This window comes from Diprion similis, chromosome 2 (assembly GCF_021155765.1).
Source record: "Diprion similis isolate iyDipSimi1 chromosome 2, iyDipSimi1.1, whole genome shotgun sequence".
Taxonomy (NCBI): Eukaryota; Metazoa; Arthropoda; class Insecta; order Hymenoptera; family Diprionidae; genus Diprion; species Diprion similis.
Genome location: NC_060106.1, coordinates 37379 through 109467, shown reverse-complemented (window position 1 = coordinate 109467; position 72089 = coordinate 37379). Strand labels below are relative to the sequence as shown.

At 41.1% G+C, this 72089-nt stretch overlaps 4 protein-coding genes across 4 annotated transcripts; 2 read left to right on the top strand and 2 right to left on the bottom strand.

The window, feature by feature from the left end:
- Positions 1-14174: 14174 nt before the first annotated feature.
- Positions 14175-15080, top strand: LOC124413423. The gene is made up of 3 exons (XM_046893984.1): positions 14175-14362; positions 14546-14742; positions 14800-15080. Exons 1-3 carry the CDS (start codon positions 14175-14177, stop codon positions 15078-15080), a joined length of 666 nt encoding a protein of 221 aa, XP_046749940.1.
- A 1138-nt stretch (positions 15081-16218) lies between these two features.
- Positions 16219-18785, bottom strand: LOC124413417. Its single transcript, XM_046893976.1, has 7 exons — positions 18510-18785; positions 17997-18411; positions 17798-17903; positions 17308-17713; positions 17208-17237; positions 16995-17095; positions 16219-16885 (listed from the first exon to the last, which is right to left on the bottom strand). Exons 1-7 carry the CDS (start codon positions 18783-18785, stop codon positions 16219-16221), a joined length of 2001 nt encoding a protein of 666 aa, XP_046749932.1.
- Positions 18786-30415: 11630 nt separating this feature from the next.
- On the top strand, positions 30416-31531 carry LOC124413360. Its single transcript, XM_046893889.1, has one exon. It carries the CDS (start codon positions 30416-30418, stop codon positions 31529-31531), a length of 1116 nt encoding a protein of 371 aa, XP_046749845.1.
- A 7655-nt stretch (positions 31532-39186) lies between these two features.
- On the bottom strand, positions 39187-41694 carry LOC124413354 (mucin-4-like). Its single transcript, XM_046893884.1, has 6 exons — positions 41688-41694; positions 41387-41535; positions 40137-41301; positions 39681-39900; positions 39440-39564; positions 39187-39335 (listed from the first exon to the last, which is right to left on the bottom strand). Exons 1-6 carry the CDS (start codon positions 41692-41694, stop codon positions 39187-39189), a joined length of 1815 nt encoding a protein of 604 aa, XP_046749840.1.
- Between the last annotated feature and the right edge of the window lie 30395 nt (positions 41695-72089).

The following is a 72089-nucleotide window of genomic DNA, read 5'->3' as shown; positions in this document are numbered from 1 at the left end:
TTTTGCGTCACCATGATTTCCAGCTGCCTGACGTCACCGGAATTTTTTTCAAGTTCACCGGTCGTCAAATCATCTTCTTCACTTTCATCGGATCTGATTGAAGCGTGTTGGCGTTTGTTTTTCTTTTTGCCGTGGCTAGAAATCTCCACTATGTTGGAACGCTTCATTTTCCACGAGAGTTCACCACTTGATAGTCAGATCTATAATGATGATCGTTAATTTTAAAAACCTGTTAGCAATAATAAGAAAAACGAAGAACTGGTATAGATTAACATCTGTGCAAAACGGGAGCCCTGTAGCTCAAACCGTTCTCGAGTTATAAACGTTTGAATTTTGCAGTGCCAGAACACACACAGGCGCACACACACGCACGCACACACGCACGCACACGCGCACACACACGCGCACGCACACACATCCGGACACATTTTTAGATATGATTTTTCGACGTTTTAGGACATTTTAAGCACGTTGGCGTTGAAAACTGGAAAAAACAATTTTCACCGTCACATAGCTTCCCCCTATGAGGAAGCAAAAAGTGTCAAAATAAAATCTGAGTATCGGCAAAAATACTATACAGTAACAAAAATGATTCATAATGATTTATAGAAAAAAAAAAATCATTTTCAAAAATCGAAAAAATAGTAATTATGGAAATCCCACGATCAGACGGTCCAGCAACCGTTTCAAAATGGACGTAAAAGATCAAAGAAAACAACAATAAAGAATTTAACAGCTATAATTTAATACGTGATGACAAAGAGGGAACACTTGGTGAGCAAGCCTCGCGGCCGAGCGAACCACGCGGACGTTCGAATCGGGTTTCCCCGGTGAGACCCGATTGATCGAACGAAACAAAGTTCTCGCTCGCCGGCATCGCAAAACACACAAAAACCGGGGCAAATTCGATATGGAAAGAGACACAGTGCTGTTAATTGACGACAGGGCTCAACAAAAACACTAAGAAAGGGGTTGAAACTATGATCTAATGGCTCGATAACTTATCAGCTCCAAAACAAGGGGGCAATTCTCAAAAAAAAGGGGCTCAATGACTTCGAAGAGATTTTTGGGGAAACGACTCGCGGCTCAACACTCGTCACGTCGAATTGACCGACGAAAAACTCTTTCTCGAATGATTAATTCGAGAAGAGACAGAAAACTGGCATTTAAGTAAAATATTTATTAAATTCATTTACTCTATTGTCTTGTCCTCTTTCCCTAGGTTCTATCCCTTCAAAATTTATATCTTCCTGCATTTTACTCTCATTCTTCCCTTTTATAATTTCCTTCAGTGTTTTCCACATTTCTGACATATTCTTCTTTTTGTCATCTATCATTTTCTCATAGTATTCTTTTTTCTTTTTTTTTTTTTGATTATTTTCACTACCTGGTTTTTATTTCTTTTAAATACCTTCCAGTTTAATCTATTATTCGTTATTTTAGCTATTTTGTATGCTTTATCTCTACTTCTTGTTGAATCTTTAATTTCTTCCGTATACCATTTTTTATCAATCCACTTTACTGGGATTCTTACTTTTCTGTATGGAGCTACTCTATCCAGTGTATTTACAATATTATCTATTAGATCCTTACCTTTCACGTCTATTCTTCTTAACCCTTTTTCCGCCCTAGGTTCTCTTTCGATTTCCCTCCATGCAATTTCAAATCGATTTGATGAGAAATATTTCATATCCCTAGCTATAAATTCTTTATATCCTTGTGTTTTCTCTTTTCTTTCATTCATTTCTATTTTTATCCACGCGTGATCTGTAATTGCTGGCGTATATTGCACGTTCGTTATTATCTCTGTATTTGCAAAGACTAAATCTATCATTGTTTGACTAGTTTCTGTCACTCTTGTACAGTTGTTTACTTGCTGCTTTAACCCTAATTCTAGCATTATCCTACGTAGTTTTCTCGAATAATACGTTTCTTCTATCATATTTATATTAAAATCGCCCATTATACCATACTCTCCTTTATTACTTAATTCTTCACCGAATTCTTTGATAAAGCTAATAAAATCTTTTTCTGCTGCGCTCGGTGAGCGATATACCACAGCTATTGCCCCGGTTTACTGCTCATCTTTCATCCAAATCGCTAAACACCAATAATTTTTGGGTTTTTGTGTGCATGAAATCACTTTAAATCTAATTGAGTCTTTCATATATAACATTACGCCGCCTGTTTCCCTTGCTTCTGCGTCACATCTTACTGCCATGTATCCTTCTATGTTAATTTCTCCATCCCCTATGCTATGTGTTAAACGCGTCTCCGTTAACGCTACTACTGCTGGGCTCATCTTCTTGAATATTTGCATCTCCAATTCTTCTTTATGCGCCGTTACACTTCTGGCATTGGAACAGAGAAAGAGATCCTTTTTCTCTGTTATTCTGTGCTTTCGTTGCTATTGCTCCGGTTTTTTTATTCGTCTTCGTTCCTCTTCTATTTTTCTTAAATAACTCGGGCAATTTCGGTGCATCGCGTCGTGGTCATCTTTCAGCGTTTTATCTTTATATATTTGTCTTCTGTTCTTACAATTGATACATTGTTGTTTTGTTTCTTGGCACTCTTCACTGTTATGATTTCCAGCACATCGCTTGCATACCTCTTCCTTCTTACAGTATTTACCCATGTGGTTATAGCCCCAGCATTTAAAGCATCTCATGACACTTTCGAAGTTATACGCCATACATCTCATCCAGCCGATGCTTACTCTTCCAGTTCTCATTATTTCCTTATGTGTCTCAGCATCTACTTTTGCTATAATCGCACCATTTCTTTCTCATTCTCTGTCTTCTTTCATCTGCTTCTTGACAATATTGAAATAAAATTTTTCGTTTTCTGTATCAATGTTATTTTGGGTCGTTATTGCATCTCGTATTGTATCGTCATCGTCTTCCATATCTTCATCTTGTATACCTACTATCTTCATTTTCGGATTCTTCTGTTTCACCTCTGTCACTGTTACCTCATCACTCATTGTTGTTTCGACCGTCGTTTTCAATTCGGCCAATTCTTTTTTTGTGTCGCATCCGATTATTAACGATCCATTATTCCCATTTCTGATTCTTGAGACTCCGACAGGTATTGCTTTTGTATTTACTTTCTCTCGCACGTCCTTCGATGTTTCCACACTTTCTTGTATCGTTTTTGATTTTATGACAAGTAGGTTATCTCCTTCATTTCTTCTTACAACAGCTGCATAGTTTTCCACTGTTTGACTTGCTGCTGTGTTGCTGACCTTACTCCATAACTTCTTGATTTTTTCCATCTCCTCTCGTATTCCTCGCATTTCTTCATTTACTATTTCCTTTATTCCTTCCTTGACTATGTTTTTAATCTCTTCCTTTCCTTGTTTCTCTGTTTTCATTTTTTTTACAATTTCAAGGATCTTTTGGAGTGTTATCTCTATTGGATCTGTCTTCATTATCTCTGTGTTACCACTGACGTTGCTGCCTCTATCTATTTGTCCTATTCTACTTTTTTCTCTAATGCGACTCACCTTGTCCTTCTCTCCTTTGCATGTTACTAATTCTTTATCCTTATTTTGTTTTTTATGGAATTGTACACATCCTCGGTGAAATATTTTCCCACACGGTCGACATTTGATAACTTCGGTTTTTATTTCCTTTTTACATGCATCGCATTCCCATTTCCCTTTCTCCATTCTCGCTGTCACCTATTGCAACTGTACATTAAAAGTTTCAACGGCGCACACATATATATACGTGTGTGTATGTGTGTGTCAACAGTCGAGCCTTTAAATGCCTTTAAATATGATTCCAAATAGCCAGATGGCTATCTCTCACGTCAATACTAACAACACGACTCACGGTAATAATGTCACGATAATAAAGTCAGAGTGTTCAGGAATACACCTGAAAAATGTTTATATACACAGTAGACACACAGTCTAATCGACCATGTATACTGTGTCCCACTCGCACATATATGACACCTATATCACCTATGTCAGATCTATACAGATGAACGATGCGCAAACGATCGGCGCGTTAAACGAGAAAACCGTCACCAAGATCTATAATCTGATGGGGCGAAAATAAAATACACTAAACTGTCGCTGCGATGCACCCACGAGTCCAGTTCGAGCAGTCACCGCACGCTTAGACACACTGCTACCACTGCGTTCATTTTTTTTTTTTTTTTTTCTTTTTTATTTTACTTTGAAGGCGTATAATTGTGCAATGTAGGCGGACCCTGATACGGGCCGCGTCTCAAACGTCTCAAACGAGAGAGAGAGAAAGAGAGATTGATTGATAATAAGATTTATTGCCCAAAGTTGAACAAATATTGCGGTTTGTGGCCAAACCACCAGATAGGCTAGTACAATTCATTGAATGATAACATGCGAGAATACAGAGTTTTGTATCATGAGATACAAGATAGGTTTTTTTTTTTTTTTTTTTGACGAGAGTTTAAAGTAGAGTATATTAATATTAATATTTCCTCTCTCTTGGAGGGTATGAGTGCCTGCACACCCGTATACGAGTCATTTGTCGAGGGTAAGGAGCCATCACGGACGTAGATCAGTCCGAGCCAGGTACCACAGTTTAAGCGCGGTTTTGAACGCAGAGAGCGACGGCGCATCAGTGACGCTCGGGGGAAGTGCATTCCAAACATACGCCGTCGTCACTGCAAATGAATGCCTATAGGCCTTCGTGCGGTGTTTCGGTACAACAAGCGCAGAGAGAGAGAGAGAAAGAGAGAGAGAGAATGGATGTGGCTGCGTGCGCTGCAGGGGGTTGAGGTGTGTGTCGCGAGAAGTTGGCGTGGGCTACAGCGAGTCCTCGGGCGCCTCTTTTATACCGTGTTTAATTATAATAATAAGGTGTTCAGTTCTTCTAAATCAAGCGATAAAGTTGTATTGGCTCCTTCCCTTCCGAAATCCCAAATTGAAATTGAGCAAATATAAAGGTCTAGCTCTCGACAACGCTAACACTATTTGATGACCAGGATTTATTTTCATTTTTTACGAATTTCGATTCACAACACCTTTAATGCATATAAAAATGCCTACAAGTAATTGCACCAAACTTTTAAGTGAAACGCACGTGTTTTCAATACTAAATACTTAATGCACTCCGACATAAGATGGCGCGTTGCTAACAGCGCGCAAAATTCCAATTATAACGAATGACGGACTTGATAATAATACAATTATTTGTTCCTTTCCATCATAATCACTTATATTTTTATACGCTACATATACATGAATAATAAATGATTAAGCGTAAGTATATTTTTCAAATTTAACAATTCGCATATTTAATTCAAAGAATGAATCAATGGAAAAAAGTAAATTATTTACCATTTTCGGGTATGCAAACAGCTTTTCTTGTAACATCATTTGCTTTAATATATCCAAAATTGGACCACGTATTTCCAGTAACTATAAAAAGTCTTGAATTGATAGGGTAATTGTTTAAATTTTTCAAATTACTTGAAGTCTTGCCTTTCAAAAAAAATTTTCCGTTGTTTTTAAAAATATTACTCACGCAAAAAATATTTTTATTTTTAAGATAACAAAATTAATAACAAGTTTGTGGAGCGGTTAAAATAAATCTACCGTAATTAAATTTATCATGTGAACGAAATTTGCTAAATTTGGTCATTTCACGATTGAAATTAGATACTTCGGGTGTTTCGTGAAACGTTTTTAATAATTTCTTGCTGGTAACCACAGTTTGCACGTTCTTCAAGACGGTTGTGAAGCTACTGTAATGGTTTTTCACCTTTTTTATAATTTTTGAAGGAAAATATAAACAGCTTTCAAATGAGAAGGCACTAATTGTATCCAAATGACCAAATTTCAACACATTGTCAGGTAAATGCACTAAATTATAGTAGTAATACAATTCCGGTTCTGCGTATAGATTCCTGTGACCGACACTTACCGACATTTTCCTCAGACTCAAACCCTTCTCCGCGAGGACGTCACAGTCCACTGTACCGACCGTAGATCAAAATGGTGCTACCTATTTATCGACCGAAGGTTCAACCTTACCAACAGTGTTATCGACCGAGGGTCAAAATATTGCTGCTTCACCGACCGTTCCATCGACCGAAGGTCAAAATCACGTGGCTTTACCATCGGTCTTGCTGTTATTCCCCCCTACCGACGGTCGAGGTATAGCGGAGACGCAAGCCCTTCTGTTCCCAACGTACCCATCTGTTGACACCTGACATTCCGCAATTAACAGTTCCGAGAATTGTTTTCGTCAACACGATATCAATTACGTGACATTCTTTTTTCAAAAACTGCTTGTGTGGTTCAAAGACCAGTATGATATCAACCACGTAACATTCAACAATTAATAATTCCGAGAATGGCTGGGGTAAACCACGTGACATTCCGTTCCCACGATATCGAACCACGTGTCATTCTTATCAAAAGTCCAAAGTCTGAAGTGATTTTAACCATGTGACATTCTTTTCCCCTTCCCACCAAATTTCAAAACGCGAGTGGGGGAGCAGTGTTATAAAAGTTGGAACTGCAAAGGTCAGCGTCAGTTTGAAGCTGTTCTCCATGGAAAGTACTCCGCATCAACAACAACTTGAATTCAAGAAGCGTCTACAACTTTTAATCAAGAATATCGAAGAAGTAAAACAACTCCTAAAAATCAGATCCGAACTGTATCAACTCACAAGAAGATTTGAGGAAATACGACTCAACAGTAACCATCATCATGGACTTTACAAAATTAAATGAAATCGCACGCTTGGAGACTTTCTTGCCATTGAAAAAACTGGCAGACCTTGACGAATGCTACGAGTACAGAGTAAGCAGTGTTCGTCAAGTGAATACGAAGTTCGGCGACAAAGTGGTTGCAGACTTGAAGGATTCCTTTACCATTTTTCTTCCAAACCAGTTGAATAAAGCCCTCCAAGAAGACGAAGAGCTGTTCCAGAAGGTGACCACAGCCAGTAAGGATGCACGATTGCGCATACGCTACCTTGGTGGACCGTATGGCCAACTTGAATTTTTTTATGTATGATGTGAACATCACGTATCCACTACCTTGTAGAAGTCATGCGTTCCATAAAAACAATAAAAAATGAATGAAATTATTATGCGTTTGTCATATAGCGTAAAACCTTTCTCCTTCTGATAATGATATTAGTATGGGAGAAATTCTACTCTTAACAGCGAAAGGTGAGGTATCAAATTAATGCATAAATATTTAAAAAAAAGCTTTATTGAAATTACTTTATAACGTTAGTGCAATAATTTTATTCAAAAGTATCGTAACCAGGATGATATTTTCGCCAGGAATGCGGGATCGTTCTTGTAGATGCTTCTGCGCAGTACCACAAATCGCTCACCGTCGCCATCCGTACAACATGGTGATTCAGTAACCAATTTTGGAGTAACATGACGTTTCGAGCTGCACTGTTTGCGTTGGGTATTGTGTGCTCGTCACATCGTGCATGTACAGCCGAAGTTTTTTGAATGGTTTGAAGCGATGGACAGCCCAAGTCCAGCAAATCGATGATTTGAACTTTGGGGACAATTTTGAGCAGCCAATCTCGTTTTTTTTCTCCCTCCACCCACACCCTGCGAGCTTTGCACAGCTCGTATTCAATTGTACATTCCACTTTTTCGAACAGTATATTTCCACAGCTCAAAGGTAGACCGTGAAAATTGCGTTGCAACCATGAATTTTGGCTTTTGTATTTGACGTCTAGATACTCCCATTCGTCAGGTGGTTTGAAAAGAAACGAAAAATTACAGCCAATTCTTTCAACGTGAAGGTGTTGTCGCAAGGTCTACGGAAGCCTTGTATATCAACGATGAGCTCCATGTTTCAACTGTGAAAGGTGGTGGGAATTGGTCAGCTTTTATACCAACTTTTTCACCCCACCACTGAGTGGGTTGTATTCAACGATTCGATCGTGAACAATCAAGCAGTATGCCGATGTTTCAGCGGGAAAGTTGGCTTTAGCTTCGAATTCAAGGCAGATGTCAACGGGTCCATACTTCAAGGATTCGTTTTGTTTTGAACAGTCAATAACGAATAAGGGAGCCTTCTGAAGAAATTCACTCCTTGTCAGCAACGGCTCGGGGTTCTTGTCGTAGTAGGTAGCTTGGAAGTTTGCGAACATCTTGTACAAGAGTGCGTACAGATTACGACTCATGTTTAGGTTCAGGTTAGTGTACGGACAAGATTGTGAGTTTAAAAACAGCTTGACGTCCGTGACATTGCAGTGATCGAAATGACTTGCGTTCTTGCCGATCTTGTTCTTTCGACTTGTTTGGAAAGCCAAAATTACATATCGAGGTTTTTCAAGCTGAGTGGAAGTTTTCACAGTCCAAACGTGTTTCGATGTAGTGGGAAGTGAAGGATATTCGTACAATTCCCAACTGCGGAAGCTCATTAAAATAGGCGGGTCTTTCTCAACGAAATTCAGCAGGTCAACTTTTTTCTGATCCGCAAGTTTCAAATAGGGCACGAGCCATTCCACTGTATTGATCACGATTTTGTATTCCTCCTCTTGACTCTGCACAATCGCGTTTACATCAGTTTTGGATCTCGTTAAAATCAACTTGTGTTTGGCATTGACAACGATCTTGCGGTAGTCTTCAGCGAAACCCAGTATCGTGCTGAGCGGTATCAATACGTCAAAATTACTCTCGGCATCCGTTAATTTTTCCTTCTCTTCCACGTCAAGCCATCCTGCGTTCTCCATCAGCCAACTCTGACCATTGTTCAGAGAAGCGTAACCCTCAATTAGACTTGTCAAGCCAACATTCTTGCTTCTGTCGATCTCAACCGCATTAATTTCGTAGCGAATTTCTTCAAATGAATGACAGATGGCATTGTTTACGAGCTGCGTGTTCACAGTCGCTGTTCCATCAGCTTTTAACAGTCGTCCGTGGATATGGACCAAACTTTTGCCGGGTAATATGCATAAATCCTGATGCTGATCGGTGATTCGAATTTCATCGCTGTTGTAGAAAGTTGACGAGGCGTAAGGTTTGTGAGCGTCAATTTCGTAATGCGCAATGAATTCGTCAAAGATGACCGGTGTTTGAATGTTTAAGATTGCTTCTTCCATGGTACGTAGCAGACGACGAAACAGCTAAATCGGATTCTTATTTGCCGGAATATCCTCTCCCAAAAGGTGTCAGTTTCAAGCCCAGAGCTATCAGGAACTCCACGTTCCGAGCTGTTAACGGTTCGTGAATCGATCGATGACTGACTTGATAGGGACATGTCGACTGACTGATATACCTACTCTTTGGCTGTCTGTTATAAACGATACCCATCGTTCATTGAGATTTGATGTGTAGTCTCGTAGTTATAACTTTACCCTGAAAATTAACCAAGTCTCCGTCTTGATCTACTAACCGAAGCTGAACGTGATTTGTGGTCCTGACGGTGATCGGAAGGTAAATGACGTGCGACGGCACTTCCACGATCTTATATCCTGGTGGGACAGTTGGAAAAAATTCGTGAATAGTGTGTACTCTACGTCCGTTGATGTAGGCACCTGTGGTATTGCTGCACTCAACTCGCAACGCGTTGACCTTGAGTATAGTTACAGGCACGTCTGATTCGTGAGTTCTATCAGCCTCCAATACACGATGCGTGAATCCCAAAAGTTGAGCAATGGAATCGTCCGGTTCAAAGTTTAGAATGTGGTTGCATGTGATTTCGCTGCGTAATGTGTTGTTGTTGGGCTTAATGTCGAGCCTGATGTTTGTATTTCTTAGCACGTTTTGGAGGTACTTCTCTATGCCTTCAATCTCGTAGCTGTCAGTAGGTATGGTGATCACTCTATCAGCCACGTAAATTTTATTGTGACCAACATCAACGTTGGGGATCGAATTAAAGGTTAACGATTCTACCAAACCAAGAGCATAACTTTTATCACGAGCAAGTTCAATCGGTGGGAAATATTGCGCTTGGAGAATCGAAGAGGTTCCCGAAATTGTTAACGTTGGTGAATCATCCATGGTTGCGAGTAATAGACTGGCTGTGCTGAATTATGAACCATATTTATATATAGCTCATCGCTCAAAAATTTCAAACACAAATGTCCGCATTTAAAGGTATCGTAATCCTGGTACCTTTCATGATTGTATGCAACGCTACCAATACCGAGATATTTTATGAGGTCCGAGGGTGGTTAAAGATTACCGAAACCGTCAAAGTAATCGATGTTATTGTCACGTTTCTTGTACGCAACCCAGTGTGCTCCTGGACCGTCTTTGTCGTCGAGCTTGACTACAGCTGACTCGTTTTTTCGTGGACCGTTTTTGGGCATTTCGTTTCGCATGAAAACACCGCGGAAATAGGGAATCTTGAAGATTTTTGCATATTTCAACATGTCTCAATCGGTCAACGCTCGACGTGGTAGCTTCGCATCTAGTTTTTTGGAAGATGGAGACCGAGACCCGTTTTATACGGTTTCAAATGAAGTCCTTTACCCAACGCGATAGCTTCTATGGTTTTGTTGTGCCGTTTGCTCTCCTCCAGTTCTCGTTCAGCAGCGGTCGCATCGTTCAAAGCTTTTGCTATACCTGCCGCACCACCAGCTATCGCGCCTTTAGCACTAAGTCCAGCGAAAATGGGCATCAAGAATGGTAGAAATTCACCAACTTTTGAAGGTACCGGTAGTACGCGCGGTGTTCGCACTTTACATTTACCACCCGCTTTTTGAACAGCGTTTTCAGCTCCCTTAAGCGCAGACTTGATAGCTACTTTTGCATCGTTGCTCGGAATCATGGATCGTTTCGCAGCACTTATAATTTTTCGTAATGTCACGTTTTTCGGTTTTCGAATTCCCATTCCTAGTTTTGATTTCACTTTCATTGTATTAGCTACCGCCCAAGCCGCTGCTTTCTCGCTTGAATTGGCGTCCGGTGCGAAGACCCATTTCCACGCTTTTTTAGCCTATACCCTATCAGCCGCGTTCCTGACTTCAAGATTTTTACGATTTTGCGAGTAAGCCATGTCATGGTTCTTGCAAGCTGCGTCGATAGGATTGATTCCCGGATCACCTCGCGCGAGTCTCTTTGTCAACTATGTACCAGGTCTACAGTATTGATAACTCTTATTATATACTATAGTAATAACAACAGATTGATTTTATTCAACAGACCTTTACCGCGATGTTGCCGTTTGCTGCTTCGTTTACTTCTGTGCACGATCATCTTCAGGCTCTGACTGACGGGAAAGGTTTAAAACCGGGGTATTTATAGCAAATCTGGTCAGTCATGTCCTACATGCGGTTTGAGGCACAACCTACTCAGCTTCCCGTGATAAATTTCGACAAACTTTCAGAGCAAAATGTGAAAAGACAAAAACGGCATGGGGAATTACTTCCGAACAGTGTGCGTGCAATATTCTGCGGACCGTCTAATTCTGGTAAAACAAATGCGTTGCTCACACTTATAACCTATTCCAATGGACTTAGATTTGAAAATATCTATATCTACTCAAAATCGCTTAACCAAGCGAAGTACCAATCGTTGAAGCAATTGTTGGACAACATTGAGAATATGGAGTATTTTTCTTATACCAAGCGTGAGCAAGTGATTACACCGGACGAAGCACGACCCAACTCGATAATCGTTTTTGATGATGTAGCGTGCGAGAAGCAGGACAATATGAGAGCCTACTTCTGCATGGGCAGGCATCACGATGTTGATTGTTTCTATCTCTGTCAGACGTACGCGCGTATTCCCAAACATCTCGTGCGCGACAACGTAAACTTACTCGTGTTATTCAAACAAGACGATATGAACCTGAGACACGTATACAACGACCATGTGAACACCGATATGTCTCACATACAGTTCAAAGATGTGTGCTCCGCATACTGAAACGGTGATAAGTACGGGTTTCTTGTGATCGACAAAGACAGCGAGCCCAACCAAGGACGTTGTAGGAAGGGATTCGATTCTCTCATTAGCTTGGAAAAGTAATAAAAATCTTGCGTTTCCAAGCGAGAGACACAGTAGCGTTGCAGACTCAGTTGCGTCAACATGCAGAGCTCCAAAATTGCTGAGCAAAAAGAAGACCTACATCAGATCGCTCGAGCGAGTGCTGCGATCCGTCGAAAACACAGATTGCTTAAGTCGGGCAAGGAATCCACTGCTCGGAAATTGAGCGACGTTTTCAAACCAGTAGTGGCTCCGTTGCGAGAACTGGTGAATATTACAAAAGAGACGAAATCTTTGAAACAAGAAGTGGCAGAAATTAAACAAGAAATAAAGCAGATGAAAAATGAAACGAACAATGAAACAGTCTCGGAATTGGATGATTCCTTTGCTTCGGCAGGAGATAAAACAATTGTAAAAACACCTGTTGATGAAACCGAGAATGAGTATTTCGAAATGATGAGAGATGAGACGAGAAAAAGTGAATTGGACAACGTGTAGGTGTACGCAACCTCTCAACCGGACTAATGAGTGGTGATTCGTTAATGAGTTTTGAGAGTGACCAGATCCGTATCAGGGATATGCTTTACCCAAAAACGAAGGGGTTGCTGGAACTTTTGTTCAAAAAGAAGCCGGACAGGTCCTATTTGAGTGACAGAGATCGGGAGAATAATAGAAACATAATCCTCAAAACGAACGCACATAAAAAGTATTACTCGTCTCACGGAGCTGTTCGAAGCGATAACAGTTACAAATTGAGAAATGTCATTGCCGAATTGTTGGATTATTCACCATCACCTCAGCGAAAGGGTAAAGGTCTACTTCCGCAAGCTATGATTACACGACAGGGCGTTCAAACGGAATACGTTTTCTGAGATGATCCAAACGAGTTAGTGGAGCGTCTTCGTCTACTCCTTGCATCCCAGGCGGCGGGTAATCCGAGTCACAACAACGAAATAATGTCCATTATCGAAGAACTACGCGAAGCAGAAATCATTAATTAAGCAGCTCTTATCGCTTTTGCATTCATATCCGAGATGAGCGTCGATGTGTTCGGACGGCATCTGGATAAAAACACAGCTGCGGGTAATCGCGGTTGTTCACGCGTCCGCGGCACAATTATTGGAATCGCGTCTCGCACGACGTGAACTCCTACAATTCTAATTAAAGGATTGTAGGTACTTCTGGATAAGATATTGATTGACTCGGAGTATAATATTTATATTTGAATATATTTAAGTACGAATCAATATGGTGAGAAGTTTACAGTTGTAGTTAGAAAATTGGTTAGAAGTTAGTTTGTTGAATGAGTTTCGTTTGTTTTCGATAGTTTAATAACGAGAATATAAGTTAGATATTCCCGGAGCCAATGATCTTTAGTTCAGTTTCGGGGCGATGGTACTAGTGTGTACCACCGTGAGGATCGTTTTAGACTGAGGTTTTAGTTTCGAAATATTTCTGAGGTAGATGATAATAGGAGTGGGAGTTTTGGTTTAAGGGTAGGAGACGGAAGTCAGAAAAATTCTTGGTCCTGATTTCTGATTGGTAGGAATATAACAAATTTTCGGATTGGTTGAGAAAATGAAAAGGAATGGCGTAGAAAGTGGGGAGAGGACCAGGTAAGAGTGTAAAAGTTAAACAATAGGCGACCGTGTCGCAGCCGCGTTGTCCAGGCTGGTTCCCGTACACATCTGTTGACCAACTGAGTGTCGTAAAAAATGGGAAAAACCCATGTGGGTGAAATTCGTGCTATGATTTGACTCGCCAAAAAGGTATTTATTACTTGATTTGAAGGTCCCGAATAAGTATATTGTTTGCCAGATGTGGGATAGTTACAGCTGCCGGACAGCGCGGCACGGACTGACCTGGCTGAGGCCATATACCGGGTTCGGCATGTCCGTACTTAAAATCTAATGACTCTACAGCATTTTTGCTATAAAATGTATACGTCGCAACAGCGGTCCTCCCGGTGTCGGATTTCAAATCACTGCGGACGGTCATTACGATGTACAGAATAAAAGACTGTGCAATGTCGCAGAACCTGTTGAGCAAAACAACGCTGTAACATTGAAAATCTTACGACGAAAATTCAACGTGCTGCAAAAACAAAACGACAATCTCGATTAAATGATCAAAGCTTTGGAGATCACCACGGGGAAAGCTTTGAATACCTTTTACGCAGATTTTAGAACAGGCAGAGACTTGTCGATTTGAAACGCTGAAATCATTTCCAAATTGGACACCAGACTAAGAGCATTGGAATATGAACGAGAAAAAGCTAACGCTGGTGACGGAACTGCATAAATCTGCACGCCGGAATTACCCGCGTCGCCGTGTAGACGTGCGCGGCATCGACGAGACCTGGCAGGCGGATCTTGTTGATATGATGTCATACGCAGGACAAAACAAAGGCTACAAGTATATGCTCACAGTCATTGATATCTTTTCAAAGTAAGCGTGGGCTGTACCGATAAGGAGCAAGTCCGGGGATGATGTTACAAAGGCCATGGAATCTGTGCTAACTCAAGGACGTGTACCAAAAAAATTACACGTCGATAGAGGAACGGAATTCTACAACTCAAAATTTGAATTTCTTATGTCACGCTATGGAATTAAACTCCACTCCACGTACAGTAATTTTAAGGCTTCGATCTGTGAACGGTTTGATCGTACGTTGAGGAATAAAATGTGGAAACGGTTCAGTATGCAAGAAAGCTACAAGTGGCTCGACATCTTATCTGATTTAGTATCGGCTTACAACAACACGAAACACCGAACCATAAGAATGAAACCATCGGATGTCACCGTTGCGAACGAAAGGCTGGTATTACGTCAGTCGTAAGGAGGGCTTCGAGCGGAACCTTCCAAACCGGCAAAGTTCAAAACAGGTGACAAAGTTCGAACCAGCAAGTTCGAAAACGTCTTTGAAAAAGGTTACACTCCCAATTGGACGACTGAAATATTCACAATAAGCCAAGTAGAAAATACCAATCCTGTGACGTACAAGCTCAAAGACTACCAAGGTCAACCCATCGCTGGTGGTTTCTACGAACAGGAGCTCCTTAAGGTGGAACATCCGGACATCTATCTGGTGGAGAAGGTGCTTCAGAAGCGGAGAAAAAAATTATACGTCAAGTGGCTAGGTTTTGATACTACACACAACAGTTAGATAAATGAATCTGATATGTAATGTTAAATAAACGAAATTATTTTTCAAGTATTTGTCTTCATTTTTACATCCCAGAGATACAATTCATACGGATGTTCAGTTCAACTGCAGGTCTTGTAGCCCCACGGCAGCGTATCGGTTGTGTTCCGAAATACGATACGCGTATCGTCGTTCCAGCTCAGTGCTACTCTTTTCCGTTCAATGGTATAGACGTGATGCTTCTGACTCTGTATCAGACTCTGACGTTCGACTAAATCTTCGTGTTCCAAAGCACACTTTAAGTAATCATTGAAGGTTATAGTTTTTAACAGGGATCCTTTGACACCCTTGGCTCGTTTTTCATCTTTATCCTCCCCCATCACTCTGAATGAGTACAACTTCGCTCTTAAGCCAATAAATTCCGCCATTATTTTTCCGTTACACTCATCTTTCATCAAACGCAGAACTTTTTGCTAACCAACGGCATTCCGTAGACGTTGTCAGGTGGATAATCGGAGGTATCAAATTTATCCAAGTCCTGTCTGATGCATTCATAAATGTTGGGGACGGTGAAGTGATATATCAAACTATCCGTGTCAGTGTACATTAATTACGCCTGATGCCCAAATTTCGTTCTAATATACTTGTAGTGGAAATCGTAGATAAAGGTCTTCGCGAAATCTAAAATGGAGAAGCCTGCATACAATGGTTTGTTGAGTTTGACTGTCGTTTTACGCAATTCAACTATTATCATATCTTTATCAAAGATTGTACAACTGTGGAAATTTGGTTTGGCTATAGTAGCTCTAGCACCGTATCTTCCATCCCATTTCGTGATCAGCCTGACATCTCTATACTTCCTAACATTTTCCATTGTCTTACCAAAAACTGCGTTGTTCATCGGTTTATAGAAGTTTTTTTCGAATTCATTGTTTGATTTTGTGCGTAAGTCTGTATTTGAATCTATGTACTTTTTGAGCCACGGTGTTTGTCTAAACTTTAGAACTCTACGAATTTTAGCTAGTTTCAAACCTCATTCTAAGCATTGTTTCAAGACGCGGTAGTGAACAACGTAGTTTTGCTTGGAAAGTAGCGTGGTCGTCAATTTTGGTTGCTTACTTTGTGAGATGGGAGGTATGTAGTGTTCCGGACACAGTGGTTAATCTTTATGCATTCCATGCAGTTCCTCGGAATATTCCAAATCTACCTCTAATATGTAGCCAAACTCCGCTTTGTCTGTGATGGCAAAAACATCAAATTGTCTGAAATCTATTATCCATTCGAAAGAACTGCATGGCAGAGCAAAGCTCATAGCCGCACCGTACAAGTTGTTAACGTCGAAGTACATGAGATGAGACTCTTCGAGCGTTGGATTGAAAGCATCTCTCATGTATCTATTGTTAGCCTTTGCATATCGATTAGAGCATTGAGACACACCACCTCGAATACCTTTTTCTATAAACATAAGCATATCAATATCAGTGAGAAGCTCGAGTTCGATACCGGTACATTTCAACATTGCGTCAAACGAGAGACCGGGCGCTGTAAAATAATGTAACGGGTCCAGGTTGTACGTTGCATAACAATTTTGTCGGAAGTTTTCAAAAACGTCAGCCAACAGAAAAACATCAGTTTGCAAATATAAGTCTGAATATTCCCCCAACGTTTTAAAGTTAAAAGCTTGCCAAACTTTACACGCGTGTGCGTAATCGTTATCCGAAATATCTTGGATGTTCAATTTTGAATAAAATCTTCCTTTAGGTGGTAACTTTACGTCCTCGAGCTTCTCCCAACCATCCATGTAATCGTACGGAAAAACACCCTTCCTGGTTAATAACTCGAATTTTTCAGAGCTTGTGCAAAATTCACGTGTAATTGCTTTTTGATTGTCATTCAAAAATGTTGCCAATTTTTCGAGACTGCTGGGCATAAAACGGAACGAATCTGAGAAATCTAAACTTTATATCTGTCCCCTTGACATGTTTTGTGAATGTAATGTACTTTTCTTTGTTCACGGGTAAAAGCTGAATAGTACCCTGAAAAGTTGTGGCCGTTGTGGCCAATGTTTAATCAAAAAATGCGAATCGTATCCCGACAGATTATGAAATATCACTGGGATGGTATGCGAGTTTTGATAATTAAGATTACAGCTTTGATGCGCAGGACCACGGTACTTTCCTGTGAAATGACAGTGATCACGGTGTTTGACGTCTTCGCGCGTGAACGGTTTTTCACAAATATGACATACCTTTGATAAATTGAATTCGGTAATTTGATTGAAGTTCAGCGACTCCATAGGTACAATAGTTTTAAAATGCGTTTCTAACGAGTGTGCCAATTGCTCCAACTCGTTCTTAAACCATTCAATGCAAGTCTCCCCGCGGTTAATTTTGAACATTGAAATGGAATCGTTAAAGTTGCAATGCAGGTAATATCCTATACTGTAAGGAATAGGATTTTGGTAAATTGTTCTATTTTCTGACACTTGAATGTTAGTAGCTTGCAACAAGCATTCTCGATCCGCGTAAATACAGAACGGAACGGTTTCTTTGTGCTTGAAATTTTTGAATTTCAGAATCTTTTCCTCTTCCTCGGGTAAAACAACTTTGGTCTCGTTTAACTTGAAGCAATCGATTCTGTGCTTTGTTAAACACCTTTCAGAGTCAAAATGCGTTAGACATCTATCACATAACCAAATATGATGTGCACGTTTCGGAATTTGAGAGCTTGTCAATCACGACAAATTCCGAATCCAAGCAAAAAGATAGATTCTATGTTTTTCACAATATTCTAAATCAACATCATCACCATCATCATCATCGTCGTCTGTAATTTCGGTTTCCACTGCCAAGAGATGAATTACGGGTTTATCAGACTAATTCTGACTCAAGTGAATTGGTACTATTTCACTTTTTTTCCCACCATCTTGGTCTATACCATAAACATTGATGGAAAGTCCGTTGAGTTTTTCAAATTTCGAAATAGTATTTTTATCTAGAGACATAGGAAAGTTTATACTGTCATACCGTAGCACTGAGCTGAAATGTGGATACGAGCTGGTCATGTTGGGATTTCTGTCGTTAGCTGGGAACAGAGCTGCGGTGACCGACCAAAGAAAGCAATACGAGTCGTTGTTTCGGATGTTCACCACAGCCTTCGTATCTCTGATGTGCTTCGGTAACGGGGTGTAGGTATAGAGACCGCCTCGAAGTGGCGTATACTTGTTAATGTTGACGGCAAGATTGATAATTTCAAGTAACGACCAGCCTGAATCCTTTTCCTGGAAATCTTCCACCTTTGTTAACAAACGGTTTGTTACATTTTCGATGAACCATTCGTTAATATCCGTTGTCTGGAGGATGATTTCGTTTTTCGTATTGAAGAATTTGTTCTCTTCTACTGTGTGATCATCCTTTTTTACTTCGAATTACAAGCCAGGAAGGCGTTTACTTTCAGGCTCCCCGTTTTCCGCAAAGCGTTTTTCAGTCTTGTCACAGAAAGTAACTTTGCGTCTTCTAGAAACCTCTCCACGTCTTTATGCTTCAAATTGGTGATGGATCCTGTTCGTATTCTTCCCTCGAAAGCAGACACCAATTCTTCCCAGTGTACGCGATCGCTTCGTCTTTGTTTTCGCGTACCGTCACCCGTTTTTCGAAGCCGTTTGAATTTTTCCCCCAGCGACTTCAAGAGTCCGATCGTTGTGATAATTTTCGTTTTCTCACCCATCGTTAGAGCGTTTCGCAGAATTTTGTTTAGAAGCCGGATATTTTGCATCCCAAATTTATTCCATTTCTGAATCTCCGTTGGCGACGATTCGTTCAACATTTAGTACGCAGATTCCATAATGTTGATCAATTTCAAACATTTCGCGGATTCCATCTTTCTTACTTCTCACGTGCTCTTGACAAGTTTGAACATGAATGATCGTTTGCTGTGATGGTAATCCTTTTTATAGAGCAAGCTATACGTGTGTCTATTACGCATGGTTTCGTGTCATTCGGTGAACATGGGAGCCACCATACGATATCACATTTTTCCGTTTGCAAAACATAAACACAAGGGTTTCTTACATGAAAGTCCTGGAGTGGTATTTGGTGGGGGGAAAAAGAACGTCAGGTGGTTGATATCACTTCGGACTTTGGACTTTTCATAAGAATGTCACGCGGTTGATAACGCACCGGACCTTGGACTCGAACAAAACGTCACGTGGTTCGATATCGTGGGAACGGAATGTCACGTGGTTCACCCCAGCCATTCTCGGAACTATTAATTGTCGAATGTTACGTGGTTGATATCATACTGGTCTTTGGACCACACAAGCAGTTTTCGAAAAAAGAATGTCACGTAATTGATATCGGGTTGACGAAAACAATTCTCGGAACTGTTAATTGCGGAATGTCGGGTGTCAAATATCACATCGCAAGCCGCTCAAAGTTAACCGGAACATTCCTGAGATGGGAACGTTGGGAACAGAATGGCTTGCGTCTCCGCTACACCTCGACCGTCGGTAGGGGGGAATAACAGCGAGACCGATGGTAAAGCCACGTGATTTTGACCTTCGGTCGATGGAACGGTCGGTAAAGCAGCAAGATTTTGACCCTCGGCCGATAACACTGTTGGTAAGGTTGAACCTTCGGTTGATGAATATGTAGCACCATTTTGATCTACGGTCGGTACAGTGGACTGTGACTTCATCGCGGAGAAGGGTTTGAGTCTGGGGAAAATGTCGTTAAGTGTCGGTAACAGGAATCTGTACGCAGAACCGGCATTGTATTACTACTAATTATGTATGTTATAAACCACAAAATGTTTTCCATACAGTTTAATCGATTCACTGACGAAGTACTGCAATAAACTTTTGGCACAATCATTGTTTTTTTATACAATCAGTTTCATTGCATAAAATCTTATGGCAACATGCGAATAATTCAAATGAAACAAGTATTCTTGAGGAAGATAGTCTTTGAAGACTATTTGACCGACATACCGGGACCATCTGTAGAAACTAAACAGGAACGGCGCATGCGCCAAATGATTCAATTTCATTGGACAGTAAAATTGCCCCGCGGAGTAATTTTCGTCAGCTAACCAAGGCGACCAACGTACACGAAATTTGACAAGGCTCTGAATATCTCGCGCGTAAAGTAGCGTATTGAGGTTATGTTGATATTTATTCCTACTTATCGTGAATTTTCTAAGAAAAGTTTCATTCAGCAATACCGTAGTTGACATTAAAAGATATTTAATCGACACAATAAAGGCGTCAATGGAGAAACAAATATCAAAAGCTACAGAAATTGGATCAGTTATTTATTGCAAGAAGAAATCTGAAATTGAATGTGGAACGTCATCAACGAGTGGGAGTCTAGGCAAACTGAGGCAGGTAAGTAAAAATATTGTTTATTTTAAACAGATTCTTTATTTACATGAAATTAAAAATAAATGGATTGTTGAAACCCAGTAGAAGGTTGCTCCAGAGTAGATTTGTCACAGTGCAGTGCTCCGGAAGCCAGTAATCAGTGCCGATGAACATGAAATATTAAAATAAAATCAGTAACAAGGAATAAAAGAAATAGTGTATCTTGAAACACAAAGCTTAGGAGTGCAAAAAGTAGCAATTCGTTTTTCTGTCGCAATTTATTGATAATTAGTGGTATTTAGAACAATGAGAAGCTCTTGTCTGATTATAATATCTTTTAATATTTTCAGGTGGGAAACAACCATCATCGAAGCGAGACTAAAGTTGTCAGGCGTTGAAGCGTGTAAGTAAATTTCTGATACTATGATATTTGCATATTACAATATTTTCACATGTATTCAATGATAAAATTCGTTTGCTCTGACAGACTTGAAGTTTCAAGTTTGGATAATAGGATGAAAATCATACCTTACCTGATGGTCAAAACGTTTTGGTGGCTAGGACCCCAGTTTCTCGATTGGTGCCACCGTTCCAACCATCGAACCTGGTTGTTCCGTTGTTCCATCAGACAACAGGCATCCGAAGGCATTTCTTCTGGTTATCGCCACCTTCTGAACATCAGTCGTGGCAAAATTGATGAGCACGACACGCTACAGATCATGGTGTTTGAATATTCCATCATTTTAGATCTATCGAGCCAATAGTAATAAGTTTGTTATTCAACAATTGCTGCTAACTAATTTTACAGAGCAATCATTCCGTGCACCATTGTAATCCAAGCAGTATTATTGGCCCGAATTATTTTTCAAATTTTATTTTTGGCAGTTTTGATATTTTATTTTTCACTCTCTTGGTATTCAATTCAGATGAATAGTGTTTCAAGTGTTAAATCAGATTCCAAGGATGAATTTTGATGTGTGAACTGAACCAATCTCAATCTAAAAATGTTGGATAACTTCAGTTGGAAATGTCTTCAAAGTCAATATGAATCGACAGTATCATCTGACTAGCTAGTTGCAGCTATCATCCGTGCTTGAGCCTCGTTCAACCCCAGCAAGGTCTAAGGAATGCATTCACTTACTAGTACACATTACAAATGATCACTTTGTCTACAATAGGACTTACTTGCTGGCTAACTTTTTTATGATGAATCTTTATCAGGGAGTCATCCGGTAACTTATTGAAAGCTTGAAACCAGATTCAATTTCATACTCTTACAATGGTCTCTCATTGAAACTGAGAGTTTGTGAATCTCCATTTATTACAATTAATTCTGCATCCCATGTTAACACTGTTCGAAACAAAAAATCTCATCCTGAGATTGGAAATGGAATCTGCAATGCAAAAGTTATCTAGTGGCACAAGTTAAAAACAAAGAACCTTATAACGGTTTCTGCGACAGAGGGATTCCTTCCGGATATTCATGTTACTGGATGATGTTCGGAGCACTGTGAACAAGATATTGTATTGGATTTAGGTTTAAGTAAATATTTTCATAAACTTCCGTGAAAATTAGATATTTATTCGTTTCAAAGGAACAAGGGGTACAATGTTGAATCCGATAAGTCAATATTTTCATATGAATGTTCTGAACATCACTCTAAAACATGATTATCCTTAAAGTTAATTACTGAGGCACATTTTGAGAATGTTGATTTTTAACTTGTGTCACAGAATGTTTCTGAGTTTTACTCTTCGGATTAGATTTCTTTAGATTAGATTTGAAATTGAAAGAAACCGTAAGATCTACAACTTCCTTTTCCAACCAACAGAAGTGGCCGATGATCTCTGCATGTGTCATGAATTGAATGGAAAGAGAAGACATCAGCGAACAGCAGAGATGCTATTATTTTGGCTGTATTTTCTGTTGAAAGAAAAAAATTTCATTGTTATTCTCAATGTATGAAGTAATAAAAATGATTGAATAACTTGTCCCCACCTACCTGCTTCGTTTCTTCCAAGCACCCAACATTTGAACAGATTTCTTGTTTCAATCGAATAGGACGAATTTTCAAAGAGCATCAGCATTAAATTCCGACCGTTCTTTGAACAATCAATTTTCAATAACAAATGCTTCCCAAGCCTTTCCGAGTGACTATCTGAATGACTTGAGATTCTAACCTCAAAAATGCATGTGAACTACATCGCCGACAGAAACAGAGTTTGACAGCGTCTCGGGGTGGCCAGACTGCACGGACGGCGGATTTAAATTCGCGCATGCGCAGTTCCTGTTTAGTTTATAGAGATGGTCCCGGTATACAAAGCCATAGTAGCGCCGCATTTCGAATATTGCAACACGCTGTTGTTGAGCGTGAATCGGTACTGGATGGACATTCTACAAAAAACGCAAAATAGAGCGATGCGGGCTATACTAAGATGCGATAGGTACACAAGAATTACTGACATGTTAGATGCATTGTGCTTTCTCAGTATCAGACAAAGGATGGTGTTAAATGTGTGTGTGTGTTTGTATACAGAGTAGAAAATAAAATGATGCCAAATCACCTGATAGAGGAAATAGAACTAGTAGGGGAAAGGCACAATTATGATACAAGACAGCGAACAAACATAAATATAAAATCATGTAGAACGAAAACAGCCCAGCGCTGCATAACATATTCCGGTTTTGAAATGTTTAATAAGCTGCCGGCGGAAATTAGAACATTCAAAACAGTTGAAGAATTTAAGAGACAGATGAAAGAATATGTGAAGGAAAGAGTATAATATGTAATGAAGCACATAGATTGTAAGCAAGTAAGTTAAGAATGTAAGTTACAGTAGGAGTAAGTTAAGATTCAAAATTGTAACAAGTAGCAAATGCTAAATAAATCACTATCAATCAATCAAAAATCCCTCTCCCTCTCCCTCTCCCTCTCCCTCTCCCTCTCCCTCTCCCTCTCCCTCTCCCTCTCCCTCTCCCTCTCCCTCTCCCTCTCCCTCTCCCTCTCCCTCTCCCTCTCCCTCTCCCTCTCCCTCTCCCTCTCCCTCTCCCTCTCCCTCTCCCTCTCCCTCTCCCTCTCCCTCTCCCTCTCCCTCTCCCTCTCCCTCTCCCTCTCCCTCTCCCTCTCCCTCTCCCTCTCCCTCTCCCTCTCCCTCTCCCTCTCCCTCTCCCTCTCCCTCTCCCTCTCCCTCTCCCTCTCCCTCTCCCTCTCCCTCTCCCTCTCCCTCTCCCTCTCCCTCTCCCTCTCCCTCTCCCTCTCCCTCTCCCTCTCCCTCTCCCTCTCCCTCTCCCTCTCCCTCTCCCTCTCTCTTTCTGCAAGTAAGTTGTGTTCACACGTCCTTCCTCCGTCTCTCCTTTCTAAGAGCTTTTACTGCCGCCTTTTGCCCTCGGGCTTCTTTATTTGCAGACTCTTGCATGCGCCTTATCGCAAGCCTCCACCTGGCTTGTGCTTTCTTTACCTGCGGCTTATCTATTCTGCCTCTACGGGTCTTTTCTTTGGTACTTCTGGGATGTTTTCGACACAATAACCTGCACCTGTCACCGGCTCTCATATGCGCATCTCTCTCTACGTCACGTGACCGCCGTCTTCGACCACCTGTCCTCGATCCATCGATCGGCACGTGCTGCCATCTCTCGGACGCGCGCTTACCTACCCAGCCTGGCTCTGTCGGTAATTCATCCTACTCGGATCGATCAACATGCCTACTCGACTCTGTGCCGGCTGTGGCAAGTTGGTTGTTGACGCCGTACTTTGTGTCGAATGCAGCTGTCACTATCATCCTAGCTGCCTGAAGAAAAAAGTCGCCTCCACGGGCTCCTCGCGATGCTGTCGTAACACCGCCTCGCAATATCAGCACGCTGGCTCTCTGCCCCTGTCTATCGGGCACCCGCCCTCTTCGGCATCACAGCCCACCGGAACTTCAACAAGCACTGCTGATGTTCCCCCTGCTGATCGTGAGTTCTTTGAGAGCATGATGCGTCGGATCGACCGCAGATTTGACGAGGTTGGAACTCGTTTCAATGATGTCGAAACTAGTCTCAGTGGGCTGCTTGCCTTACAGACGCAAATTGACGAACTCACTGCCCGTATTGCAGACCTAGAGGGCCAAAATCATGCTCTCTCTGAGGGACTTAAGAAGCTCCAGTCTACGGTTGCTGAGCTTGAACGCTCCCAGGATGCCTGCGATCTTGAAATGCGACGTACTTCGGCTCATTTCAGTGAGTCCGAGCTGATTATCTCTGGCGCCCCATGCGCCTCGTCCGAGGTCGCCTCTGCCGTCGTCCTGCAAGTCGCCGCTGCCCTCGAAGTTACTCTGGTGGCGGACGATATATTGTCAGCTCGCCTCCTTATATCTCGTTCCCGAGCCCGCAGAGATGTGAAGGACGCTCCGCTGCCAATCATTGCCCGGCTTCGCTCATCCAATCTTTGTCAGCGCCTCATCGCTGGTAGAAAGTCCAAGGGTGTTCTTCGTTCGTCAGACCTTGACCCTCAGCCTCCCGGACCGGTCACGACCATCCGTGTCAACGAGGCTCTCCCTAGCAATGTCCACAAACTTCTTGTTGCAACCAGGACCGCAGCTAGGGCCAGGGGCTACAGGTACGTCTGGCATTCTGACGGCGTCATATTACTCAAACTTGGGGACGGTGAGCGTACCCGTCGCATCCGCTCCATAGCCGACCTTGAGGCATTTGAAGCCGAGACTCCACCTTCTTCTCCTCGTGCGACACAATCGGGCTCCTCTCAAGATCGTGGTGCTTCTGGATTCGCACCAGTCTCTGCCCGCGGGCGCGGCCGCGGTCGTGGTGCTCCAGCCAGTTTCACTCGGGCAGGCCTGCAAGATAATTCGAGAGTTTCCTCTGTCTCGCAACTGTCAACATCCGCTTCACATCATACTCAGCAATGACTCACTCCTCCGGAACCACCGATCGCTATAGGACCAACACGCGCAACGCTAAATATATGCCACGTAAATGCGAACTCCATCCGTGGCCACTTAGATTACCTGCGATTTCACTTCGTTGCCTCTTCTCACCACGTCATTGCTGTCAGTGAGTCCTGGCTTCACTCGGAAATCACGGACGCTGCCGTATCTCTACCAGGTTTCTCTTTACTTCGAAACGATCGTCTTGGTAAGCTAGGCGGTGGGATAGCTTTATACTACTGCAATCCTCTGCGTGGTAGAATCCTTGCGAGCTCCCCTTCTCTCTACTCTGGGGCTCCTGAGTACCTTCTCGTGGAAATCAAGTCGACTTCTATTCCGCCGTTTCTCGTCTGCGTAGTCTACCGCCCGCCAAAAACAACAAACTTAGCGTCTTTTGGCTGTGATTTTGATCGCCTGTCCTGCAACTACTCATTTTCTATCATATTGGGCGATTTTAATGCCAATCAGCTCTCCAGCACCTACGAAGCTGAAAACGTCCGCTCTTTCTGCCTTACTCGAGCTCTGTACATGGTGCCCTATCGGCCAACTCACCATTCGCACACAGCCGACTCCTTACTCGACCTTTGTCTCGTGAGCAACTCCGATTTCGTAAAGAGCTATGGGCAATCTGAGATTCCATTTATCGCTGGCCACGATTTAATCTTCGTCAGTCTATGCTGGCCACCTCCATCTGAGCCCAGGCTCATTACTGCACGCTCCTACCGCAGCTTCACAACTGATGACTTCATTGGCTTTCTCGATTCCTCTGACTGGGAGTGTTTTTCCCTCTCGTCTACGGCCTCGGTTAACGATTTACTTCACTGCACGCAACTCAACATCACCCAAGCGCTGAATGCATTAGCCCCACTTCGCTCGTTCATTCCTAGGCGATCTGCGCCGCCCTGGATCTTTCCAAACCTGCAGGTTCAGCTGCATGCGCGTGATGCACTCTACCGTCGTTACAAACGGTCGAGATCTAGTGCTGATCTATTATCCTTCCGCAACGCCCGGGATGCGCTGCACAAGCTAATCTCCGACGCCCGCTCCCGATTTTATGCCGATCGGCTTGCTGGAATCACCCATGCTCGTGGACTTTGGAACGAGCTCAGGTCCCTCGGCCTTGCCTCCACGCAAAGGGTCGACTGTGCTGGCTTTTCGCCTGAGGAGCTCAATACGCACTTCGCTGCTGTCTCTCGCCGCCCTGGCGGTTCTCTTGAGGTCGCACAATTCTTTGCTGTCCTTCCACCTCCACTGTTTGACGACTCTCTTTTTTATTTCTCTGACATCTCACCCACGGCTTTATCTCACGCCATCTCGCACTTTTCATCACAGTCGCGTGGCGTCGACGACATCTCTCTTCGTAACCTCAAAGACGCTCTTCCGGCTATCTTTCCGTACCTGCTTCAGCTATTCAATCGATCGCTCAGCTCAGCGGTTTTCCCTGACACCTGGAAAATGGCCAGAGTTATCCCTCTAGCTAAAGTCAAGTCACCAATATCTCTCCAGCAGATGCGTCCCATCGCCAACCTTTGCCTGCTATCCAAGGTACTTGAACGCGTTGTGCTAACTCAGATCCTGTCTTTTCTCGAAGATCGCGCCCTACTCGATCCCCGGAAATCAGGTTTCCGCTGGAGCCACAATACGCAAACTGCCCTGTTGCTTCTCACGGAGGATGTTCGTCGCGGCATTGATAATCGCCTAGTCACCATTCTCGTCTTGTTTGATTTTTCTAAGGCCTTCGATTCGATTCCTCACGCTACTTTGCTGACTAAACTGCACGCACTCGGCTTCTCACAGCACGCTCTCTCCTGGATCGCCAGCTACCTCCAGGGCCGGTCACAGGCGGTGGTTGGGTCCTCTGGTGAACTATCTTCATGGGTTACCCTTGACCAAGAGGTGCCGCAGGGCTCTGTCCTCGGCCCTCTGCTCTTCATCATATTTATTAATGATCTGCACCTTACTCTGTCTCACACTCGGCACCTACTATACGCCGATGATCTCCAGATATATCTCCAGTGTCCCTTCGATGATATTCACGATGCCATAGAACTTTTGAACCGTGATGTGGCGGCTGTCCAGCGCTGGTCGTGCGCCAACTCACTGAGCCTTAATCCTCTGAAGACTCAATCCATCATCCTAGGCAGTCTACCGTATGTCTCTAGGCTTGACCTCGAGTCAATTCCTCGAGTGATCCTCAATGGCGTTCCCGTCAGTTTCTCCCAGTCCGTTCGCAATCTGGGACTGCTCATTGACTGCTCGCTGTGCTGGGGCCCGCAAGTAGATGTGATTTCAAATCGCGTACACTGTGCTCTCCGCCAACTTTCTGCCTTACGCCGTCTACTCTCACGCCAGTTACGTATACACCTGGTCACGGCTCTCGTCTTCCCTCTGTTTGACTATTGTTCAACTGTCTTCAGTGACATCCCGGGAGTACTTAACACCCGTCTGCAGCGACTCCAGAACTCGTGTGTGCGTTTTGTGTGCGGGATAGCTAGGGACGAACACGTCACCCCGCACCGCCGTGGATTAGGATGGCTGTGTGTACGGGACCGCAGGATTTTCTTCCAGTGCTCGCTCTTCTACTCCGTCATCCGATCTGGTAAGCCGATCGTTCGCCGATCCGATTGCTTAACTCGTCCATCTCGCCGGGAACGGGGCGATTTCGTTATTCCACAGTGTAACACCGAAGCGTACCGTAAGTCTTTTGCGGTATCCTCTCTTTACCTGTGGGACTCCCTTCCGTGCTCTATTCGCTCGGCTCGTACGTACCCTAGTTTTAGGTTAGCTCTCCGACAGTATCTCTTCGAAACTGAGTTTTCTCGAGCGTCTACCTCTTAAGTTAGTATAAGTTACTCTTTTTGTATTTTCTCTTTTTGTTTATATATTTATCTTAATTTCCTATGCTTGCTCTGATTACTGCATTGTAACACCTGTGTAAAGTGCTGTAATATTATCCAACATTGCCATGGATATTAATAAACATATCTATATCTATCCCTCTCCCTCTCCCTCTCCCTCTCCCTCATCCATCGAAAGCAAGAGGTAAAATTTGGGCATAGTAAATCTGAGAAAAAAAATACGAGACATGGGGTTCCACAGGGATCGGTCCTTGGCCCTTTACTATTTGTAATATATATAAATGACATTATAAAGAAATTAGAGTTCGCGTCATGTAAGTGTTTTGCGGATGATACAATAATATACGTAAGTGACAAAGATAGCAGTATTATAGAAAATAAGTTAAACAAAGACTTGGAAAGAATAGCGAAGTGGTTACAAGTAAATGCACTCACACTAAATACGACAAAAACAAAGTTCATGATGATACGGGATGAGAGGAAAAAATATATACAAAATAGCTGTGATATAAGAGTAAAAGGTGATAAAATAAATGAGGTTACGGAAATGAAGTACCTTGGTATAATATTAGACGAGAATATGAGATTTAGTAATTTGGCGGCATATATGGTTAAAAAAATTGCGAAGAAAATAAATTTTATGTATAGAGTAAGTAGATATGTAAGTTCGAATACACTAGTTACAATATATAAAAGTATTGTTGCACCACATTTCGAATATTGTAATACATTGTTACTGAATGTCAATAAATACTGGATGGACATTTTACAAAAAACTCAAAACAGGGCCATGAGAGCCATTTTAAAATGTGACAGATATACAAGAATAGACGATATGCTGGAAGCACTAGGTTTTATGAATGTACGACAGAGGATGGAATATAATGTGTGTTTATTTGTTTTTAAAGTAGTAAATAAAATTTATAGAGAAAAGACATAAGTACAATACGAGACAGAAAGGCAATATAAATGTAAAATTTAGCAGAACGAGTGAAGGGCAAAAGAGCTTGACGTACAAAGGATTTGAAATGTACAATAAACTTAGTGAAGAGACAAAAGCCGCACGAAACATATTAGAATTTAAAAGATTATTGAAAGTAGAAATAAGGAGAGTTGCGTAACAATATATAAATTTATGTAAAACTAGAATAAGAACAAGCGTTAATGTAAGATTAGATGATGTAAAGTAGAAATAATGTATGTAAAAATCAAAGCAGCGAAAGCTAGTAAATCTCTCTTAAATCAATCCCTCTCCCTCTCCCTCTCCCTCTCCCTCTCCCTCTCCCTCTCCCTCTCCCTCTCCCTCTCCCTCTCCCTCTCCCTCTCCCTCTCCCTCTCCCTCTCCCTCTCCCTCTCCCTCTCCCTCTCCCTCTCCCTCTCCCTCTCCCTCTCCCTCTCCCTCTCCCTCTCCCTCTCCCTCTCCCTCTCCCTCTCCCTCTCCCTCTCCCTCTCCCTCTCCCTCTCCCTCTCCCTCTCCCTCTCCCTCTCCCTCTCCCTCTCCCTCTCCCTCTCCCTCTCCCTCTCCCTCTCCCTCTCCCTCTCCCTCTCCCTCTCCCTCTCCCTCTCCCTCTCCCTCTCCCTCTCCCTCTCCCTCTCCCTCTCCCTCTCCCTCTCCCTCTCAGGAGGCAGACAGGAAAGGAAAAGTTGTGCTCGTTTCGTGCTCTGTTCTTATCACATATTCCTGCGGTTCAGTTTATAGCAAAAGTATTGGAACGTAGTTCAATCATTAGTTAGGTAAAACTCGATGTTCCAGTAACTGCGATCTTTTGTGCTGAACTGTACAGTGTCTGTGTTAATAGCGTTTTAGCTATCGCGCTTTGTCTCAATTGACAGTTATAGTGAAAGCTACTGCGACTCTTATCTGCGCAACGCAGACCTGTGTGCGTTATATACGTGGGCAATGTGTCTCACCCGTGTTGTGTAATCTACGGAACTGTGATTTAAACTGTGATTTAAACGGTCTTCGCCAACCTGCGTGTAATGTGTTCGTAGTGTGGGCATCAACCGTCTATCTGCTGTATACCTTGCATACTCTCTTGAAATTACTAGATGGTCAAATTTGGACTTTGGACTATACAAGTGTGTGGTGCTGGTGTGTATTGTGTACACTCTCTTGCGCTGTCTCGCTCTCCCACCATAGAACACTCGCCAGCTGACTAGATATAACTCTATAGTAATACCATCTTTTCGCTAAAGTTTACTGAATTTCTACAATAATGGCCCACCGCTGTGCGACATGCGCCCGACTAATACGCGTGGGTGAAGCTATCAAATGCACGGGCGATTGTGGACAGTCTTTCCATACTGCATGCGCAGCTGAAAGATTCATATATGATTTGACACGACCTGACAGTATTCGAGAATTTCGCTGTGACCCATGCGCCATGCATCGCTCATCAATCACACCTCGATCACCTCCTCATGCATATGACTCGTTAGCCGCTGACCAGCAATGTACATCAAATATTACCCTTGACGATATCATGCGTCAACTTCAATTGTCAACTGCTTCAACTAACGACATTAAAAACCAGTTACAATCGACGAGTGCAGCTGCCAATTCCAAACTTGAGCTCATCCAAGGCACGCTAGTTGGAGTAAAACATGATATCGTTGAACTCAGAAGTCACATTTCCCATCTGGCATCTACACAAGAAGCCTTGGCCAACAGAATATCGTATCTTGAACAGCATTCCGAGAATGCGAAGATCGAGACTGCTGAAATGAAGAGGGATAATATCCAATTGAAAGCTCAAATTGCTGATATCTCAAATCGTATATCCCGAGGCGATAATACTCATCCGACATCTGGTCTTAGACAGTCAGCTCAGTTCTCTGAGTGTTGCACGGATGTTATTATCTCGGGTGTCCATTTGTGTGTTGCTGAGTCTCCTCTAGCTATTGCTACAACAGTTTTTGACGCTTTGGGCGTAAGTGAACTTGTTATTGATATTCTCAGTGTGCGTAAAATGGCACGCAAATCTGCCGTCGCTGGTCCGAGCAATCTACCAGATCGAAATCATGCCACCAAGCAGTCATTCGTGGTGTCACTCAAATCTGCCCGTGTAAGAGACTTTATTATTAAAAAAAAAAGAGAGAAGAAGAGTCTATCGGTCAGTGACGTTTTCGCGATCGACTCACCTGGATTTATATTTGTCAACGAATTACTCCCATCTGACTTATTTAATCTCCTGCTGAAGACCAAAGCCAAAGCAAAAGCAGCGTCGTATAAGTACATTTGGTCGAACTTCGGACAGATACTAGTCCGTCGCGATTATGGCCAGCCTATTATCGAAATCAACACTGAAGAAGATCTGTCTAAATTGAACTGACTAGCTGACGACTGTTCAACCACCGAGTCTCCTACCATCGCTTCATCTGTTACTCGTCGAGCTATGTCAGATTGCCTGAAGGTGGCTCAGTTCAATGCAAACTCGCTTCTTGGTCACATCGATTTTATTCGTATCTACTTTGAAACCCGGAAGTTTCATGTAATATCTGTTTCAGAAACTTGGCTTCACTCTCATATTTCCGATGACCTTGTACAAATTAAAGATTACTTTATAATTCGTAACGATCGTGAAGGTAAAGACGGAGGGGGTGTAGCCTGCCATATTCATAAATCGCTCAAAGCTAACGTACTTGCTACATCCCCAAGCCAATTTTGTAACTCGCCAGAATTCTTAATCGCCGATGTACGGTTTCACCAATCTCAGTCTCTCTTATTTACCTCAATGTACAGAAGGCCAAAAGGTCGCCTTTTTGATGATTTCTTGGCTGAGTTCAACCGTTTCGCACACTCTTATAGAAACATAGTTATCGCAGGGGACTTGAACTGTAATTTGTTACGTGATCATTTTGAGTCTAATTATTTACAGGATATTGTCCAATCTCAGTCACTGCATATCGTTCAATCTGATGCAACTCATCACACATCCACCACTGACTCTTGGCTTGATGTCTTTATTATTGATGACCCAGATAAAATGCTCACCTTTAGGAAAACTGATTGCCCGTTTATTGCTGGTCATGATCTTTTAGAGTTGTCTTATTCATTTGATGTTTCTCCCGTCCAACATCAGCGAATTACCCGACGAAACTATAAAAGATTTGTTATAAAGGATTTTCTTACCACTCTTCAAAATACATTGGTTGAGCGCGATGGCATCTCTTATGCATCATCTACGTCAGTGCTGGACATTGGCCATCTTACTGAAGTTGTCTCCTCTTTTCTCTTGGATGCGCTTAACATTCATGCTCCTATTACTTTCTTCATAGTCAGAAAGCCACCTGCACCATGGCTATCTGATGACCTTAAGAGACGCATTCGAGATCGCAACGTGCACTACAAGCAGGCTAAGAGAGCTAATAGCCTGCTTGGCTTTGAAATTTACAGGCATACCCGCAACGTATTATCTGTCGATATTAAGACTGCAAAGAGTGCTCACGAATATAACTGTTTAGCTGAAATTGATGATCCTTCGAAAATGTGGAAAGCTCTAACTTGATTGGGCCTAGTAAAATCGTCCTTATCCTCGCCACTGCATTTTTTCACAACTGATGAACTTAATAATTTTTATTCGTCCATCTCTAACTCTGCTACCGCCTGTACTTATGAAGAATTCAAAACTACTATTTCTATGATCCCTGAATCTCAATTCCGATTTTCATTATCTCGAACCACTCCAGAAAAAATCCTCGAAATCATCAATGGCTCCTTACCTCTTTGTCGCTCCTCTGGTACCGATGGCATCTCGCTCTTCTGCGTCAGTTCTGATTTTCCTATCATATCCCCCCTTCTCACTTCCCAATTTAACGAGTCAATTCGGCTAGGCTACTTTCCCACTGCGTGGCGTCGAGCGTTCATAAGACCATTGTCAAAGATCAGAACTCCACTTTCCCCCACTGACACGCGACCAATTGCAAATCTCTCAGGGCTTTCTAAGGTTTTTGAGAAAGTTGTACACGAGCAAATTAGATTATACCTGAACGAATTCAATTTACTCGATCCAAGGCAATCGGGGTATCGTCCGTATCACAGCACTCAGTCATCTCTACTTATAGCAGGAGATGATGTTCGACGTGGAATAGACAAGCGAATGATAACAATCTTGATACTATTCGATTTTAGTAAAGCTTTCGATACTGTCTGCCATAAGCGTCTTCTAGCTAAACTCAAGGCTTTTGGATTTTCGGATTTTTTTTTGAACGGTATGCACTTTGTTGCTTTCTGCCACCCAACATACGGCCTAAGTCCATAGTGCAAGGATTTTGACAAAAATAGTGAGAAAAAGTGCCTAAAATTCTAACCTAGAAACGAGGTTTTCTGGAAATTCGTGGCCTTGAACACTCTTCTTCGCTTACTCTCACTTGCTGTACGCATGCGCATCTTCACTTCATCTGACTATCTGATACGGCAAACTTTCGCTACCAGTGACCCTCAACGCGAGATTGACCAATTAGGTACACTGTTATCTGTGCATGAAAGACTCTATATACTGAATGTGAGATCTACTGCGCTTGCGTCTCACATGGTGACTCTGAACTGATAACTATACTTAACGCATGCGCTTTTCTGCTTCAAATTGATCTGCGATTGGTCCACTTATTGTGCCTGAGATTCGTTATCGTGAGAATTAGAATTTATACTCCTTTGGCTATATTGCTTCGAGGCGACTCACCACCAGTCGGTAACTTATCACCACGATTGCGAGACCGGCAACCTTAATATTTTCCTAAATGAGATGCTGCCAACTGCAAAATATGAGCTCTTTAAGAAAACGAATACTAAGCTCAAGGGAATGGGCTGGAAGTATGTGTGGGTTAGGAACGCGAACATCTTTGCAAGAAAAGACGACGGGGAACCGCGATTGACTATGAATAACTCTGACGATCTTGATAACATCGTTTGACTAGCGCATAAAAGAGTTAAGTCGCCTACATCATTTACTAACCTTAAGATTGCTCAGCTTAACGCAAACTCTCTACTAGCCCATATCGAGCAAACTCGATTATATTTTGCTTCACATTTTTTCACATTATAGTAATCTGTGAGACATGGCTGAATTCCAACATACACGATTCTCTTGTAAAAATAGACAATTATTTCCTGATCAGGAATGACAGGGAGGGTAAGCTGGGGGGAGGCGTGGCGTGTTATGTGCACACTTCGCTAAAAGTCACAGTTCTGGCGCTATCGCCCAGTGTCTTTTCAAATAAACCAGAGTTCATAATTATCGAGGTCTATCACGAGGTATCGGAAAAAACGTTACTCACGGCGATGTACAGAAGACCAAAAGCCCAGCTTTTTCATGATTTCAGTGTCGAATTTAATAAATTTTCTCATGCGTACAAACACATTATTATTGCAGGTGATCTCAATTGCAATTTATTATCTTCAAATTTCGAAGCTGAGTACTTAAAAGAATTTATATCATCGCAATCATTGCACTTAATTGATTCAAGCGCCACCTTTCACACAGCCACAAGTGAATCGTGGCTGGATATTTTCATAATTGAGAGTATAGACAGCATCATCTCGTTCAGAAAATCAGATGCCCCGTTCATAAATGGTCACGACTTGTTGGAACTCTGTTATACTCTAAAATTACCAGCGATAGAACCTGAAACTATTACACGACGTAGTCTCAGAAATTTTAATGACCATGATTACAATGTCACAATTAATTCGCTATTTTCTCATATTGACATACAAGCCGATTGTTCGAATATACCGTCGATAGATATTGATGATCTCGCCAAAGTGTACTCCGAATCTTTGAATTCAGCCATGGATATTCATGCGCCACTACGCACTTTTTGTGTCAAAAAACCACCTTCTCCGTGGCTAAATAACGAGTTAAGAATGCGAATGAAGTTACGTAATATCCTATACAAACGAGCAAAACGAGCAAATAGTCTTATAGGCATGGCGATTTATCGAGAATTTAGAAACAAGCCTACTATCGATCTAAAAAAAGCTAAGAGTGAGTATCAATATAATAGACTAAATACGATTGAAGATCCTAAAATTATGTGGAGAGAGCTTGCGAGTTTGGGTTTAGCAAAGCCTAGTTTTGTATCACCTTTACATTTTTTCTCAGCTGATCAATTAAATCAGCAGTTTGTCTCAATCTCTAGCACGGACGATGCACTGAGTATGAATGTGTTATTGGACGCGATACAGAGTATACCAGCAGTCGAGCCTAGTTTTTCTTTTTCAATTATAGCTTCAACAGATGTTATCTCGACTATCAAGGCTCTATCATCCACTTCGCTTAGTTCTGGACCAGATGGGACATTTCTATTCAGTTTATACAAAGCTTTACCGAGTATTGCTGAACATCTTGCTTTCCTTTTCGATTTATCAATTTCTCAGTGTCGCGTCCCTTCTGGCTGGAGAAAAGCGTACATACGACCGCTATCCAAAATAAAAACACCAGTTGCATCGTCCGATGCACGTCACATTGCGAATCTTTGCGAAATCTCAAAAATTTTCGAGCGAATCATTCACAAACAAATCAAAAGATTTGTAGAAACTAACAACATCTTTGATACCAGACAATCAGGCTACAGAAGTGGATTTAGCACGCAAACTGCGTTACTGAGAATATGCGATGGCATTAAAAGAAACATCGATAAAGGAAATTTAACAATACTAGTATTGTTCGATTTCAGTAAAGCCTTTGATACTGTCTCGCATTTATTATTGCTGATCAAATTGAAATTGTTGGGATTCTCTGAGTCGGTTATCTATTGGTTCTATTCGTATCTTACGGGAAGATCTCAAGCCGTGGTGGAAAACAATTATGTATGTTCGAATTGGAGTTTGACAACGATGGGGGTTCCACAAGGATCAGTCCTTGGCCCGCTCTTATTTACGCTATTCATTAACGATATTGGTTACAGACTGAGTCATTCAAGCCACATGGTATTTGCTGACGATACTCAGATATATTTGAGCTGCCCTCCCTCTAAGTTGCAACATGCCTTGAATCTGATCAGCAATGATGTAAGTGCAATCTTTGACTTTGCCACAGAGAATAAGTTAACTCTCAATATATCCAAATCAAAAATTCTGATTCTGGGCAGTAATTCTCGTATTATTAACATCAATCTCGGAATGCTTCCATGCATTTCACTCAATAATATTCCTCTTCCGTACGTACAATACGCGTGTAATCTAGGAGTGCATTTAGAGGCAAATCTCACATGGAACAAACATATATCTGGTCTTTCTAGTAGGGTTAATGGTGTTCTTCACAAGCTGAAATTTCACAGAGCCTCACTAGACACAAAGCTCAGAATTAAATTAATAACGACACTTATTTTTCCCCTCATAGACTACTGTTGCCTAGTTTATGATGATTTAACAGTAACATTGTATATCAAACTTCAAAGGTTGGTCAACAAATGTGTAAGATTTATCTTCAATCTAAGGAGAGATGAGCACATAACGCTGTACAGGCACAAATTGAGATGGCTCTCGGTGAAAAATAGACGTCGTTATTACCTAGCCTGCGAAACTTTTAAAATATTACACATGCGTGTTTCTTTGTATATTAAAAAATTATTCACAAGGCCTAATGTAAACCTTCAAAGGACGCAAAGATACCTTCCGAATGTTTTCCATATCCCGAATCATCGCACAATGACCTACAAAAATGCGTTCAGCTTAACATCGATTTATTTATGGCACTCACTACCTGCAAATGTCACTTCAGCTCCTTCTTTAGAAGTTTTCAAAGTGAGATTTTTTGAGCATTTATTTAGTATGGAGCTGTGATCAGATATTCAAAATAAAATTGGATTATATTGTATTGCATCGCTTCATTATTAAATTAGTAATGATTCTCTAGTATCTCCTCTGTAGCTAGTAGCATCGCATTTACAGTATAATACTTACCCAAACAAAAACTTAAACTTAAGCTCGAACCTGAATCAATAACCATATTATACCGCGTACACTCAAAAGTATCTATTGAATAACTCACCTTTATCTAACGGTAGAATTCACTTAAACTTAAACTAAATCTTGAACCTAAACCTAATCTAATAAACGTATTCATAATATTATATTCATTAAGAGAGCAAACTATGTAATATCGAAATAAGGGGTTTTCGGACCCAACTATTACCACACTTGTGAGAAATTGTATTTTCTTCATTTGCCCTACAGTTTTTAAACTTGGGCATAATAAACTTATCATCATCATCATCATCTCTCTCTATCTCTCTCTCTCCCTCTCTTTCCTCAATCTTGGAAGCGAGCTTATATAAGACCGCTCTTAAAACTGAGTTCTCCGCGATCCCCGTCTGATACGCGATCGATTGCAAATTTATGTGAGCTTTCGAAGATTCTTGAACGGATAGTCCATAAGCAGATTATAAGTTTCTTAAATAAAAACGATAAACTTAATCCGCGTCAATCCGGATATAATAGAGGTGGCTTTAGCACACAGACAGCGTTACTGCGAATTTGTCATGATGTCAGGAGAGCGGTTGATGAAAGGTGCCTCACGATTTTAGTGTTATTCGATTTTAGTCAAGCTTTTGACACGGTGCCACATATCAATCTACTTATTAAACTTCGATTTTCCGATGGTGCTCTCACCTGGATATTTTCATATCTAACTAGCAGAATTCAAGCTGTCAAGGACAATAATGGAAACTGCTCGACTTGGTTACATACAACAACTGGAGTACCTCAAGGATCTGTACTTGGCCCTCTTTTATTTTCTTTATATATTAATGACATAGGAGCAAATTTAAAATACACACACGTCCTGGTAGCTGCACCAGCCAAATGAGCGCACTAACAAAAAACCAACTAAAGATTTTCATACTCTTTTATTACTAATTTATTACCACAATACTAAATTTATTACCCTTACTGGTTTAACGTAATTGTCTTGTGGCTTAGCTGTCGTCAAAGCTGCACCAGCCATATCGTAACTTACTTATATTCTACACTATCAAGTTGTAACTTGTTTCAACATTTTTTACTTTTTTATTACTAATTTATTACTACAATACTAAATTTATTACCCTTACTAGTTCAGCGTAATCGTCTTGTAATTTGGCTTTGGTCAAAGCTGCACCAGCCACATCATAACTTACTTACGTTTTACACTATCAAGTTGTAACCTAGGTCAATTTTTTTTACTTTTTCATTACTTCTCAATGATAATAAGCAAACATTGGAAATACTATCCCATTACAGGGAAAACAACCGTGCGTAAATCACCTTTCGGGCTGAATAATGACCGAGAAATTGATTGCATTCGACGTTAGTTCACACCGACAAGCATACAGTTATGTGCCGTGAAGCATTTTCGGACGTTTGGGGTGCAGTGGTGTGACGAGAGGTGAACCTCGCACTTATTCGGGGCGGGGAGAGAGAGGAGGGAGACGAGAGACGGGAAAGAGTGAATTCACGCGCCGTAATTGTAGAAATGCAGAAACTCTAATTTATTCGTTTTATGATCGGTCTCGACGGGTCTTATGTACTAGTTAACAATGGGGTTGATCCCACGTGGCGGCTGGTCACGCCCCAGCCGATTAGCGTTTTCTAAGTCTAAGGCCTTAGAACTAATGATTAGGTGTACTTGACAGTGTGAGTGAGAGGGTGGGTGTGTGAGTGTGTGGGTGTGTAGGGGGAGGGGGGGGGGGGCGTGTGTAAGGGGATCTGAGGAAGATGCAGTGGTTGGATGCGGTGATTGGCGGTGGCGGTGCGGAGCGTGGTTGGTGCACGGTAAAATGGATCTAGATCAGCTGACCTTTTCGTTCACTTAGCGGTGGCGTCGTCGGTGCTTCCTTTCTTTCCTGAGGCTGTCACAAGAGTGACTTCTCCGGCCGGCCCGGCGCGCTTCGGGTGCGCCCGGGCCGGTTCGGCATTGTTCGGCCCCGCTCCGCGGGTTTGGGGCTTATTGTGACGTGCACGCGGGGTGCAACGTCACAACTCCCCCCTCCCCACACGGGGCGAGGCCTATAGGGTGAGCGGAAAGGGTAGTGTGGTCGTGTGGGTGTTTTTTTTTTTTTTTTGGTTTTCGTGTTGGGTTTCGTTGTTAGTGAGTGTCTGTTGCTTCTCCTTGTGCCTTTTTGGGTGCCGTTCCGTTTGTTTGTCGCTCTGCCAATCTGTGGGAGGAGTTAAGGGATGATGAGTAGTGTGTTACTTGGTGTGTTTGCGTGTGTGTTTGATGTGTGTGTGTGTTCTTATTCTAGTTGGTTTTATTCTATACTTATTATGCTTTCTCTTGATTCTACTGTTTGCCTTAAATCTACTTGGTGTTTTCTTAAATCTAATTTGTCCTGTCTTAATCCTAATTTGTGTCTTGCTAGGTCTACTAATACTTGTTTTTCTATTCTTAGTGCCCTTGTTCTATTTTTACTTTGTACTTTCGATTTCTGTCTTATCACATTTTTGTTACTTTTTGTTTTGCTGTGTGTTTGCTGTTTACTTATTGTTACGTAAATGTGTACTTAAATTTTCGTGTTGGTTCCCCGGTTTGTGGCGTCGTTCTCTGCGTTTTCTGGGTTGCGTCTGCGTGTTTTCTTCGTCTGTGTTTCTTCTCTGTGTTGACCTGTTGTGTTGCGCTGCACCCGGTGTGTGGTCTGTTGCGTTTGGTGGCTGGCTTGTGCTCTCTTTCTCTCACCCCGTCTGTCGTCTCGTCTACGGTCTGTCTTTTGGTTTGTCTACGTACTGTTCTTAACAAAAGCAAAAAAAGGGGCGGTCCTTGTGTTGTGTGTATGGCTGTGTGTGTGTGTGTGTGTGCGGCTCTATGTGTGTGTCGTTTAAATTTTTGTCTTATCGTTTTCCGCGTTTCCGGTCCTGTTTCTTTTTTTGCAATTGTTTCTTTTTCATTTGTCTTTTTCGTTTTGGTGTGTTTGGTCGTTTTGTCGCGTTGTCTGTGTGTGTCCTAACTTCTATTACCGTGCCTGTGTCGGAGTCGGTGTTTGTCGTGTCCGTTTCTGTGTCCCTTTCTGTGTCCGTGGTGGTAGGGTGGGCGAGGTCGTATGCGTTTAGGGTTTGTAATGTGCGTTTAGCCTGTCGTGTGTCGTGTGTCTTGATTTTTTGTGTTGTTGGAAAGGGTGGATAGTCCCTTGTCCTTTGTCTCGTGTGTGTCATCTGTAGGGTTTTTGGTGTGGCGGCGTATCGTGTATGGTGTTGTGTTTTTGTTCCGGTGGTTTGTGTGTTTTTGGGGGTGTATTCGGTGTGTGGTGGTCGTTCGTTGGTGTGTGCTGGTTGTAGTCCGTAAATAGTCATGGCTGTGTCGTACGTCGGTCTTTGTGTTTGGTGTGTGGGTGTCTGGTCGTGTGTTCGTGTCTGTTTCACCCACGTGTCTAGTTTTTCCGCCTCTTCCAGCGCTCTTTCTACCAGGTCCCTGAGCCTTTGTGTCGGTGATGGTGTTCGTGTGCGTGTACTTGGGTTGTGTGCTGTGTTTGTGTTGCGTTTCGTGGTGGGATCTGTGTGCTTGCAAGTGTTTTCGTGTGCGTGTAATTTTTCTTTGCGGACCAGTCCGCCGCATTTGCTGCAGGTGGCTGCGCCACTGGGGTTTGTTTTTTGTGTGTGTTCTGTTGTTGTTTTTGTTACTTGTGTGGTGTGTGTAGGTTTGCTTGTGAGTGTTTGTGCGTATGTGCTTGGGGTTGTAGATTGTGTCGGTGTCGTGGTTGTGCTGGATGATGTGTGTGTGTTCCTGTGTGTTTGGGTGTGTTTGGCCGGGGTGGGCAGTAGTGTGCGTCGTGTGGTGGTGATGATTGGTGTGTGTGTGGTTGTGGGTGGTTGCGTGTATTCGGCCGGGGTGGGTAGTAGTGTGCGTCGTGTTGTGGTGGTGGTGTGTGTGTGGTTGTGGGTGGTTGCGTGTATTCGGCCGGGGTGGGTAGTAGTGTGCGTCGTGTTGTGGTGGTGGTGGGTGTTGTTTGTGTGCCTGCGCTGTCTATACCGTCTGGTCCGTATCTGTGTAGGTGTGGTGGTTGTCCTGGTGTCTGTAGTAGCGGTATGTGTGGTGTCTGTCGTGTTCGTCTGTCCGGGGGGTATGCCATCCGGGGAGTGATTCCCGATGGCCCGGCTTTCTCGTTTCCTCTTTCCATTTTCTTGTTTTACCTGTCGGATCGTAATGCGTGTGTTAGGTTTTTATTTAGCTTGGTTATGTGTATAGTTCTAAATTGTCTATGTGCCATTTTCCTGCACTTTTGCCGCTTTCTGATTTTAGTTCGTATATTGTTGGTGAAATTTTATTTGTGATTATAAATGGACCTGTGAATCGTTTGGTTAGTTTAGCTGCAACTCTATCTGCTCCGGATGAGAGCGTGTGATGTCTTTTTAGTACTCTATCTCCTACCTTAAATTCGATATGACGTCTACGTAGGTTGTAATAGTGTGCTTGTTTTTCGTTTGCTTCCACCAGGTGTCTTTGTACTTCCTCGCGGAGCGTCTGTAATCGTCTCAAATGATCTGTCCATTTGTCTGTGTCCTGTGCTTCTATTTACCTGTCATCTTCTAGCTGTTTTTTCATTCATTGGGTTGGGTTTAATTCCCTGCCTAGATTGAGGAATGCTGGTGTGTGTTTGGTTGACGTGTATGTACATGTGTTTGGTGCGAATTGTAGGTCTTGCAGGTGTGCGTCCTATTCACGGTGGTCATTGTCTATGTATGCCTGAATCATTGTTTTGATTGTGCGATTTACTCGTTCTACCGGGTTTGCTTGAGCGTGATATGGGGGTATTGTGGTGTGTCTGATGTTAAATTTTTGTGTGAGTTCGCAGATTAGTTCGTTAATGTATGGTGTACCGTTGTCTGTTAATAGGATGCGTGGCGTTCCCCAGCGTGATATTACGTGAGAGTGGAGTGCGCGTTCTACTGTTTGTGCATTTGCTTTCTTCATTGGCGTCATCTCTACCCATTTTGTGTACAAGTCCTGAAATACTATTATGTATTGGTTTTTGTTTTTTGAAAGTGGTAGTGGTATATCCGATGCTACCACTGTCCACGGTTCCTCAATTATTCTTCGTCCCATGAGTCCTGCCGGTTTTGCTTGTATGATTTTTCTCCGTTGGCAAGTTCCGCATTTGCGTACGTGGTTGACTATGTCGCGGTACATGCCGGGCCAGTAGTATTCTTTTGCTACGCGTTGGTATGTCTTTTCTATCCCTAAATGTCCTGCTTGCGGTGTATTGTGGTTTTCGTGTAATATTTGTGTGATATTGTTTTTTGGTATTACTAGTTTCCATGGGTTTGTGTCGGGTAAAAGGTTTGAGTGTAGTGGGTCTGGTCTATGGAAATATAGGTTGTTGTCGCGGATCCGCCATGCTTCGTTTTTCTCTGGTCGTGTTTGTACTTGTGCTTTTTTGTATGTGTACCATTTGTCTGTGTTGTCTGTTATCGCGTGTGTGATTTCTTCTTGTTCGTGTAGTCGTGATAGTGCGTCTGGTACGTGGTGCATAGCTCCTTTTCTATGTTCTGGCTCGAAGTCGTATTCTAAAAGCTCTAGTGCCCATCTCGCTAGTCGTCCGGTTGGGTTTTTTAGTTCCCTGAGCCATTTTAGCGCCGCGTGGTCTGTGATGACCCGGAATTTGTACCCTTCTACGTACGGTCTAAATTTTTTGATGGCCCATACGACGGCTAAGCATTCCCTCTCCGTTGTCGAGTATTTGCGCTCTGCCTCGCTTAACGCTCGGCTGGCGTATGCGATGACGTGTTCTTCGTCATCGAGGGTTTGCGTTAGCACGGCGCCGAGGCCTGTACCGCTTGCGTCTGTTTGTAGTGTGAATGTTTGTGTGTAATCTGGACATGTGAGTGTGGGTGGCATGCTGAGTTTATGTTTGATTGTGTCTAATGCGTGTTGTTGTTCTTTTCCCCATTCCCATTTCTGTTCTTTCTTCAGTAATCGGGTTAGTGGCTCGATTATTTCCGCGAAGTTTGGGATGAAGCGTCTGTACCACGAGGCCATGCCTATGATTCTCCGTATCTGTTTGATTGTTTTTGGTTGTGGGAAGTCTGTTATTGGTTGTGTTTTGTCTGGGTCTAAGTGCAGGCCGTGTTTGTCTATGATGTATCCCAGGTATTTAACTTGTGAGCACCCGAATTCACACTTTCCTGGGTTTATTGTTAATCCTGCTTTTGTTATTCTGTCTAGTATGTGTGCGAGTCTGTGTATGTGTTCCTCGTATGTTTGTGTGACTATAATGATGTCGTCTAGGTATGTGAATGCATATGGTTCCGCGTCGGCACCTATTAGTTTATCGAGTAGTCTTTGGAATGTCGCGGGTGCGCCTGATAGGCCGTACGGCATTCGTTTAAATTGGAATAACCCTCTTCCCGCTACTGTGAATGCTGTTATGTGTTTGCTGTTCTCGTCTAATGGTATTTGGAAGTATGCTTGGCTCAAGTCTATTTTCGAGATGTATTGTGCTTGTCGTAATTTGTCTAGTATTGCTGTCATGTATGGTAACGGGTATGCATCTTTCCGGGATACTAAGTTCACTTTTCTGAAGTCTAGGCAGAATCTGTATGTATTATTCGTTTTTTTTATCATAACTATTGGACTTGACCATTCGCTGTTCGAGGGCTCTATTACGTCCTCTCTCAGCATTTTTTCTACCTCCTCGTAAATTGCTTCCCGTATTTTCGGTGATACCATGTAATATCGTTGTTTTATCGGTGCGTGTCCTTGTGTGTCTATTTTGTGTTTGATTAAGTGAGTGAGGCCTAGTTGTCCCGGCGGTGTGATGATTTTCTCGTGTATTATTCATTGTAGTTGTGTGTGTGTGAGCTCCTGTATGCCGGCGCATGCTTGTGTTTCTAGTGGTTGTGTGTGACTTTGCGTTGAGTGTGTTTGTGTGTACAGGTTCGGGTCCGGTAGGAAGTCTCGTGTAGGTAATAGTGCTTTTCTTGTTTTATTTTTTTCTTCCAGTTTTCCCTGCGTGTGGATTTGTGTTGGGTGCGATTGTGTGTATAAATTTGGATTCGGCGGGAAATTCGGTGTGGGTAATAATGCATTTCTTGTTTTAATTTTTCCTTCCGATTTTCCCTGCGTGTGGATTTGTGTTGGGTGCGGTTGTGTGTATAAATTTGGATTCGGCGGGAAATTCGGTGTGGGTAATAATGCATTTCTTGTTTTAATTTTTCCTTCCGGTTTTCCCTGCGTGTGGATTTGTGTTGGGTGCGGTTGTGTGTATAAATTTGGATTCGGCGGGAAATTCGGTGTGGGTAATAATGCATTTCTTGTTTTAATTTTTTCTTCCGGTTTTGCCTGCGTGTGGATTTGTGTTGAGTTTGTTTGCGATCTCCGTGCGGTTAGTATTTTTCTTGGTTCTGTTTGTGTCTTTTTTATTTTTGCTTCCGCCTGTTGTAATTTTTCCGCGGCTTTCGCTTGTTTTGTGTGTGTTTGTGATGCTTGGTCGTGGGTGATTGGTTGTGGGGTGTGTGTTTGTGTTAGCTGTTCTCGTGTGGTTGTTTCGATTGGTGTTGGTAATTTCTGTGGGTTGTGTGTGATGTTTTATTTGAATTCTGGTTGCTCCGCTATTGACCATGTATTTTTTTCGTAATTAATTATCATGCCGAACTCTGTTAACGCGTCTACGCCGAGAATGCACGGTTCTGCGAGTGTCGTTACGGTGCCGAAATGTATGAGTTTTGTGACCTTGCCGATTCGCAATGGTAGCATTGTAGCTCCGCTTATAGGTGTTTTGGAGCCGTTCGCTGTGCTCAGTGTTCTGTTCGGTGTGTCGTATATGTCTTTTTGTGCTTTGTGTATTAGTTTGATGGTTTCCACGCCTGCATATGAGTGAGATGAGCCTGTGTCTATTAACGCGTTGAATTCGAAGCCTATCATATCCACTCGCACGTGAAATCTTGGGTCATGTGTGTTATTGTGTAATGTGTATGTTGTGTAATCGGGTGTGTTGGTGTTGTTGTTTCCGGGAGCTACCTCCACCCTGTTTAGGTGTTCCCTTATTCGGTTCCCTGGTTTTGAGTGTGTGGGCATTCTCGTCTGAAATGTCCTGTTTGGTTGCAGTTAAAGCATCTGCTTATTGCTCTGCTTATTGCTGTGTTTGTATTTGTCTGTGGTTGAATGTGTTGGTACGGTGGTCTGTACTGTGTTTGGCGGTTCGTTGGCAGGTTGTAGGTTAACGCTGGTGGTATGTTTGGTGTGGGTAATAATGCTGCTCGTGTTTGTATGTGTGTTGCTATCCGTGGTGTGAATGTGTTTGTGTTTTGGTATGCTGCTGTGTAGTTTTGTTGGCGGGAGCTTGGTGTTTGCGATCTAATCGTTTGTTGTCTGGTGTTTTCCCATTCTACGTTTGATTCCCACATTTTCGCCGCGTTTTCTAGTCGGTCGAAGTTGGCGAAGTCGTATGGTTTTATATACGTTTTGTATTCTATTTTCATGTTTCGGTATGCTATGTCCAGTTGCTTGTGTATTGGGTATGAGGGTATGAGTTGTGTAAATAGTGTTCTTATTTCGATGAGATATGGTGTGATTTTTCGGAATTGTCCCTGCATGTAATTTCTCATTTTGTGTTCTAGTCTGTCTCTGTATTGTGAGTCCTGGAATGTGTATAGTAGGTCGATCTCGAATTGCGCACGTGTTTGCCATTTTCCGCGGTTTAAGCGGTACCAGTTTTTCGCATTTCCGTCCAAGATCGGGGTTAAATTGTCTATTAGTTGTCTGTCCGTCATGTCGTATTCTGTCTGTAATTCTCTTAGGTTTTCTATGAATTCGTATGCGTTTTCGTTTGTTCGCCCTGCGTATGATATTTTCCACGTTTGTATGGTTCGCATTGGTATTGTGGACTGCTGTGTGTTATTCATGCTCGTGTTGTATGTGTTTAATGGTTGGTTATGCGTGTGGTGTGTTGTTTGTGTGTCATATCGTCGCGGTTCGTCAAAGTCTATCAGGTTGCGAATTCCTGCTAGGTTGAGGTTGTTTGTACCCATAAATGTATCCGCGCCTATTGTTGGGTGTGTTAGTCTGTTTTGTGGCTGGATGGTTCTGTTGCTGAGTTCGTGTAGTGGTGAGATTCTTAGTGTCTGTGTGAGGTCTATTGGTTCGATTTGTCTCGGTTGTATCTGTGTGCTGTGCAGTGATTCGCTAATCGGTTCATTTATAGGTGCATCTAATAGGCTTAACTCGTGGTTCATTATGTTTCCGTCGTCTCGAAATGGTTCGTGAACTTGCATACGCTGATAATATGGGTATTGTGTGTGCGTCATCTCGCCTGTGTTGTGGGTTTCGCGCGCGTCGCCGTGTACCGTATTGTTTTGGTTCCGCGCCCGGGTGTGTGTGCCCGTGTCGTCGAGTGCCGAGCCGTGCGGCATGCTGTGTCTTCTATTTGACATTATTTTGTTTCGATTCTGTGTGGTCGTGTATATGTGTGATTTTAACCGTTCCTTTTCAAATATCTCGAATATTCTCGTCGTGCTTCTAATTTGTTAGACTGATTAATTTGTGTATTGTATCGTTTCTCGTCTCGATTTTTGGGACTTAATGTGGTTGATTTACGTTGGGCGCCAATTTGTGACGAGAGGTGAACCTCGCACTTATTTGGGGGGGGGGGGGGGGAGAGGAGGGAGACGAGAGACGGGGAAGAGTGAATTCACGCGCCGTAATTGTGGAAATGCAGAAACTCTAATTTATTCGTTTTATGATCGGTCTCGAGGGGTCTTATGTACTAGTTAACAATGGGGTTGATCCCACGTGGCGGCTGGTCACGCCCCAGCCGGTTAGCGTTTTCTAAGTCTAAGGCCTTAGAACTAATGATTAGGTGTACTTGACAGTGTGAGTGAGAGGGTGGGTGTGTGAGTGTGTGGGTGTGTAGGGGGAGGGGGGGGGGGCGTGTGTGAGGGCATCTGAGGAAGATGCAGTGGTTGGATGCGGTGATTGGCGGTGGCGGTGCGGAGCGTGGTTGGTGCACGGTAAAATGGATCTAGATCAGCTGACCTTTCCGTTCACTTAGCGGTGGCGTCGTCGGTGCTTTCTTTCTTTCCTGAGGCTGTCACAAGAGTGACTTCTCCGGCCGGCCCGGCGCGTCTTCGGGTGCGCCCGGGCCGGTTCGGCATTGTTCGGCCCCGCTCCGCGGGTTTGGGGCTTATTGTGACCTGCAGGCGGGGTGCAACGTCACAGTGGGCTGCGGTAATAAAATGACGCGACCCGAAAATGTCCGTTTTTACCCACTTCGTCGAAATCTCACGCAGCTGATATTTTTTACTCAACTCTCACGATCCTTCGAGTTTCAAAAATCAAAATACCTCACTACTCGGAGTACTCAGTTTAGCCGCAAAGCATTTGCGGACGTTTGGGAAGCAGTGGGCTGCGGTAATAAAATGACGCGACCCGAAAATGTCCGTTTACACTCAATTCTGTTGACATATCACGTAGCGCATATCTTAAATCGACCGATTAATTTATTCTCGGAAAGCTCGATAAATTCATCGGAATTGACCTATGTAATATACGTTTTTCTTCAAAATTTAATTACATAATTTAAATTGACACACGTATGTATTTTTTCTATTTGTTTTCATTAAAGTATGGCCCATACCGACTCATTGCCGATATTTTTGAATTGCTTCAACAATAATTTGTCTTTCTCTACTTTACTTTTGTTATCTATTAAAGGAAAACCCGCATTTATAGTAAACGAAAAACTTTACCTCCCTAAAATTTGTATAGTATATATCTGGAATCTGTCGCTACCCCATCAAGTTTTAAACGAAGACTTTCACCAAATAAGAACCACCACAACGGGCATTGGTTGTCAAAATGGTGCATTCGTAATTTCACTCGTCTCCTCAGCAGGCTTTACAAATCATCCTTTGTGAATAAGACCATACTCACTTGTAGTAAGTCAGCGTACACACAAACGCTAATTATTGGGTGTCGATTCGCGTCTTATATAACCTATTGTGATATCATGGCAGGTATAACTAATGCCTATTGAAAGTAAAATTTCAAGGGGCAAGACTTAAAATTTGTTGGACGAGGAAAATCATCAGGCGATATTTTCATTAATAAACACAAATTTATGAAGTAAAAAAATATATTGTAATTTCGCGGTTCGCTTAAAGAGAATAAAATTTTGTCGGGTACACATAGAGTAGCGTTATAAACTGAAACTGCCTCAGAAATTGCAGTTACTTCTCGTTTTCATCAGCAACAGTAAGGTTGTAACTACTGTTCGTTGGTTTTTGTTAAATTTGTATGTACTTGTTCCATGCAAGTCATCATATTCACACCATACGCCATCTCTTCTCAATGCATATGTTGTATAATGTCCTTTTGACTCTTCTTCCTTTCTCGTCTTGCGATAGCATCTATAGTCTACTAAACCCATCAATTGTAGATTATTTTCGTTATCCCCAGGGATTGTTAGATATCTGGGTAAATCTTTCAATAGAACCTTGATTTCGCCCAATACATTATCTAATTGGATAACAACGATGTCACCTGAAAGCATTTTTTTACTTCAAGTAAATGTATCGAACCACATTATTAATATGATCAACACATAAATAGGCATTAAAGATATAAGCGGGCAGTACGTGGAATGAGATAACTATACATAAATATATGTTCAATTATAATTATCGGAGTATTAAAGTATGAAATCCTCGAACATAGCTCTACTTGCATAATACTTTTTTTTTCCCAATACCTCTATGGGATGTATCTATGCGGTTATGCATGCACGATTGCATACTCGAGTTACTCGCATCTCGGGCAGCAGTATGATTTTCAAATTCATTCTGGTTTGTAGAGAAATAGATTTAGTCCAGTCGAGATAGATATTTAACAAGGAAATAATCAGAGGGCGCGATTTTTTTCTTTAACCTTAAGGGGGGGGGGGGGGGGGGGGTGCTGGATGGTAGTATAAATTTCGATTTTCGGGAAAATCCCCTCATTGCGCTCGCCGCCAACTTGATTTAACGGGTGATTTTTTTGTTTTCCGAATAACTCGCTTATTTTCGACTTGAGAGTGAAAATCATGACAACCAAAGTTGTGAAAAATGTAATTCCCCACATTCTTGGTAATAACAATTTTTACGCTAGGATCGATATTTATAGAGTTAGACGGCAAATAGGGGTGAAAACCCGGTTTTTTCTTCAGTTATTTCGTTTGATATCAACTTTATCGCAAAAAATGCTAGAAACTAATCTTGCAGGAAATTTTATTTACTTTAATTTTGGTCACTTTCACTGTTGACCAGTCTAACTCTACAAATATCGATCCCAGGGTGAAATCCAAAAATGTGGGGAATTGCATTTCCCACCACTTTGGTAATTATGATTTTCACTCTTGATTAAAAAATAAGCGAGTTATTCGAAAAACAAAAAAAAATCTCACTTTAAATCAAGATGGCGGCGAACGCACTGGGGGGGATTTTCCCGTAAATGGAAATTCACACTACCAACCTCCCCCCCTCAAGTTTGAAAGAAAAAAACCGCACCCCCTAATTATTTTCTTTTTTGACGCTTTTTATGTCTATCTCGACTGGACTAATTAGCAGTTTTCCAGATACACTCCGGCATAGTCACGAAGCAAGATTACGCAATGTGAAACCATGTATCACGAATAAAAGAAATGGCAATAATATCTCACTTTTCATTTCACCGTCAAGTAACATATGACAATGATATACAAACCTTAAAAAAAATCGTGGATATTAGTATAGATGCCCCACCGTGCATGCGAAATTTTTTTTTACGTTGATTCTAATTTGTTACAAGGAGGTCAAGTATAATTGTCATGTGTCACTTCACGGTGCGTTAAAAAGTTATATTCTTTTTCACTGAGATGCATATCGTGCACTGATTAAGATATTCCTGGTTCCCAATCAATAGGACCACATATTGTACTACTGAAGAGGGATTAACTTGCTGAATTGATGTGTTAATATAAAATTACGGATTAGTGATAATTCAGCTGAACGAATTGAATTAGTAAAAATTATAATTGGAATAATGTGATTTAACTGAGATATAACTGAATTCCAGAAAATTAAGCCAAGTTCACTTGAATTAATTTAGATTCGTGCCAGAATTACCTGTTGCCATATGAAAAAAATTAAATAAAAACAAGAAATCAAGTTAAATTAAAAAAAATATATAGTCATTTTAATTAACAGGAAATACAAAAGAATAGATTGAAATTTTTTCAAACTTACTGGAATCAGAGTAAATTATTGAGAAAATTTTGAAATCATGAAACGTGGGGCTTTGTGTATCAGTTTATAGGGACGAAAGTAGTCAATTCTGCCAATTCTGACAATTTCATCTCTGTGTTGTGAGGTTAGGTTTCCACCTGCGCAGTACACAATTGCTTCACTTTTGTCCCTTGAGAGAAAAAATTAACCACTCGCGTCCTGCAAAACTACCACGCAAAGCCCCACCACTTTTTATTCGGTTGTTATAAAAAATACCGTGTTAGACAAGGGACGAAAGTTGATGATGGTTACTCGTGTGATTGTAAACTTCACACTCGTTGCAATCGCCAACTTTCGTCCCTTGTAACACAATATACTAATTCATCGTGCAGATCATTTGTTGGTAATCGTTGGAATTGCCGCTGTACACTGTCCGATTGAATACTTTTTATGCAATGACGTGTTTTTAACGATGATCTATGTTGTTTTGAATTCAGTTGTATACCTGTTCACATTTGTAGTCTATTGTTTATCTGAAGAGCTTTACAGTATTATCATGGAAATATTCGTTTACCTATGACATGTTTTGTTTGGCGGACTCCTGTACATTTATTTGAAGTACACGGTGAATCCTTGGTAGCTTCCTCGCAAATACAGACAAGCAATTGTTAAAGGTTTTCGTTTAGCACTGTGATGGGTACTTCGTAGGAAGGGAATGACTCGGCTCTATTATAACATCCCTCAGAACAAGTTATTTTCTCTATATAACTAGAGATAGCCGAAAATAACCTTTCTGCGAGAAATCCAACATTTTGTTCACATTGCATGACGAATAGTTCCGGTATGGTAAGGTGTTCTTCAACTTCATAATAATCTCTCAAGATATTGGCTCTCATTTCATACGCTTTACCGCCAATACCTTTATCTTTCACATATTTAAATAGTTTGAAGAATTTTTCCGTTCCTTCTAATGATTGAACCTGTGAAAACAATTCCTCAAATAAAAATTGAGAAACTGAATATCCTATGAAATTTGATTTTAGTCGAATAAGAAGAGTTATGTACAATTTTAGATTTTTTACATTTTTTTCTAAATTAAATTCCGAATAAATATTTTTGAAGTAATCTAACCTCAAAATCGTAACTTCGTCTCAATTCCTTGGTTCTCATAACAAAAAATTCTGCTAAAAACTCGTATGGAAAAGGTTTTTTTACTCGCATTAACCTCACGTCTCGTCAAAAAGCCTTATCCATACTCGTTTAGAAATTGACTATTACCTCACGACAACTTTTTCCAACTATTTTTGTTGATCGAATCCTTCTTTAGATAAAGGTGAATGAATCGGGTAACTTACTTAAGATTGCGCTACCATTAATTCTAATGCATGGCAAGCTGGATAATATATAATATGATTTTGAAGGGTGGGAATTCTACTTTAGAAGAAGCATGACAGAAAAATATTCAATGAATATTGAGGTGGATGTGGAGGTTAATTTGAAAAATTGCGTTTGACACGATTCGCCCGACTAGTGTGGATGAATCGGGTCAGAAGAGAAATAATTTGTAAAATAAATACCAATACATGAAAAACGTTTACTAGGTACATTATACCGAGACCATCTCTAGAAACTAAACAGCAACTGCGCATGCGCCAAATAATTCAATCTCATTGGTCAGCGAAATTGCCCCGCGGCGTAATTTTCGTCAGCAAACCAAGGGGACCAACATACAAAAAATATGACAAGGCTGTGAATCTCTCGCGCCTAAAGTAGCGGATTGAGGTTATGTTAATATTTATTCCTATTTCGCGAGAATTGTCTAAGAATAGTGTCATTCAACAATACCGTCGTCGATATTCGAAGATATTCAATCGACATAATAAAGGCTCGAATGGAGAAACAAATATCAAAAGCTGCAGAAATTGGGTTAGTTATTTATTGAAGAAATCTGAAATAAAATGTGAAACGTCATCAACGAGTGGGAGTCTAGACAAACTGAGGCAGGTAAGTGAAAATATTGTTTATCTCAAAAAGATTCTTTATTCACATAAAATTAATAATAAGTACATTGTTGAAACCCAGTAGAAGGTAGCTCCGGAGTAGATTTCTTACAGTGCAGTACTCCAGAAACCAGTTATCAGTGCCGATGAACATGAAATGAGTAATTAAATCAGTAACAAGGAATAAAAATTAATTATTGATTGTAAACACAAAGTTTAGGAGCACAAAAAGTTAGCGATCACAGCAAACGTACTTGACAAATGTCCTAATACCCTCAAAAACCCTCAAAGACTCCGTTGAATAGTTGACAAAGTTTATGCAAGTCCATTGTACAACAGTCGATGTTCCGTTAACAAAGAAGAGTTCACCAGACATCCAAGTACGAAAAGATAAAAAGGACAACAGTTAATTTCACAGTGTAACTCATGTTACTAAAGAAAAATTAGGAAACAACGCAATAACGTACAGGACAATCATCCCATAGCTCAAGGAGACCAATCTTCACTTCCGTGATAAAAATAAATGGATCGTTGAATCTCAGTAGAAGGTGCCTCCGGAGTAGATTTGTTACAGTGCAGTGGTCCCGAAGCCAGTAATCCGTACCGATAAACATGAAATAAATAAATAAAATCAGTAACGAGAAATAAAAAAAAATTGGGTATCTTGAACACAAAGCTTAGGAGTACAAAAAGTAGCAAGTCACAGTAGACGTACCTGATGCAATACCCTAAAAAAATCCTCGCTGACTCCGTTGAATAGTTGACAAAGTTTACGCAACTCCAATGTACCACAGTCGATGTTCAGTTAACAAAGAAGGGTTGACCAGACATCCAAAAACAGAAAAAGAACAGCAGTCAATTTTACAGTCTAACTCGTATTATTGAAGGAAAAAGTAAACAAAACGATAACTTACCGGACAATCGTCCTACAACTCAAGGAGACCAATCTCAACTTCCCTACTGATCACCCATGATCATCTGGCCACTGGTTCCCTTTCAATAAATGCTCAAAATGCCCTCCAGCAGCTGCAGCGCAGTAACCGAGCCGATCGTAAAATGCATTTGTTGTGTTCGATATAACATCTGGCGACAGGTTCTGCAGAATGTCCAAAATTCTGGCTTGCAGTGCTGCAAGGCCTTCAATTCTACCTTGTGCATAGAGAACATTTTTCAAATGGCCCCACAAGCCATAGTCCAGAGGGGCGAGATCAGGGGAACGAGCTGGCCATTCCACCTCCGGGCTTCCTCTACCGATCCAACGTCCAGGGAACTCTTGGTCGAGGTAATCCCGGACGGCTCGTGTAAAGTGAGCCGGGGCTCCATCCTGCTGAAACCAAACAGGTTCGCCCTAAAATACAGAAAAAGACACGTTACTTTTAGTAAGCATAACAAGTATTTATTTCAAAATCACAGGGAGTCTGCTAATAAAAAGGCCCCCCTCACACGATAAGGTACACTCACGATTTCTTCAATCAGCCTAAGAGCTGGTACGATGTGGTCCCTAAGTAACCGAAGATACTTTTCACCGTTGAGGTTCCCATCGATGAAAAATGGCCCGATCAGCCGATTACCAATGGCGCCGAGCCAGACGTTGAGCTTCAACGGGTACTGCGTGCCGGCCTGAATGAACAGACGAGGGTTGCTTCGGCACCAGGCTCTGGTGTTCTGCCTGTTGGGTTTTCCGAGAAGTATCACCGTACTTTCATCGGAGAAACAAATGCGACTCAACAAGCCCTCATCTGCATTCAGACGTTCCATCATCTCTTGGCTGAAGCGAAGACGATTATCGCCATCACCAACCAAGAGTTCGTGATGTACTTGAAACTTGTACGATTTGTACTTAGCTTCACGCAGCACTCTTCTGACCGACGCCTTGGAAATCTCAAGCTCCTGTGCAACATGGCTGGTTGGCTTGAAGGGATCCTCTTCGATGGTCAAGCAGATGTCCAGCTTGGTATCCCAACTTAGTTGCCGGTTTGGCTGGACCACTTTCTTCGTCCTCTCGTCGACACTCCCAGTTTGCTCAAACTTCAGGACCATGTTCCTGATTGTCGCGATGGACGGTATCGGTCGATCCGGGTGGGCAGCCGCGAAATGATCTCTATTTTCCCGGTACGTCAGTCCTTGATGGTGATGCTTCACCAGCTCCACTTTTTCTTGAACAGAAAACTTGTAATTAGGCATTTTCAACCTGTAAAAAACTTCACAAAAGGATTACGATACTTATCAAACACGAGGTTCACCACGTGCAATCTTTTTGCAAAGTGGCCAGTTTACGCGCGCGGGAGAGTTTATATTCGCGGGTGGAGAAGTTGGGAAACTTTACAGATAGATGATTTGATTGGCTGATATCGGTCGCGACGTTGGTCTCATCCAATCAGATTGTGGTAGCTGCGTGATTTTCGCGCCCTCGCGGGTGTTTTTCAGTATGCACAGAATTATGATACGTACTATTGTCTGGCTAAATACCACGTGGTGATCTGTTTCTGACTTTCAGTTTAAGAAATCGATATCCTTCCTTATCATTACGTGGGAAAACATGGAAATGGTTCCGCGATGAGAACGGCGACGTTTAATTACCGCGTGTTCAGCGGTTCGGATAAACAAATTTTGATAACCTCGCGAGCATGATGTGACATTCGCGATTCGATGAATTTTGTTGATTTCGGGAAAATATGGACTATAAGAAAAATTAACAATTCAAAGTCAATAAATGGAACTTACAAACGCATCACCTGAAACGATATCCAACGATCGGTAACTCGTGATTGTAATTTTCGAACGTGGAGTCAGTTGATGTCACATGGCAATGAGTTACAATAACGTTCATTTTTCATGCAATTTTTTACAAATCAGTTGTGTCCAAAAATATTAGAAGCTCCTAACTGATCATGATACCTTCTAATATTTTCAGATAGGAAACAATCCATCATCGAAGTGGGACTAAAGTTGTCAGGCATCGAAGCGTGTAAGTAAATTTCTGATTCTGTGATCTTTGCATATGACAATATTTTCACGTGTATTTAATGATAAAATTCGTCTTTTTTGGTAGGCTCAAAGTTTCAAGTGTGGTTAATGGGAGGAAAATCATACCTTACCTAATGGTCCAAACGTTGATGGCAAGGACCCTGATTTCTCGATTGGTGCCACCATTCCAACCATCGACCCTGATTGTTCCGTTGTTTCATCAGGCAACAGATACCCAAGGGAATTTCTTCAGGTCGTCGCCACCTTCTGAACATCAGTTGAGACAAAACTAAAGAGCACGACACGCCACAGATCATGATTTCTAAATATTCGATCATTTTAGATTGATCGAGCCAATAGTAATAAGTTTGTTTTTCAACAGTTGCTACTAATTAATTTTGCCGAGGAATCATTCCGTGCACCATTGTAATCCAAGCGGTATTATTAGCTCGCATTTCTTTTCAAATTTTATTCTTTTTAGTTTTGATATTTTATTTCTTACTCTCTTGGTATTCAATTCAGATGAATAGTGTTTCAAGTCTTGAATCAGATTCTACGAATGAGTTTTGATAGGTAAATTGAACCAATCTCAATCTAACAATGTTGGATAACTTCAGTAGAAAATATCTTTGAAGCCAATATTAATTGACGGTATCATCTGACTAGCTAGTTGCAGCTATCATCCATGCTTCAGTCTCGTTCAACTCCAGCAACGTCTACAGAATGCATTCACTTACTAGTACACGTTACAAATGATCACTTGGTCTACAGTAGGATTTACTTGCTGGCTAACTTTTTTATTATGAATCTCTATCAGGGAGTTATCCGGTAACTTCTCGATAGCTTGAAACCAGATTCAATTTTACACTCTTACCATGGTCCTTCACTTAGACTGAAAGTTTGTGAATCTACATTTATTACAATTACTTCTGCATCCCATATTAACACTGTCCGAAACAAAAAAATCTCATCCTGAGATTGGAAATGGAACTCGCAACGCAAAAGTTATCTAGTGGCACAAGTTGAAAACAAGGAATTTTATAACGGTTTCAGCGACATAGGAATTCCTTCCGCATATTCATGTTACCGGATGATGTTCCGAGCACTATGAAGAAGATACTTTATTGGATTTAGGTTTGAGTCTATTGTTCTTAAATAACAGCAAGTAGGAGATTATTTGAGAAAATGTTTTCATGAACTTCGTTCAAAATTAGGTATTCATTTGTTTCAAAGGAACAAGGGCTAGAATCTTGAATTTGATAAGTTAATATCTTCATATTATTGATCTGAACATTTCTTTAAAACATGGTTATCCTGAAAGGTAATTGTGATACTGAGGTACATTTTGAAAATGTCTATTTTCAAATTGGGTCACAGAATGTTCCTCAGTTTTACTCTTCGGAATAGATTTTCTTTGTTTCGAACTGCACCAACATGAAATTCAGAAATTATTCCAGTAAATGAAATATTTTGATTTTAGTATTAGGTTCCTTTCATTTATTTAATCGAACATTGCTGAAAATTCACAAAATGAACTCGAATAATTATTGGGTAATTTTCTGTAGTCGTAACAACAATTTTGTTGAACTAAATTCTAGAAAAAGAGATTCACAGTTGTGTTATTAACGGTAAGATATTCCAATTTCTTGAACAATCAAGAATCATCAAATCTAATGTTACCTTCTGAAATTACCAGAGAGTGACAAAGTTGATTAAAAGATATGTTGCACGCGATATGAAATCAAAAGAAACTGTAAGACCCACAACTTCTTCCAACAACCAACAAAAGAAGTGATAATGTTTGCATGTGTCATGAATTGAATAGGGGGAGCAGATATCAGCGAATAGCAGAGATGCAATTATTCTTACTGCATTGTCTGTTGATAGAAAAAAATGTCATTTTTATTCTTAATGTATGAAGTAATGAAAATGATTGAATAAATTGTCCCTACTTACCTGCTTTGTTTCTTCCAAGCACCAAACATTTAAACAGATTTCTTGTTTCACTCGATTAAGACGAATTGTAAAAGAGCATTAGCATTAAATTCCGACCGTTCTTTCAAGAATCAACTTTCTGGCGCAATGACAAATACTTCCCAAGCCTTTGCGAGTCACTACCTCGATTATTTGACACTCTAACCTCAAAATAGCGTATGAACTACATGGCCGACAAAAACAAAGGTTGACAGCTGAAATTCGGGGTGGCCAGACTGCACGGACGGCGGATTTAAACTCGCGCATGCGCAGTTGCTGTTTAGTTTCTAGAGATGGTCCCGGTATACTTTCTCTGTTAGAAGTATGTTGACAATCGTTATGATACCATATTTATATTTACTGGTACTATTAAATTTTACCAGATACAAATTGCTTGTGGCCTTGCTTTGGCATCCATACGCGTTATTTAGGTTCTTATTTATCGATTTGGACATCGTTTTTCGTTTATACTTACTCACCTGTAGCATATCAACATATAAAACTATGAGAATTTATCAGACATCACTTCCGTTATTCAGAAATTTAGGTGATTTGTACGCCTAAACAAGACATGATCCGATTCACTTACCTTTACCCTATCAATTTACTCTATAATCATTCAACATTGCTACTGTTTTTATCCTGCACCTATTTTCATCGGTTTGGATGACCAGTTTTTTTTCTCTTGGTCTTTTCGGCTGATAAGTACTTTAAGAAATGATTACTGAGGGATATAATCATAAATGTAGGTATGCTTACTATGTCAAACACTTTTTGAAAATCAAATGTGGCTGCTAGAACTAATTGAAATATGCTATCAAACGCACAAGTGTCTTGTACGGACACTTTTTTTCCATTAATAACCGGAAGTCCAATGTCACGATTACTACCGTTTTTTAGCACTGGAATTGACAAATGTTTTTCAAGGGTGATTATATCGCGTATTTTACTTTTCATATCTCCCAAGTACAATGCTCTCCGATGCTTATTAGCAGGCTCATCTGGAGTATTGCCTGTGAAAGAAACGAAAATAAAGAAAATAATAAAAAATGATATAGTTTATGAAGTGTTTTAAAATATTTTATGCAAAATTAATGAGGAATTTTTAAAAAACGATACATAATAAGAGGTAATCACAAAAAAACTGGAAATTTCAATATTTTATAGAAATAAAAACTGAGCCTTCAGATTGTATGGAAGCATGATAATTATCATTTCGAGTCAGAAATTCTTCCACGCAAAAAATTGACTAGTGTATAAATGAGCAAAAAAATCAAATTGATAATATTTCGAAATGATAATACAGTTCTACAAAATAAAAACTTTTTGTTGCGGTAATTTTTTTGGGAATCCTAGTTTTTAAAAACGTAGAATTTGAAAATATAGTTATGATTATATTAGTGTGGCTCTATTTTTTACGTTATTATCATATTATTGTATTCGAAATGAATCATGTTGATGGGCGAATATCTTTCAATCGGTCAGACTTAGGAAAATTCTATTCGGTACTTTGTTATATGGGATTGAATTTTCTATAAGACTATGTATTTAGATAGTTTCTAATTTAAGCCGTTTATAAGAAAAACGTTTCTTTTAATTTCTTGATTTTTCTACGCGTTATTTAAATGGAAATTGGAAAAAATCAATGCCAAGAGCTCATATTTGGCTGAGATATTCTATTTGAGGTGTTCTACACAAATTTTGAAGCGCGTTTGGAAAAAAAAAAATTTCCGAACACCCTAATATCTCCCCTTTGGAGTAAACCCATGGTGCCCTCTTTTTCACGGCGTGAACAACAAATTATTATAGTTTTTATGAACTTTTTTACTTTTTTTTTCGAATAAAGGAAGTATAAATAAAAGTACTGATAGTGTTGTTTTTTTATTACTTTAGATGTTGAAAAAAATCGAATTTTTCACCTAAAAATTTCTTTGTTTAGTCATGTGTGAAAATGTCGATAAAATAAACAACCAGAGCGAATTTTCAAAAACTATGCATACTTCTAGAGTCGATGACATCAAATCTTTCAAAGTTCCCTCAAATATCAAGGGCAACAAAACGACTGCCGACCAGTGCAATTTGTGTTCGCTGTAGTACCTGATGTAAGTTTCCTTTTGAAAATTTCTTCATTTTTCTCATTCGTTCATCCCAAGTTTCGCCAGTTATCTGCTTCTTTCAAGGCAAGAATGTTCTTTGCATTCTTATTCGCTGAACAGATACGGCAAATTCTTTTCAACCCCTCTTCATGATTTCCACACGGTTCCGAACAATCGGTTCTGCGATGCACTATTTCATTACATATCAGGCACAGGTAACGATCTCGTGGAGCAACTTCATCTTTACATATTCTACAATTAGTCTGTTTCGGACCAACTGTAGTTATATTGTTTATATTGTAACGGGCTTTTTACTTCACCCGGGGGAAAGCGGGGTCGGTACAGAGGCTCGTTTACAAAAATGGCGTTGACCAACACGGCAATAGAAAGATGGAAAAATAAAGATTGACGGCACTGCAGAACAGGAGTTGGTGTTACGTTCTGAGAGGAACGCCACGAGTTGATTATGATTCACTGCGTGATTTGGTTAATCTCTTGACTTACGTAGTTGATGTTCGAAAATCTGCTGATCAGCTCCTCAGCTCTTCTCGTTCGGCTCAATTAATTCTGAGAGTTTGTAAGGTAATTAGGCTCGTGCCAACCATCACTATGCGTGATTGAAATAATTCTCTTTACACAACACTTTAATTTAGAATAAACATTTATTAATAATCAACAATGTTCTTTACATTCTCAATTGTCGAATTTACAATGGTTTATAAACTGCTGTTTTGCTTATTACAATCACGACTGTTATTAAATCTTCGAGGTTCTGAGTTTGACTTTATTCACTGAGTCTAAACTTTTCTATGATTTGTGGATTAAACTCTGTTCTAAAGTTGTTCTGTTTTCTATGGCGTCTAAAACTGTTCTCTCTGATGTCTGGATTTATTCTGCTCTGATCTCTCTGATATCTAAGACTGTTCTCTCTGATGTCTGGATTTATTCTGCTCTTCTCTCTGATATCTAAGACTGTTCTCTCTGATTTGAATTAAGGTTGAGAAAAGAGGTGGAAAAAGTAGGAGGAGTTCGAAAGGGTTACAGTTTCTCGCGGGTCTAGGATGATTGGATGAGGATATTAATCAGTATGGGGGTAAGGTTTCTGATTAGTGCGTAGGATCTTGGCGGGGAATTAGCGTGAGGTGGTTGGTTTAGAAAGCAAGCGGCGATACGCTAATTGGCCGCGTGATCATTAAATAAGGGCGCTATTCCTAATTCTGAGAATAAGGCTTCTTTATCTGAGAGCTATTCATGACTTCTCTTCCCACGTTTCCTCTGTTTAGTCTACTCGACTATCTTTATTGAGTGATAATTGCAAGTGATTATTGACTTGAATTATCGCAGGTGTTTATTACTCTGAGTTATTGCAAGTGTTTATTGCCCTGAATTATTGCAAGTGTTTATTACTTTGAAGCACTGCAGCTGCGATCGTAAATTAAGGGATTTATTTAAAAGCTAGTGTTGAAAAATATAACGGTCAAATGTGAGAAAAATATAAGTACCATATATGTATATAAGTTTAGCTGATGAAATAACGGTTAATATAGCGTAGAGAACTGTCGATATAAGAATATTGCACGTTATGATTATAATTGTGCATGTCGGTATTAGTTTAAGAACTACGGGTAAGAGCTCCTAAAGCTCTCCTATGGTAACTGCACATCGGTAATGTAGGATACAGAGAGGGTGCCCCCGTGGATACCGGCTGGCACGTAACATTGGGCGCCAGGCTCGAGAGAGCCGTAAGAGACTATACTCTTACCAGATTCGAAATTTACCATCCTATAGCGTTCGTTCGCCGACTCGAACGGCGAATCAAACTCGCACAACCAAATCTCAAAGCAAAACTATAGCAGGGGCAAGCACAAACAAAACCAGCCGACTAGCTAGCGGTGAGGGGAACGTGGGCGCGAAGGTGAAATAGTATCGTTGATAATCGAATGATTATAGATGTAATTACCAGCATTTATTAACAAGCAACGCCGTTACGGCAAGGCAGAAGGCAACAGGCAATAAAATATTTACACGGCAAGCGCTCTTATCGGTGGCGGTACGTTTCGATACAATTCCAACATAAATAAAACAAAATAGTATAGAATATAACACAGCAACAAAATTAAACAATTCAATAGAACACGGCAAAGATCAAGCAGTATAAGCTAGAAGCGACGAGCGGCAAGCGACCAAGATAAGCGAATAATAAGCGGCGTAAAATCAGTAACAGTTCAATAACTCATGCGACTACAGAATCGTTGTGGAGTAAATTCGTTAACAATTTCAAAACGCAAAACAAGGCAGAACAATTCCAAAAACAAACCTGCTAACAATCTAACAGTTTCACAAATACAAGATAATCCTCCTTCGCTTTTTTTATAATATCGGCACGGTCGCCTGTCGTTGCTTGACGGCGGTAGTTACGCTCGGCAACGACGGCACGGGCGCACACACCCACTCACAGATTCTCTCTCTCTCTCTCACACTCACGTACTTGGTACGCGGCCGGGAAGCGGCACGGTACACAATCTATTACAAGTTATACTTTACAATAAAGCGGCAAAAGATTACCGAATGAACAACCAGAGTATCTTATCGTAATTATAACAAATCAAGGTAGCAATTAAAATCAGAAATACAATCGAATAGAAAAGCTTAGCTACCACGAGGCTCGCGGGCTTTCACACAAAATGGCCGACCGTAGCCGGCCGGCAACCTGTTACTGGCGAAAAATGGCCTGAGGCCGTAGAGAATCTATAGCCAGCGAGATTCGGGACAGCGACAGCCTACCTTTTTACGGCAAACAACGCACGGTTTTTCCCAAAAAAAAAAAACAAGAGCGGCAACGGTTCCTCCTCGGCAGAGACACAGGAAAAGGACCACAACTGAACTGGACTTTGATTTCTCAATACAATTTCCAAAGCGATTAGGCACTACGATGAACTACGGAACTATCAATAGCGCAGCGCAAGGGAGAGTGAGGTGGCCGCCGGCCCTCGGCGATCGCGATCCCGTGGTGGCGCTACGGGGGGGGGGGGGGGGGGGGGGGGGGGGGTGATAGGTAGATTGGCGAGAGACCGGCGGGAGCCTAGGCAGCCGGTCTGTTTGCCGCGCTGTGCTGCGTGTTGCGAGGGTGGTCTGGCGAAGGCGGAAATGTCCTCTCGGCATCGGCGAGCCCAGGGGGAGACTGAGTCCGGTTGTTTGTGGGTGCCGGGTGGCGAGGCCGGTCTTATCGGAGGCTCAGGTGGAGGCAACTCGACCCCTGGGCGGCGGCAGCAGTATGTCCTTGGCGGCATCGAGGTCCGAGCAAGCAACAGCGCGACTACTGGGTCCGGGGCTTCGAACTCCACGCCGGTCGTCCTGTGGTCCCTCCGAGTTTCCCACGACGGCAGCGCAGGGTGGTCGTTGGATGGCGTCGGCATTGGCGGCAGCAGTGGCGGTCACCTCAGAGAATGGGTTGGGGGAGTAACAAAAAGCATTAGCAACAATACATAAATCTTAAAGCTAACTCTGGTTGTTCATCGGCGGCACGGCAGGACTCTCCCTTGCTCTTTAAGAGCGCTTGACGCGGCCGCCTGGAGGCGGAGTGCGTGGAGGTGCGGGTCGGTGACGGGCTGGTAGAGCCGCCACGTCACAATATATAAATCATCAATTGCAACTGAATCCGTTGGTGCAAAAATAATTTTGTCGGTGAGATTATTCTCTACAACTGCATTGGGCCGTACCAATGTTATCCGGCTATCCTTATCAAGCGTCCTGCTACTCAATATTTTCGGAGGATACTTTTTGCCCATCTTGATTCCTTTATTATTTACACATTGGAAGCAAATTTGTTTCTGTCCGTATCCTTCTTCGCCAACAGGTTCTGAACATTCATTCAGTGCATGTACTGCCTTTTTACAGTACATGCATGAATGTCCACCTTCCGGCAGTTGGCCATTAGAACATTCTGGACACTCGGATAGTTTTTGGCTCACTTTATAAGGCGGAACCTCATCCAATGACGAGTCATCATTTGGATCAATATAATTTCGGATGGAATCTTCGCCAACTTCTTCATTTGCTGTATCTAGTGCTGCATTCGCGATTAGCATTTTACCTTGTAGGTAATTGAGGTGTTTTTCAATGAACAAGTCTGCGCGAATTGGCAATTTTCTTAGTGCAAATATCACATTTTTAATTTTATTAAATTCGCCCCCGACTGGAGCACTTGATGCGGTATCTCGATCATAATTGTATTGTCTTGCACATATATTTGTCCATAAGGGGAGCAAAGTAATATCTTTGAGGAGATAATCTGCAAATTTTTCAAAATAATGCGCATTTGTCCGATCACCCTCAGCAAAACAACGGCCTTTAACAAAATTCAGAATGCTTTTCCCCCATCTGGTCGACTCATTATTTGTGGCTGCTACACATGATTCAAGTTCTTCGAAGTTTTCCTGTGAAGTTATAGTTTGACTGTTGACCATTTCATCAGGAAAGCTTACATCTGCAAGAGATTTATAAACTGTTAATCTGAACTTGGAAAGGGTCGTATCAATGGATACAACCCATGATCAGTGTAACCAGAACTGCGGCGTACTCCAAAATTATCCATTGTATTGAATTCGGAAAGGAAAAAGTCAATCATTTAAAGTGAAATAAAATAATTAATTATCTATATGAAGATATCAATCAAATTCAAGTATGACATAGGGAATAAAAATCTAAGATTAGAACTACTGTTACGCAAAAATTAGACAGGTACATCTATTTATACTGTTATTACAATGCATCAATTTCATTTAATATATTGCTGTCTTCTGTACTGAAACGCATTTTGCATCAAATGTATTGACTACCAGATATGGAACAGATATCTATCACTATCACATGACTAGATACACCTACACGCTTGATTATGATAATTAGGGCCCGGATGCATATGCATTAAGAATTACAAAACATGTAATATAATATAGACTTGAAAAACTTAAATATGGAAAAAATATGGAATAAAAAATAACAACTACTGTCGAGTAGAACACACTATTTTGACAGAAAGATTTAATGTGTAACATAGAAAAATATCACATCTCAAATAAGATTATTTTACTCTGTTTCCGTCTCATTGTTCAAGTTGTTACAATACACAACAAGCAGCTTTAGACTGACTGTGAGCCAGCCCTCGAACTTCCCGTTTTGACACTGCAGGTTCACGGAATGAGAAAATGTTCAATTCGAGTTTCAAGCTACAAATTCAAATTCGTGATTGAAGATTCAAAAGCCCTTGAATACCATGTTACATGAAAATATTACGATTTTTTCATTTTGAACCACTATAATGGATCTACCATTATAAATTTTGGAATTCCGACCATACATTCATCATTGGTGAGCCAAGAAACCTCCGCCTACAAGTTTCTAACAAAATCCGAATGTTTTTAGATTTTACTCCACCATATTGGATTCACCACTTTGGATTTCACAAATCTGACCCCAGATTCGTGATCAGCGACCCCAAAAACCTTATGGTACCAAAATTTTAAATCAAATCCGTTGATCCATTCTCAAGACATCAGTTTTATTTTATTTTTTAGAAACTTGATATTCAAATGATTCGAAAAGTACTGTACCGACCTAAGCCAAGATCTAATCAGTTATAAGTTTGTAAAAGCCGCGTCGATTGAGACTAAAATAATTGAAATTCAGTGACTCGTTCTTGAGATATCGTCGTACAAAAAAATTGATCACACATATACGTACATACATACATATTGCACACGCACACACACACACACGCACGCACGCACGCACACCGTCCATTCGAAAGTAGTCGGGGGTGATTCCCTAGATCTTGAAACGTCGAGATCTAGTGAAAACTCAACTTTTCATTTTCGGGGTGATTACAATAACTTCCTTTTTCTCCGAAAACGGGAAGTTAATAATAAGCTCTTGTCAATTGTTAAAACTAAAACTTCGTCTGTTTGGTTGGAACATGTACTAAAAAATCTTTCTACATCACAGGATGTGACTGGGCCAAACTGAAATTTGAACAACTCTGCAAATGAATAGGTCACGTGAATTTTGTTGTGTTTATGTTTTCCGTGCAAGACGTAAGTAGGTTTCTACGTCTACGTTATGAAAGTACAAATTATGTAGCTCTCTTGGGTTTTAGTACTATAAGTTGGAAATATGGACTATTGTAATGTTCATGTAAGAATATGGTCAAAACCTAAAAATATGAAAACATATGGAAAATAGAAACTGTATTTTATGGATCCAAACATCATACTTTATGTATAAAACCAGAGAAGGAATGAAAATGATTAGAATAAGAAACATGTATTTACATATTCATCCGGGCACTAATGATAATTATGATACAGTTACTTGCGCACTCACCTGCAATTCTAGCCATCAACATATTTTTGGCTTTGTCACAAATAGATTCTGTATCATCTGACAAACGCCCTTCCGTCTCAGATAAACAAACAATGAATATGTTGGTGATTAATTCTCTGGCGTCATTAATATCGTTCGATTTTATTAGTTCACCGATACATGCCAAGTAGAACGTTTTCACCCGTTTCCGCAGTATACTCAGATATCTGGAATACTTTTTCAAAGTGTGGGCAACGTCTATCCGAATATATGTGTAAGGCTGCTGATCTTCGTTTCTCAGAGCATCTGCATAGTCATCGATACTGTTGAAATTCGTGAATGATATGGTTACAGCATTGAGTAATGCTCGAGACCAATCAGTGACGGACATATGCGGTAGCGGAGCTCCTGATCGTAACCACATAAGCAGCCAGTAAGTTATGCATGGCGTATGTGAATCCTCCGAAAGCATATGTGTCAACGTAAATTGTCCTGAGTTGGTATTTACCGCCATTATGTGTAAGAAAATGTGTTTGGACAGTGGACACATGATTATCGAGCCTTTTGATTTTTTTCACAACTTCTCCTGTACTATCAATACAGACGCACACTTGATTATTTTTTTGTTCAAAAAGTTTTTTATATACTTGGCGCTGCTCGTTTGTACCGTAATGCACAAAAAAAGGATGATATCCGATGTCCCCAATGCAATTAGCATAGTTTCCATATTTCATGATTTGTAAAGCCATGAACGGATCTAAAGCTAAATATTGTTTCGAAAGTTCCTCTTTTTTTGCAGTGTATAGGACACCTTTGGAAAAAAGAATGGGTGGTTCAGGAATGTTATCACCTCTCCGTTGCATAAGTTCTGTGGCTTTCTGAGCTCTGTATGCTTCGACACTTGCAGTTTGTAGCTCCTTCCCTACTTCGCATCTGATTAGGTTTGTCAATGGTCTTTTACCACATTTTCCTGATCCACGACTAACTATGCAATGGGCTGTGTAGTCTTTTGATTGCAGTAGCTGACTTATCAAGAAATTCAGAGATGACCCACATTTACAGTGTCCTTTAATATGAAATTTATGAGTGTACAACAAGTCCGTATACTCAACACACACACCGGGACCATCTCTAGAAACTAAACAAGAACTGCGCATGCGCGAGTTTGAATCCGCCGTCCGTGCAGTCTGGCCACCCCGAATTTCAGCTGTCAACCTTTGTTTTTGTCGGCCATGTAGTTCATACGCTATTTTGAGGTTAGAGTGTCAAATAATCGAGGTAGTGACTCGCAAAGGCTTGGGAAGCATTCGTCATTGCGCCAGAAAGTTGATTCTTCAAAGAACGGTCGGAATTTAATGCTAATGCTCTTTTACAATTCGTCTTAATCGAGTGAAACAAGAAATCTGTTTAAATGTTTGGTGCTTGGAAGAAACAAAGCAGGTAAGTAGGGACAATTTATTCAATCATTTTCATTACTTCATACATTAAGAATAAAAATGACATTTTTTTTCTATTAACAGACAATACAGTAAAAATAATCGCATCTCTGCTATTCGCCGATATCTGCTTCCCCTATTCAATTCATGACACATGCAAACATTATCGCCTCTTTTGTTGGTTGTTGGAAGAAGTTGTGGGTCTTACAGTTTCTTTTAATTTCATATCGCGTGCAACATATTTTTTAATCAACTTTGTCACTCTCTGGTAATTTCAGAAGGTAACATTAGATTTGATGATTCTTGATTGTTCAAGAAATTGGAATATCTTACCGTTAATAACACAACTGTGAATCTCTTTTTCTAGAATTTAGTTCAACAAAATTGTTGTTACTACTACAGAAAATTACCCAATAATTGTTCGAGTTCATTTTGTGAATTTTCAACAATGTTCGATTAAATAAATGAAGGAAACCTAATACTAAAATCAAAATATTTGATTTACTGGAATAATTTCTGAATTTCATGTTGGTGCAGTTCGAAACAAAGAAAATCTATTCCGAAGAGTAAAACTGAGGAACATTCTGTGACCCAATTTGAAAATAGAAATTTTCAAAATGTACCTCAGTATCCCAATTACCTTTCAGGATAACCATGTTTTAGAGAAATGTTCAGATCATTAATATGAAGATATTAACTTATCAAATTCAAGATTCTAGCTCTTGTTCCTTTGAAACAAATGAATACCTAATTTTGAACGAAGTTCATGAAAACATTTTCTCGAATAATCTCCTACTTGCTGTTATTTAAGAACAATAGACTCAAACCTAAATCCAATAAAGTATCTTCTTCATAGTGCTCGGAACATCATCCGGTAACATGAATATGTGGAAGGAATTCCTATGTCGCTGAAACCGTTATAAAATTCCTTGTTTTCAACTTGTGCCACTAGATAACTTTTGCGTTGCGAGTTCCATTTCCAATCTCAGGATGAGATTTTTTTGTTTCGGACAGTGTTAATATGGGATGCAGAAGTAATTGTAATAAATGTAGATTCACAAACTTTCAGTCTAAGTGAAGGACCATGGTAAGAGTGAAATATGGAATCTGGTTTCAAGCTATCGAGAAGTTACCGGATAACTCCCTGATAGAGATTCATAATAAGAAAGTTAGCCAGCAAGTAAATCCTACTGTAGACCAAGTGATCATTTGTAACGTGTACTAGTAAGTGAATGCATTCTGTAGACGTTGCTGGAGTTGAACGAGACTGAAGCATGGATGATAGCTGCAACTAGCTGGTCAGATGATACCGTCAATTAATATTGGCTTCCAAAATATTTTCTACTGAAGTTATCCAACATTGTTAGATTGAGATTGGTTCAATTTACGTATCGAAACTCATTCGTAGAATCTGATTCAAGACTTGAAACACTATTCATCTGAATTGAATACCAAGAGAGTAAGAAATAAAATATCAAAACTAAAAAGAATAAAATTTGAAAAGAAATGCGGGCTAATAATACCGCTTGGATTACAATGGTGCACGGAATGATTCCTCGGCAAAATTAATTAGTAGCAACTGTTGAAAAACAAACTTATTACTATTGGCTCGATCAATCTAAAATGATCGAATATTCAGAAATCATGATCTGTGGCGTGTCGTGCTCTTCAATTTTGTCTCAACTGATGTTCAGAAGGTAGCGACAACCTGAAGAAATTCCCTTGGGTATCTGTTGTCTGATGAAACAACGGAACAATCAGGGTCGATGGTTGGAATGGTGACACCAATCGAGAAATCAGGATCCTTGCCATCAACGTTTGGACCATTAGGTAAGGTATGATTTTCCTCCCATTAACCACACTTGAAACTTTGAGCCTACCAAAAAAGACGAATTTTATCATTAAATACACGTGAAAATATTGTCATATGCAAAAATCACAGAATCAGAGATTTACTTACACGCTTCGATGCCTGACAACTTTAGTCCCACTTCGATGATGGATTGTTTCCTATCTGAAAATATTAGAAGGTATCATGATCAGTTAGGAGCTTCTAATATTTTTGGACACAACTGATTTGTAAAATATTGCATGAAAAATGAACGTTATTGTAACTCATTGCCATGTGACATCAACTGACTCCACGTTCGAAAATTACAATCACGAGTTACCGATCGTTGGATATCGTTTCAGGTGATGCGTTTGTAAGTTCCATTTATTGACTTTGAATTGTTAATTTTTCTTATGGTCCATATTTTCCCGAAATCAACAAAATTCATCGAATCGCGAATGTCATATCATGCTCGCGAGTTTATCAAAATTTGTTTACCCGAACCGCTGAACACGCGGTAATTAAACGTCGCCGTTCTCATCGTGAAACCATTTCCATGTTTTCCCACGTAAAGATAAGGAAGGATATCGATTTCTTGAACTGAAAGTCAGAAACAAATCACCACGTGGTATTTAGCCAGACAATAGTACGTATCATAATTCTGTGCATACTGAAAAACACCCGCGAAGGTGCGAAAATCACGCAGCTACCACAATCTGATTGGATGAGATCAACGTCGCAACCGATATCAGCCAATCAAATCATCTATCTGTAAAGTTTCCCAACTTCTCCACCCGCGAATATAAACTCTCCCGCGCGCGTAAACTGGCCACTTTGCGAAAAGATTGCACGTGGTGAACCTCGTGTTTGATAAGTATCGTAATCCTTTTGTGAAGTTTTTTACAGGTTGAAAATGCCTAATTACAAGTTTTCTGCTGAAGAAAAAGTGGAGCTGGTGAAGCATCACCATCAAGGACTGACGTACCGGGAAAATAGAGATCATTTCGCGACTGCCCACCCGGATCGACCGATACCGTCCATCACGACAATCAGGAACATGGTCCTGAAGTTTGAGCAAACTGGGAGTGTCGACGAGAGGACGAAGAAAGTGGTCCAGCCAAACCGGCAACTAAGTTGGGATACCAAGCTGGACATCTGCTTGACCATCGAAGAGGATCCCTTCAAGCCAACCAGCCATGTTGCACAGGAGCTTGAGATTTCCAAGGCGTCGGTCAGAAGAGTGCTGCGTGAAGCTAAGTACAAATCGTACAAGTTTCAAGTACATCACGAACTCTTGGTTGGTGATGGCGATAATCGTCTTCGCTTCAGCCAAGAGATGATGGAACGTCTGAATGCAGATGAGGGCTTGTTGAGTCGCATTTGTTTCTCCGATGAAAGTACGGTGATACTTCTGGGAAAACCCAACAGGCAGAACACCAGAGCCTGGTGCCGAAGCAACCCTCGTCTGTTCATTCAGGCCGGTACGCAGTACCCGTTGAAGCTCAACGTCTGGCTCGGCGCCATTGGTAATTGGCTGATTGGGCCATTTTTCATCGATGGGAACCTCAACGGTGAAAAGTATCTTCGGTTACTTAGGGACCACATCGTACCAGCTCTTAGGCTGATTGAAGAAGAAATCGTGAGTGTACCTTATCGTGTGAGGGGGGCCTTTTTATTAGCAGACTGCCTGTGATTTTGAAATAAGTACTTGTTATACTTACTAAAAGTAACGTGTCTTTTTCTGTATTTTAGGGCGAACCTGTTTGGTTTCAGCAGGATGAAGCCCCGGCTCACTTTACACGAGTCGTCCGGGATTACCTCGACCAAGAGTTCCCTGGACGTTGGATCGGTAGAGGAAGCCCGGAGGTGGAATGGTCAGCTCGTTTCCCTGATCTCGCCCCTCTGGACTATGGCTTGTGGGGCCATTTGAAAAATGTTCTTCATGCACGAGGTAGAATTGAAGGCCTTGCAGCACTGCAAGCCAGAATTTTGGACATTCTGCAGAACCTGTCGCCAGATATTATATCGAGCACGACAAATGCATTTTACGATCGGCTCGGTTACTGCGCTGCAGCTGCTGGAGGGCATTTCGAGCATGTATTGAAAGGGAACCAGTGGCCAGATGATCATGGGTGATCAGTAGGGAAGTTGAGATTGGTCTCCTTGAGTTGTAGGACGATTGTCCGGTAAGTTATCGTTTTGTTTACTTTTTCCTTCAATAATACGAGTGAGACTGTAAAATTGACTGCTGTTCTTTTTCTCTTTTTGGATGTCTGGTCAACCCTTCTTTGTTAACTGAACATCGACTGTGGTACATTGGAGTTGCGTAAACTTTGTCAACTATTCAACGGAGTCAACGAGGATTTTTTTAGGGTATTGCATCAGGTACGTCTACTGTGACTTGCTACTTTTTGTACTCCTAAACTTCGTTTTCAAGATACACAATTTTCTCTATTTCTCGTTACTGATTTTATTTATTCATTTCATGTTTATCGGCACGGATTACTGGCTTCCGGAGCACTGCACTATAACAAATCTACTCCGGTGGCACCTTCTATGAGATTCAACAATCCATTTATTTTCATCAGGGAAGTAAAGATTGGTCTCCTTGAGTTGTGGGACGATTGTCCTAAGTTATCGTCTTGTTTACTTTTTCCTTCAATAACACGAGTCAGACTGTAAAATTGACTGCTTTTCGTTTTTTGTTTTCACACTTGGATGTCGGGTGAACCCTTCTTTGTTAACGGAACATCGACTGTGGTACATTGGAGTTGCATAAACTTTGTCAACTATTCAACGGAGTCAGCGAGAATTTTTTAGGGTATTGCATCAGGTACGTCTACTGTGACTTGCTACTTTTTTTACTCCTAAGCTTTGTGTTCAAGATACCCAATTTTTTTTTATTTCTCGTTACTGATTTTATTTATTTATTTCATGTTTATCGGCACGGATTACTGGCTTCCGGACCACTGCACTGTAACAAATCTACTCCGGAGGCACCTTCTACTGAGATTCAACGATCCATTTATTTTTATCAGGGAAGTGAAGATTAGTCTCCTTGGGCTATGGGATGATTGTCCTG

Bases quoted from the DNA above. Each gene is read 5' to 3' on its own strand.
- LOC124413423 (XM_046893984.1), top strand. From the start codon at position 14,175: ATGAACGAGAAAAAGCTAACGCTGGTGACGGAACTGCATAAATCTGCA. The intron at 14,363-14,545 runs GTAAGCGTGGGC...CTCCACGTACAG, and splicing joins GTCATTGATATCTTTTCAAA to TAATTTTAAGGCTTCGATCT. The intron at 14,743-14,799 runs GTCAGTCGTAAG...AGTTCAAAACAG, and splicing joins GAACGAAAGGCTGGTATTAC to GTGACAAAGTTCGAACCAGC.
- LOC124413360 (XM_046893889.1), top strand. From the start codon at position 30,416: ATGGCCCACCGCTGTGCGACATGCGCCCGACTAATACGCGTGGGTGAA.
- LOC124413417 (XM_046893976.1), bottom strand. From the start codon at position 18,785: ATGGGTGAGAAAACGAAAATTATCACAACGATCGGACTCTTGAAGTCG. The intron at 17,904-17,996 runs GTATAGACCAAG...ATCTCTTGGCAG, and splicing joins ACTTTCCATCAATGTTTATG to TGGAAACCGAAATTACAGAC. The intron at 17,238-17,307 runs GTATGTCATATT...GTCATTTCACAG, and splicing joins CCGAATTCAATTTATCAAAG to GAAAGTACCGTGGTCCTGCG.
- LOC124413354 (XM_046893884.1), bottom strand. The intron at 39,901-40,136 runs GCACGGTAATAG...TGTTAAGAACAG, and splicing joins AAACACCGACTCCGACACAG to TACGTAGACAAACCAAAAGA. The intron at 39,336-39,439 runs GTATAGAATAAA...CTCCTCCCACAG, and splicing joins ATCAAGAGAAAGCATAATAA to ATTGGCAGAGCGACAAACAA.